General features: G+C 42.6%; 1 protein-coding gene and 1 non-coding gene across 2 annotated transcripts; both read left to right on the top strand.

The window, feature by feature from the left end:
* Positions 1–28986: 28986 nt before the first annotated feature.
* Positions 28987–42132, top strand: LOC119820553 (sodium-dependent glucose transporter 1A-like). The gene is made up of 4 exons (XM_038339010.1): positions 28987–29247; positions 36481–36649; positions 37705–37821; positions 40171–42132. The coding sequence occupies exons 2-4, from the start codon at positions 36484–36486 to the stop codon at positions 41163–41165; spliced, it is 1278 nt and encodes a 425-aa protein (XP_038194938.1). The 5' UTR covers positions 28987–29247; positions 36481–36483; the 3' UTR covers positions 41166–42132.
* A 9236-nt stretch (positions 42133–51368) lies between these two features.
* On the top strand, positions 51369–51495 carry LOC119822068. Its single transcript, XR_005286675.1, has one exon. It is a non-coding gene; the product is annotated as a small nucleolar RNA SNORA3/SNORA45 family (small nucleolar RNA).
* The last annotated feature ends 20594 nt before the right edge of the window (positions 51496–72089 follow it).

Raw genomic sequence — 72089 nt, forward strand, 5'->3', positions numbered from 1 at the left:
CTTTTATAGGAGAGATAAAATGTTCACAAGGGGCGAGGGGGCTGGTGTTTATCTGTTGTTAAAGGACACAAGGAAAGGGAAGGGACAAGGGCAAGTATACATACCAAAGGCAAGAGCACACACCACGTGAATGTGGGTTACAAGCAGTTTACATCAGACCAGGAATTTCTTGATTACACAGAGAAGCCTTCATTAGTAGGGACTTGACACAGGACACATCTCTTAGCTAGGAACAGACAGAAACTCTTTTGACTATAAACTGAACTCTTAACCTGTACCATATATTCTTAGTTTCAATTTCCCCTTAACCTGTGAGATGTATTCTGGTTTGGCATTAAAAAAACCAAATCTTAGGGTCAGCCAGGGGAGGGATTTCTCTTCATAGCCTTCTGGCAGCTTCCAGACCAGTTTGCAAGAGAGAAGGAGCTGAGACAAGGGTGATTCAAAGGAACCACCTTGACCATGACTGCCCAGTCATGCAATCTACCTGCCTTCCATTTAAGCTTAACATTACATCAGGACCACAAAGCTGGACTTGGGGGAAGACATTGAACCTCTTCATTTGTTCCTCTTCCTAACGTGGTCACCTGAGTAAATAAATCTTCCTTCTCTGCTTTTCATTGCTGCTCTTTTTAATTGAGTGTTGAAGACCGTGGCTGAGCCTACGGTGTGTTCAGAATAAGAACACAACAACAATTTTTGAGCCAAATTTGATGCAAGCATTAATTAAATACTAGCCAGAATGATGGTCCATTCCAGGGTTCCCAGAGAATGGCAATGAGTCACATTTTGCAGAGGCTTAGAAAGGCCAACCCATTAGGCTACTTAATTCCCGCAAGGTCCAATCAGGGGAAAACATATATCCTGATGTGCTTCCTTCATATATATTCCCCGCCTAATCCAATCATAGGGAAGCATACAACCAGACGTATTTCCTGTCTACAAACCTCCCGCCTCCACGTGATCAAGCACATCCAGTGCAGCTAAGAGCAAACACACTTGTTTAGGGGAGAGAAAGCATGTGGCTTGTTATCTTCCACAGTCTCCAGCATTTCGGGAAGTATCTGTCCTTGGGCAAGGGGCTTGCAGATGCATTTTGTTTCATGGTTCTCTTGGGCACAGTAATTAACACCTACAACACAGCTTTTGTTGTCACAGTTGTCAGGGTGCCAGGGCCCAGTCTCACCCCAGCAGTTCTGGTAAGGGCACTGCCAGACACTGAACAAGAGCTCAGGAGCTCCCAATGCTGGTGTTCCAGCAAGGACCACTATAGCAGGAAGTAACAGGACCCTTTGTTTCCAACACCAATAGATCTCGACCTTATTCTGTGAAGCCCTTTAAAACCTCTGGTTCTAAGAACATCACCATTTGGTTGGAACCTCCAGCTTACCCTACAATAATCCAGGAAGCCCCATTCCTCCCCACCACCTCTCTCCCTCCCCAAACCTCCCCAGACTCTCCAAACAAAGGGAAGGCTCCACAAAGCCCAGTTCCAAATTCTTGGTGGCTACTGTAGCTCCCTCCCCTGAAGTTGCCAGCTGCCCAAGTCCCAACCTAAAGCACTAAGCTTTTGACCATAATTAGAAGAAGCTGGAGACCCTGTTCACGTGGAATGATGACTCTAGGTCGTGGCCAGTGCACGTGACCACGAGACTGGAGAGGCACAGGGACAGATGGGGGCAGCACAGTCAGATATAAGGGATTTCACACAATTAAAGAGAACCTTTACCTTTCTGAGACAGGCATGTATGTGGCACACACACTCACATAAATAACAAATAATAATAATAATAATAATAATAATAATAATAATAATAATAATAATAATAATAATTTTAAGGAGTAGTCCTGTCTTCTTCTATTCCTTTCTCTCCTTCTACCATGCGGGCCTTGGAATCAAATTCAGGCCATCAAGCTTGGTGGCAAGGAGCTTTTCTCACGGAGCCGTCTGAGCCTTGAGAAGTATAAGAATATGCAGAATTTGTCAGTCAGACAATGCTGAATGCTGGGGAAACTGAGTGCAAAAAAGACGCCGTTCCTAGTCCCGTGGTTTTCATGGTAGCAGGGGAAACTGACATCAAACAGTTTAGAGAAAATCCGTCGGGGGCAAGTGAGCATCCTGGCGTATTTCCTGCCTGGGTCCCTCTTTCCCACATGTGATCAAGCACATCCAGTACAGATGGTTCACACTTGTTTAGGGCACTGAATACATGGCTTGTTATTTCCCAAGAACTACAATTCCCAGCATTCCAAAGTTACCTTGTCCTTGGGCAGTGGGCCTTAAAGGATTGACTCTATCCAGAGAGGAATGATTTTACCTTAGTATTTTTGGACTAGCCTTGTGATCAGCTAAGAGTTGCTCTGTATAGCTGAGAACTTGGATAGAAAGGATAAAAGTTTGGCTACATTGTGGGTTGCCAGTTTACTTTTCAGTTTTGAAGCCAGGAAGGAACTGTCTGTGTTACCCTTGGGTTAACCCGTTATTCTCGTTAGTTCTGGGCTCGGAAGGAATTGCTGACTCTTTTCTGTAATCGCTGGGTTGGGTCTGCGGCCACTGTGAAGCCTCTTTCTTTAGTTTATCTTTAACCCACAGCTTGTGCAATGGTCTCATTCACAGGCCAGCACCTGTTTATTTTTAGCCCACAATGGGAGGTCGGCCAGCAGCTTAGAGATTCTCCAGTGTAGTGCTTGAAATCTGTCTCCTGGGAGGGAGAGATGGCTCAGCAGCTCTTGCAGAGGTTCAGAGTTTGATTCCAGAACCTGCATTGGGTGACTTTCAATGGCCAGTGACTCCACCTTCAGGGGATCTGACACCTCTTGTCTCCATGGGCAACTGCACTCACATGCACAAACACACACATGCAAGGCAGGATTTCTTTAAAATAAGAAAAATAAATCTTTCTTTAAAAAAATAAAACCAGTCTTATTTGTTGATGTGGGAGGGTCTTCTGTTTGAGTTGACTTCATTGGTTAATAAAGAAACTGCCTGGCTCATTTGATAGGCCGGCCCTTAGGTGGGTGGAGTAGACAGAACAGAATGCTGGGAAGTTAGTCAGAGCAACATGCCTCTCCTCTCTGGACAGATGCCATGCCTCTCCTCAGTGAGACAGATGCGATGAAGCTCCGACCCAAGATGGATGTATGCTAGAATCTTCCTGGTAAGGCACCACTTCGTGGTGCTACACAGATTATTAGAAATGGGTTAACCAAGATGTGAGAATTAGACAATAAGATGCTGAAACTAATGGGCCAGGCAGTGTTTAAATGAATACAGTTTGTGTGTTGTTATTTCGGGGCATAAGCTAGCCAGGCGGCCGGGATCTGGGCCGGACGAAAAGCAGGCCTGCTCGCCTCCACACTACAATTTGTAATTTTCTAATTTCCTTTATGCCTCACCAGGCTCAACAATGAAGCTCTGTGGGCAACTATCTATGGCCTGACCCAAGGCTTTGGGGTAAATACTCATGAAGCCATCATTTCTTGACAAGTAAGAGTAGGTCACTGTAGTGGGGGATAAGCAGTGAGGACAGCTGGGTCCAAAGGTCTCAGCAGCTGATGCTGATGGGCTGATAGTAGCGGCTGGTATCTGTGCTGCATTGCAGAACACACACACACACACACACACACACACACACACAGTAAGACTGTGGTGACCAGAGGCAAAGAGGAGATAGGAACTAAGGAAGGAGGAAACTCTGTTCTTTTTCTTTCCTTTTCCTTCTCTGGAGCTGGTGATAAACTCAGGGCCTGGTATCACTGAGCCACATCAACCACTCCAAATATTTTCTTTTTGGTGGGGGAAGGGGACACATGTGCAAGTACATGTATATGAATGTGTATGAAGTCAGAACTCCCTTTGGTGTGGCTCCTCAGAAGCTGTCCATCTTTTTTGGTTTTTTTATTCTGTCTGTTTTTGAGAGTCACCAGGTCCAGTCAGGCTAGGCTAGCAGACTTGCATGCTCCAAGGCTCTTCCTGTCTCTACAGTCAGCATGGGGAGTCCATGGTTGTGCAATCACTCCCAACCTTTTACACGGCCTCTGGAGACCAGATTCAAGGCTCACATCTGCATAGCTAGCACTCTACTCATGGAGCTCTTTCCAGACTCCCAGTTTAAAACTCTCGATAGTAAACCAAATGGAATCGGAATCAGATCCCGGGCTAAAACCTTGGAACCATGTAGCCTGAGGACAAACTTCATGAGTATCAGTCTCTGTCCTTCCTGGGGTGTTGATGTAGCACTACCCCCAACTTTATATATTTTGAAAGTTCAAACTCTCTTAGCAAAACCAAATATTCCAAATGTTCCTAGCACTCTAAGTGAGCATGCCTCTTTCCTCTCTCCTCTCTCTTCTCTCTCTCCCCTCTGGCTCTTGCTCCTGTCCCTCCCCCTCTCTCCCTCTCTTTCCTGCCCTCTCCTACAGAGGGTGCCAGATTCCCCAAAGATGTATAAATATAGCTAGCTGTGTGGAAGTGTCATCTGGGATTGACCAGCATGGGTTTTTCCTAGTTCTGAGAAATTTTCTTTCTTTTAAAATATAATTGATTTTTTAAACAATATGATTTATATAATATATAAGTAACCAAAGCCTTTTTAATGAAGAGTGCTAAATGTGATACTCTCAGTAAATGCAATAAAAGTTCTAGTAAATTCCTGTAAGACCTTGTGATTGTATTTATGGAATTCCTGGGGCAGGAAAATTAACTGAGATGAACAGTCTGTGTTTTATGCTGTATGTTTTCCTAGTGTATTTGGATATCGCCATTTCCCAGGGAAGGGAAGAGAAGGCCTCGACATGGTCTAAAAGCTAAAAGTCCTAAGCGTAGAGGCTATGCTCAGGGTTTGCCCATGCTAAGCAATGTTCTGCCCCTGGCTGCACCGAGCCCCAGCACTTATTGCAGCGAATAGCATGTGGCTCTGTGGATCAATTCTTCACCTGTGAATCAGGCTTCCAGAACTCCAAACCTCCTTGGTTCTCCTGGCTCCAGGCCACTCCTTTCCTGTATCCTATCCATCTTCTGAGGATTGGGATTGTGCCAGGACCTAACTTTTGACACACAGATCCCTTGGAGGTTAGGTTGCTATTTTGATACAGGATCCACATGTGGATCATTTAGATCTGGAACTCAACTATATTTTGGTTATTTTACTTCTATACATTCTCCTACACGAATTCTTATGCAGAAAGATAATAATTAGAATGGATATTTTTACAACACAAATGGAGTAAAAAAAAATGAAAGACCGATGTAGAAAAAGCTTCTGAATTGATTCTGAAAGGAAAATTAAGACTTCATTACTTAGTAGGAATAGACCCCACAGAAATTGTGGTAACTTATATTAATGTTAAAGTTTCCTCGTTATGGGCAGAAAATGAATATTGGCAAAGAACTTGCAGTAATGTTTTTTTTTTTTTTTTAGTTTTTCGAGACAGGGTTTCTCTGCAGCTTTTTTAGAGCCTGGCCTGGAACTAGCTCTTGTAGACCAGGCTGGCCTCGAACTCACAGAGATCCGCCTGCCTCTGCCTCCCGAGTGCTGGGATTAAAGGCGTGCGCCACCACCGCCCGGCTCTGCAGTAATGTTTTGTAGAGATTAGGAACAAATATCCCCAAAACAAGAGACTTCAGTCTATAAAGAGAACTAATTGGATCCTTCTTCACATTGCCAGAGTAACACCAATTTATGGAGCCAGTACATTCTATACTAATGCAAATAAATCAGGAAAGGCAAGTTATAAGTCAGGAAATTTAAGAAAAGTAGCCGAAAGCCATTATGATTGTGTTCATAAGTCAGAATTATATGATATTCTCAGGGTATTATTAGATTTTCCACTACCTGTGGTAAGTTTTCCAAAGGGTATGCAAAGAAGTGAAATTAGGCAAATAAACATGTTTGATTTTGCAAAGTTTGGAAAATTAAAATATGTATACCATACCATAGATACATGTTAAGAATTTCAATGGGCAACTGCTTTAAGTTCTAAAAAGGCTGATTCTGTAATTACACATTTATTAGAAGTTATGGCCATCATGGGAATACTTGTACAAATTAAGACTGACAGTGCTCCAGCATATGTCTCTAATAAAATGAAATAGGTTTGTTTGCATATTACAGGTATGCCACACAATCCTATAGGACAAGCAGTTATAGAAAGGTCAAATCACACTTTAAAATAAATGCTTAATGAATAGAAAGTGGTAATAAAGACCCCCAGAGATAGATTGCATAATGCGTTATTAACATTAAGTTTTCTAAATACTAATGAGAAAGTTAATGAGAAAGAAACAGCTGTGGGGAGACACTGGATAATATAAAAAAAAACTGCTGAATTAAACCAGCCTGTATACTTTAAAAATGCATTAACTTCAGAATGGAAAGCAAGATATGTGTTACATTGAGGAATAGGTTTTGCTTTTGTTTCCAGAGGAGAAGAAAGCTATGGATACCATCAAAATTGATAAAGATTAGATTTGAACAAGAGGAACCTCTGTAACAGGAGAAGTGGGTTGCTTGTTCTTCCTGGCCACCTGGCTAGCTTAATCCTCGAAATAATCAGACAGAAATTGTATTAATTAAATTATTGCTTGGCCCATTAGCTCTAGTCTCTTATTGGCTAACTCTCACATCTTGATTTAACCCATTTCTATTAATCTGTGTTCACCAAGAGGTCGTGACTTACCGGGAAAGATTTAGCATGTCTGATTCTATGGCGGCTCTCTCACTCTGCTTTCTTCCTCCCAGAATTCAGTTCTGTCTTCTCTGCCTACGTAAGTTTTGCCCTATCAGGCCAAACAGTTTCTTTATTAATTAACCAATGAAAGCAACACACAAACAGAAAAACTTCCTACGCCAGACGTCTTGATTAAAAGAGGCAATAGTTCATTAAACAGCATGGCCATTCAATCTAAACTAACTTATAAGACTAACAAATGCTTTTAACTTGATCAGATATAACTTGCCAAAAGAGAACCTCCCCAAAATTAGGATTAGGGAAGGGTTTTGTTTTTGTCTTTTCAGAAGAATGAAGACATCCAATTAAGGAATCTGAAGACCACTGGACAAATGAGATTGTTGAAGGAGGCCGCTTGTTTGTTTCCCAGCCGACCAGCAGTTTAGACCAGAAATAATCACATAGAAACTATATTAATTAAACCACTGATTGACCCATTATCTCTAGCTTCTTATTGGCTAACTCTTACATATTAATTTAACCCATTTCTATTAATCTGTGTATCACCATGTAGCTATGGCTTAGCAGGTATGGCATCTGTCTCTGGCGGGGGCTACATGCCTTCTCCCTGAGTCCACCTACTTTCTCCCAGCATTCAATTTAGTTTTCCCCACCTAGCTCTGTTCCTCTATAGCTCTGCTATAGGTCCAAATCAGTTCCTTTATTAACCAATGATATTCACAGCATACAGAGGGGAATCCCACATCATGAGACCTCTGAAGAAAAAGGACAAATCTTTCAGAATAATGTTTCAAGAAAAAGAGTAAACTGACCTAATGGTATAGCACATTTCCAACAGGATAAAATTTTATAAATCTTCCCAAATATTTTCTTCTGCTGTTCTCTAGACATATAAGGCAAATTGTCTTTTTGAAGTCAGAGTTCAATTAAAAATTAAAGCTAGTTTTGGAGTTGGAGCATGACTCTCTCCTTCTCTAAATTCAAACATGGTTTTAAAGGAAAATCCAAAATATCTATCTCATGTCAGAAGAACCACCCAGTATGGAACAGAAGGAAAACCAAAATTAAGGGACTATTCTATTGCCTCTAATCTCATAATCATTTATGTTTATTTCAACTCTTTAAAACTTTTCTTAAGGCATAAATATATCTCAAAATTATATATATATAAACTTTTTCATGTTATTAATGATCATATTTGGTACTAATTCTAGGAAAATGCTTTAATCTACCTTCCTATACATGATTTCAGGCTTGAATCTCTGTCAGGTAGCTAGGAGTCAAGGTTGTGTATCCTAGATGTTCTTAACTAACTGGTCCTTTTACCTTTCTGAGATCTGCTGCATATGGCATTTAAAATGTTTAAGTTTTCTGCAGTAAACTGTGACTATTCCTAACAATAACCTCTGAAGTCTTCAAAAGGATGGTGGAGCCCCCACAATGAAGACTACATCACTAAACTGACAAATACCACACAAAGATCAAACTACAGTTTGGACTACAAATTGACCAGGACAATTTTAAGGCACTAACTGAGATGGTACAGCCTCATAGACTACTGCAGTCAGGATTTCAGATAATCCCTGGACTTTCTCATCCCACATAGACTGGACAACAGCTAGCTCTCCCAGGACTTGGCCATTATCTCAATTTTTTTCAGAGTCCCCGATAGATGCTGTCACCCCCAGATGATAGTAAGCAGTATAGAAAACATGACGTCCACATTCCCAAGAGGTAGGGTTATTGGTTTTTAGTTATCAGTGGATTATGGATGTTTTCATCATTTAGGGGGGTTGATTTCAAGTTGTTATTGGGAATAGTCTGGAAGAAAACTTAGCAAAGGAAATGAGATCCAGGAATTTTGTTCTGAAAAGAAAAAAAAAAAGGATTTAGGAATGGTAGGATAAAAGACTATTTTGTTGAATCTACTTTTAAACTAAAAGAGCAACTGCTAGTCTTAAATATTTCATATTGGTATGGATTTTTGTATATTGATACAAGTTTAAGATTATTTCACTATTCTGTCTCTACTCTTGTTTAAGGTATTGTACATATATAGCTCATTTAACAATGTAATGTAAATTTCTAGTCCTTGAAAGTTATGATTACAAACTATTTAGGATAATAAAGAAGTGTAGATTAGTAGTTAGTCACCTATAACAATCAAACTTGTACTCATTTAGGCATGTTTCCAAGGCCAGAGATATATTTTAGATAGACATGTGGTCTTCAAATACTTCAGGTATCCATAGAATATGGAACTTAAGGTGTTTTGATAACATAAGACTCTTCATGACAACGAAACACATCTACTCCCAGCAGTATCAATCAACTTCATAAAAGGATGCTGGGCATCAAAGAATCCCCATATGGAGTTTGCTTTCTTTGTGGGAAAAATTAGCCACCAGGCAAGAAACTGCCTCTACTGCTGACAGCATGCTGTCCAAATTGTAAAAGCAGGATACAAAAGAAAACAACTACAAAACTTTGCCAAGACAAGGTGGGAAAATCCTGCAAAATTCCTGCTTCACAGAAAAGTCTGTCAAATATTCTAGGCCAATAACCAAAGATGGATGCCCCAATGTTGCACAGAAACCTTGGGTGACTGTCCAGGCAGTCAGCTATTTCTATAATTTCTATAGTTTTGAAGGTGTTTGCTCTGCACTTCCTGTTTGCTAAGGTAACATTTTGTCCTTCTCAGGTCTCTGATTAAGTTGAAACCTAGATAGTTATAGTTACAATTTTCCTTGTTACCAAGTTCAGAAAAGAAACTCATAAAATATGTGTAAAGTGCATAAGATTGAGATACATAAAAGCTTAAATTGTTTATCTAAGAAAATATTTTGAGATTTAAAAAGAAAAACTAGTTTTGACTTGGCAACACAAGTTAGGGTAGAAAGTGAATTAAATATAAAACTTTGGGATCACAAAGCTAAGTTATATAATTGAGTATTCTCTGAATTTTCTCTGAATTTTCCAAATGCAAATGGACTTTACATTGTGAATATAATTCTTACCTGATAATTGTTCTTATTGTATACAGTTTTTCAGTTTTAGAGTTAAAATCTTCCATTTTATCTAGACAAAATGGGAGAAATGTTGTGGAATATACTGATCAAACTCTGACACTCCCAAGACTGTCAATAAAGTTTGCTTTGAATCAGAGGGCAGAGCTAACTATGAGTTGACCAAAATTAGTCACAGAGGTTTTGGAGGACCAAGGACAGGAAGTAGCAGAGCAAGGCTTAGAGAGAGTCTTGGCCATTTTTGATCAAGGAATGCAAGGTGGGGGAGAGAAGGTGGAAATCATTGGTTGCTTCTCCACTGCTACTCTGAGTATTCAGATTCTTACACTTACTCTGACTCCCGCATTTTTATTTATAAAGAATAATCAACTAGCCTCTTCAGTGTACTCCTTGCTTTCCTCATTTGGGCCATGGTGTCCCATTTTACAAAAAGAAATTGCCTTGCCATTGTTTAGCTTACTTTCTTTGCGTGATACTGACAATATTCTTTTTTATTGTTTTTATTGAGCTATATCTTTTTCTCCACTCCCCTCCTTTCCTCTCCCTTCCCCTCTATCCTCTCGAATGGTCCCCATGCTCCAAAATTACTCAGATCTTGTCTTTTTCTATGCCCCATGTAGTTTAAATCCATGTATGTCTCTCTTAGGGTCTTAACTGTTGTCTAGGCTTTCTGGGATTGTGAATTGTAGGCTGGTTTTTTTTTTTGCTTTATGTCTAAAAACCACTTATGAGTGATTACATAATTATGTTTGTTTTTCTGGGTCTGGGTTACCTCACTCAATGTGATATTTTTCAAGATGTCATTGTTCTTTTCTGCTGTGTAGTAATTCATTGTGTAAATGTACCACATCTTTCTCATCCATTCTTCTGTCGAGGAGCATCTAAGTTGTTTTCAGGATCTGGCTATGACAAATAATGCTGCTAGGAACGTAGTTGAACACATGTCCTTGTGGTATGATTGAGCCTTCTTTGGGTATATCCTCAAAAGTGGTATTGCTGGGTCTTGAGGTAGGTTGTTGACTATCTGAGAAATCACCATACTGATATCCAAAGGGGCTGTACCAGTTCGCACTCCCATCAGCAATGGAGGAGTGTTCCCTTTACCCCAAATCCTCTCCAGCATAAGTTGCCATCAGTGTTTTTGATCTTCGTCATCCTTACAGGTGTAAGATAGAATCTTAGAGTTGTTTTGATTTGCATTTCTCTAATAGCTAAGGATGTTGAGCATTTCCTTAAGTATCTTTCCACCATTTTAGATTCCTCTATTGAGAGTTGTTTGTTTAGGTCTGTACTCCATTTTTAAAATCAGATTATTTGTTCTTTTGATAACCAGTTTTGGAGATCAGCCCTCTGTCTAATGTAGGGTTGGTGAAGATCTTTTCCCATTCTATAGGCTGCCATTTTGTCTTGTAGACCATGTCCTTTGCTTTGCAGAAGGTCCTCAGTTTCAGGAGGTCCCATGTATTAATTGTTTCTCTCAGTGTCTGTGCTACTGGGATTATATTTAGGAAATGATCTCCTGTGCCAATGAGTTCAAGTGTACTTCCCACTTTCTCTTCTATGAGGTTCGGTGTGGTTGGCTTTATGTTGAGTTCTTTGATCCATTAGGACTTGAGTTTTGTGCATGGCAATAGATATGGATCTATTTTCATCCTTCAACATGTTGATAACTAGTGATGCCAGCACCAGTTGTTGAATATGTTATCTTTTGTCTATTTTATATTTTTTTTGCTTCTTTGTTAAAATTCAGGTATTTGTAGGTGTTTGGATTGATACCTATGTCTTTGTTTTGACTCCATTGGTCCTCCTGTCTGTTTTTAAGCAAATACCATGCTATTTTTAGTACTGTAGATCTATAGTAGAATTTGAAATAAGGGATTTAATGCTTCTGGAAGTTCCTTTATTATACATGATTGTTTTGGCTATCCTGTGTTTTTTCCTTTTCCATATGAAATGGAGTATTTCTCTTTCAACGTCTGTGAAGAATTTTGCTGGGATTTTAATGGTCATTACATTGAATCTGTGGCTTGCTTTTGGTATAATCTTTACTTTTACCATGTTAATTCTACCTACCCAAGAGCATGGGAGATATTTTCATTTTCTGGAGTGTTCTTCAATTTCTTTCTTCAAAGATTTAAAGTTCTTGTCATACAGGTCTTTCTCTTATTTGGTTAGAGTTACTAGAAGATATTTTATGTTATTTGTAGCTATTGTGAAGGGTGATATTTCTCTGATTTCTTTCTCAACCCATTTATCATCAATTATTATTTAATTGATCATTATCAATTAAATTAAAGGAGAACTATTTAATTTTTCAGTTAATCTTATACCCTGCTACATTACTGAAGGTGTTTATGAGTTGTAGAAGGTCCTTGGTAGAATTTTGGGGTCATTTACATAAACTATCATATCATCAGCAAATAGTGAGAGTTTGACTTCTTTTTTGATTTGTATCCCCTTGACCTCCTTTTGTTGTCTTATTGCTTTAGCTAGGACATCAAGAACTATATTGAATCGATATGGAGAGAGTGGACAGCCTTGTCTTGTTCCTGATTTCAGTGGGATAACTTTGAGTTTCCATTTAGTTTGATGTTGGCTGTTGGCTTGCTGTATATTGCCTTTATTATGTTTAGGTATGTTCCTTGTATCCCTGCTCTCTCCAAGACCTTTATCATGAAAGGATGTTGGATTTTGTCAAAAGCTTTTTCAGCATCTAATGAGATGATCATGTGGTTTTTATTTTTCAGTTTGTTTATATGGTAGATTACATTGACAGATTTTCATATGTTGCACCATCCCTGCATCTCTGGAATGAAGCCAACTTGCTCATGGTGGATGATTTTTCTGATGTATTCTTAGATCCAGGTTACCAGTATTTACAACTACCAGCACTGTGGGCCTGAAGGTTCCAAATGTAAGATTTTCCTTTAGCTCCTAAACTTCAACTTCCATTCCTAGTCCATATCTGTCCCAGCAGATTTCCACTTGACTGACAAATACCATCCAGGGACCAGATGCAGACTGCAAACTGCTCAGCCCTGGATTTGCTGAAAGCTGCTGTGAACCAGTCCAGCCAATGCAATTGCTCCCTGTCTCTTCCACTGGGCCAGCTAACTGATGCTTCTGATGAATGCCTCATTGCCTGATTCCTCTCCCAGTTTCAGACTAACATTTCTTCCTATGCACTGACAATGACATCCCAGTTTAAGGCATAAAGCAGTTACAGAAAAGATTACTTCACCACTTGTCCTAATAGGCTGAAGTACCAAGTCAAAACAAAACTCCCTGGAATAGGGGACAAAATGGGTACCTATATTACTTATTAGCACACCAGGAAGGTACCTGTTAGAACTAAATAGACTTAGATCTATAAACAGATAGATTCATTTGCTGAAGTAGTTCTACAATATGATAGGGCACTCAATCTGTCTTATGTAGAACAAGAAGGTATTACATGTATTTAAGAGAAAATTGTTTTTATTCAAACTGTTTGGGAATCATTAGAGATAATTTGACTATACTCAAAGAAAGCATTATAAAAAGAGGAGCTGAGATGAAATAAATGACTGCTACCCATTCTCATTCCCAGGCTTTTTCTATAGTAACTCTGATGTCAGCCATCACAGAGCCTTTCACCCTTCTTTTTCTTCTAATTACTGTTGGTTCTGTTAATACCAGGATGTATGCTTGCCCCTGATTGGATGTAGGTGGGAGGTACACAGTCAGGAAGCACATCAGGATGTATGATTTCCTCCAATTAGACCTGATAGGACTTAGAATGTTTGGCTTAATTAATGCCTTAACTAGATGATAATTCTTATCTGGGTACTGTTAAACTGATGGTTCTTAGATTCCAGTATAAACAGGTACCCATTACAGTGTTAGGATTTTACTCAGGAAACAATCAAGTGGGAAATGTGAAAGCCAAGGCTATGTTTTAAGTTTTAACTACTGTGCCTAAGAAATCCATAAAACAAAATGCCTCTAGCCAATAAGCTCCTTGCCCAAGGACAGATAACTTCCTGAAATACTGGAGGCTATAGTTTATGGAATATAAAAACTATAGAGGCCATTTCATACAGGCCCATATTTCTAATTGTATGGCAGCCAGAATTTCAGGGCACAGTTTGCACCTGCCACACAGAAGGTAGCCACTAGGCTTTTGAGACAAGCTGATGCCATCCTAAACAAAGGGTTAGGATAACTTTGCTCTGCTCCTTCTATTGTAATTGAGGAGTTGCCTGGGGAAGAGGTATTAATTCAGTCTACTTGACAAAGCAGCCAAGGTTGCAGATGTGACCTAACTCATTCTCCTCATTACTCAGGAAACAGAATGCTAATGAACCTGCCCCTCAGTTTACCTTTTGATATAAAAGCTGTTAGATAATAAACGTAGGTGATCTTCAGTATTTGAATGAACCCTGAGACTCCCTCCTGATATTACCCTGTGAATTGTGTCTCAATTATTCCCACACCTCCACTCTGGTTCTAGAAATAATTTATGTCGGGACTGGACCCCAACCAAAGAACACGTCTTTGATCCCCTAAACAAATCTGTTTGACTCAGTTATACATATGTAGGTAGGAGGCACACAGGCAGAAAATAGGTCAGGATGTATGCTTACCCTGGAGTGAGTTTAGGCAAGAGGTACACAGCTAGGAACATATATGCTTGTTTCTGATTAGACCAAAGGGACTTACAGTGTTTGGCTTTATAAGTAAATCTTTGCAAAATGTGACTCATTATCATTTTCTAGGAATTCCAAAATATATCTGGCTGAGCTCATAAACCTGGTCAGTATTTAATTAAAGCTTACTTTATATTTGCCTCAAAAGTTGTGATCATGGTCTTATTCTCAACTGGTAGAATTAACATTGATACTGGGATTTGGTGGCTGAGTTCCATGGTGGTATCTGATCCTTACTAGGTAGGAGAAGGTCTAGAAAATTAGAATGATTTATACTAGCATACAAATGATGTGGAATTCACCTCTGTATATTGTGAATATCATTGGTTAATAAAGAAACTGTCTTGGGCCTGTGTAGGTAATAACAGTAGGAGAAAAAAAATAAACTGAATGCTGGGAGAAAGAAGGTGGAGTTGGGAGATGCCATGTAACTGCCAGAGGGGAAAGACGCAAGCTGCCAGCTGGAACTTTGCCAGTAGGCCACAAACCTCATGGTAAAATATAAAATAAGAGAAATGGGTTAAATTAAGATGTAAGAGCTAGCTAGCGATACACTTAAGTGATTGGCCAAGCAGTGATTTAAATAATATAGTTTCTAAGTGATTATTTCTAGAGTGTGGGCAGTCAGGAAACCAACAAGCAGCCTCCAACTACATCCAGATTCTGGCTATTACAAATAATGCTGCTATGAACTTAGCTGAGCAAGTGACCCTGTGGTATGATTGAACATCCTTTGGGTGTATGTCCAAGAGTGGTATTGCTGGGTGCTGAGGTAGGTTGATTCTCAATTTTCTGAGAAAACATCATACTGATTTCCAAAGTGGCTGTATGTGGAGGCTCAAAGATGTGAGTCCATTTCCACCTTGTCTGACAGTCAGAGAGTTGGAGGTTGCTCAAATGGTTGACAAGCATAGTTGCATGTCCCAACTAAGGATGTGATTGCTTGATTCTTTTAACACTAATAGCTCATACAAGTAGGTCCATGCCGTCCTGATGGGTGGTCAGGTTATGTAAATGTACTTCTGCTCTGGGGAGTGGCTGCCTTCAGGATATGTGGTCTAGAGCAGCTACAATGCCTAAACAACAGAATGCTAATGAGTTGATGTCTCAGAGAAAGCAATTGACTGAGTTGTCCTTTGTATCATATTAATAAAGTCTTTTGTTACATTCTCCCCAATTTATATTGGGTATAAATGGAGAAATAAACACAGGCAGTTTCAGTATTCACTGGAATGCCCTCCTGGCATTTTCTATGATTTTTGTCTTATTTATTTTTCATGTGTCTTCATATTCTTTACTTATATTTCAAAAATCCCCACCCCTTCCCTGGCAAGAAGACATTTTTGTTGAGCCTGATCCATGGCATATGGCGACCAATGTGGGGCTGACTGGTGAACTTTACAGGTGGTTCTTCCAATGGAAGAGCTGCTTATGTTGTTAATGGTGAAAAGGAATTGTGGAGTGTGCCCATGGCTCCTTGAAAACAACTTAAAAGGATAAAAACAGAAGAATTAAAAATCGTCACATAATGTCTTAAGTCATGGACCATTCATGGATGCTCATGAGCAATCTGCCATGAACAGATTTTAGCATGATAGTGCCAAGGTGACCTTTGCTAAGACAAGGCAAAAAAAAAATGCTTGCACTGGATTATGGAAAAGATCCCACCCTGTATTAATTTGGGGTTGAGGATTGTTTGTACTTTTTTTCACAGGAAGAAAATAAAGCTGGATGGGATGACTGCATATGCAACAGAGGAGCACCAGCCCTGATAATATCACAGCCACTGATGACTCCATAGGAGAAAGAGGCTCCTGAACCTGTGATTCCAATTTCCTCATACTACCATGCTTCAGACTGAGGAAAGAGATACCTGAACCAATGTCCATGACCAACAAGTTGCTGTAATCTGACAAGGGAAAGATCATGGCAATGACTGATGATTTCCAGCCTCTTGATGGACTTGCTACACAGACCTCCAGACCTAGAAAGTCCTGTTTACCTTGGAGTCAGACCAGAAACACAGACTGAATATTTGACTATTTTATTCTTTGGGACACAGAACTCATTTTGCCAGGATGCTATTTGATCTGCTCTTGAAATATAGGACATGAGAACTGAGACCTCAATTTTCCCCTCTAGAGAAAAAGAAGTCATTACAAGGAATGACCAAAGCCCCTCTTAAAATATGAGGAGGGTGGTCTAAGTCTTTTGCTGCTGCTCAGAGACTGGGACAATTACTTAAAACCAGCAATGTGGTTGTAGGCTTACCCATCAGAGAAACCTATTCCTGTCTTTTGATTAGAATGGATTTAAAAGAATTCTGATGTGACAAATTGTGTGTTTATTGTTAATTTCCACTCCAGAATTACAGTATTGATCAGCTAATGTTTGTAACTGCTTTAGTTTACTGTAAGATGTAAGAAAAAGTTTGACATTTCCTATGAGTACTTGGATCTGACATATTTGATAAGAAATTTAGATTTTGATATTGTTAAGAAACACTTTAGATCCATCAAAAAGGACATTACCAACTAGTGACAGTGACCACTAGGAGCATGTTTATTCACAAAATATTATCTGATTGCAGATTAACTCTCTTGACAAAAAATTGGCTCAGAGACACAGAGTCCAGAGGTACTTTCTCCCTTAACCCTTTGTTTACAAAGGTCAGCAGTCATAGCCAGGCTTGATCCTTTCCCCCCAAGCACCTAAGACATGGATGTATATGGCTAGAATACATGTACCAAAGACAGTTAAGTCTAAGAGAAGGGAAAGTGTTCACCTAAGGTAAATGAGATAATCTGTCCTATTGCAGAAGCACAGTCTTTATTAAAATTAATAAAAAAGGGATGAATTGTGGAGGCCCAAAAATGTGGGCCCATTTCCTCCTTTTCTGCTGGTCAGAGAGTTGGAGGTTGCTCAAATGGTTGACAAGGGTAGTTTCATGTTGCAACTCAGGATGTAATTGCTTGATTCCTTTAACATTAAAATAGCTCATATAATTAGGTTCATGCCATCCTGACAAGTGTTCAGGACATGCAAATGTATTTCTGCTCCTTCTTTTGTAACTATGAGGTCACCTGGGGAGTGGCTGCTTTCAGGATAGTGGTCTAGAGCAGCTTCATGGCCTAAACAACAGAATGTTGATGAGTTGATGTCTCAGAGTGTTAAAGCAATTGACTGAGCTGTCCTTTGTATCATGTTAGTAAAATCTTTTGTTACATTCTCTCCCATTTACATTGGGTATAAAAGCTATGGAAAAATAAATGTAGGTGATCTCAGTATACACTGGAATGCCCTCCCGGTATTGTCTATGGTTTCTGTCTTATCATTTTTCATGTGTCTCCATATTCTTTACTTATATTTCAAAAACCACACACCCCTACCCTATCAAGAGGTATTTTTGTTGAGACTAGTCCATGACAACTGTACAAGTTTGTACTCCCACCATCAGTGGAGGAATGTTCCTCTTACTCTACATCCTCTTAAGCATAGGCTATCATTGGTGCTTTTGATATTAGCCATTTTGATAGGCATGGGATGGCATCTCAGAGTTGTTTGATTTCCATTGCCCTGATGACTAAGAATGTTGATCAAGTCTTTAAATGTCTTTTAGTCATTTGATATTCTTCTGATGAGAATCCTCTGTTTAGAATTGTACCCCATATTTAATTGGATTTGGTATTTTGATGTCTAGTTTATTGAGTACTTTATATATTGTGACAATCAGCCCTCTGTCAGATGTGGAATTGGTGAAGCTCCTTTCCCATTCTGTAGGCTGCTGTTCTGTCATATTTATCTTGTCCTTTGCCTTAAAGAAGCTTCTCAGTTTTAGGAGGTCCCATCTATTAATTGTTGTTCCCCTTTCTCAGTGTCTGGGCTACTGGTAGTATATTTAGGAAGTAGTCTTCTGTGACAATGTTTTCAAGGCTATTTCCTATTTTCTGTTCTATCAGACTCAGTATAGCTGGATTTATGTTGTGGTCTTTTGTGTGGAATAGTTTGAGGAGCATTGGTAATAGCTCTTCTTTGAAGTTCTGGTAGAATTTTGCACTGAAACCTTCTGGCCTTGGGCTTTTTTTGTTAGGAACCATTTAATGACTACTTCTATTTCTTTATGGATAGGTCTATTTAAATTGTTTATCTGATCTTGATATAATTTTGGTATGTGATACTTATCCAGAAAATTGTCCATTTCTTTTACATTTTCCAATTTTGTGGGGTACAGGGTTTTGAGGTATGACCCAATGATTTTTTGGATTTCCTCAGTGTCTGTTGTTATGTCCACCTTATCCTTTCTGATTTTGTTAATTTGGATGTTCTCTCTCTGCATTTTGATTAGTTTGGATAAAAGTTTGTCTATCTTATTGATTTCCTCAAAGAACCAACTCTTTGATTATTTTTTTGTATTGTTCTCTTTGTTTCTATTTTATTGATTTCAGCCCTCAATTTGCTTATCTCTTGTTGTCTAGACATCCTGGGTGAGTTTGTTTCACTTTGTTCTAGAGCTTTCAGGTGGGCTATTAACCTTGCTAATGTGAGATTTCTCCAAATTCTTTATGTAGGCACTTAGTGCTATGAATTTTCTCATAGTATTGCTTGTATTATGTCCCATAAATTTGGGTGTGTTGTGCCTTCATTATCATTGAATTCTAATAAGTCTTTAATTTCTTTCCTTTAATAAGTGGTGATTCAGTTTCTATGAGTTTATAGGCTTTCTGTAATTTGTGTTGTTGTTATATTCTAACTTTAAGCCATGGTGATCCAATAAGATATGGGGTGTTATTCTAATTTTTTGTATCTTTTGAGATCTGCTTTGTAGCAGAGTATATGGATAATTTTGGAGAAGGTTCTATGAGGTACTGAGAAGGTATATTCTTTTGTGTTTGGGTGGAATGTTCTATAGAAGTCTATTAAGCCCATTTGAGTCGTGACATCTGTTAGTTCCCTTATTGTTGGAGCCCACAAGACTATACAGTAAATATACAGCTGACAGATTCATAAAGGCAGACCCACAATTGTAAAACTTATAGGGCACCCCATTTTGCAGAGCTGCGGGAACACTTGTCTTTTGGAAAAGTCACTGTCATATCTGTAAAAACCTTGTGGAGCAATGATTCTTCCCTTCAAAATGGAATTCATTCCCCAAACACCTTAGCAGTGTAAATTCTCCTGCAGGGGCAACAGAATGACCTTGTTCCTTTCCCCCACACCATGAGACCTTAGAGCAATAACATTCATTCTTTGTTCTAGCAGTCAAATTTACAAAGTCTCAATTCCACAAAATTACCTTCTAACAGACCACATAGAAATTTCTATAGAAGACAGGCACTGGGCAGGAAGGCAATGTACTCCACCATCACTAACAAACAAATCTGGGCATCCCCAAAGCTGCTTAGATGAGATTACAAGAGATTAGATGAGGAGAATGGGAATCCAGGATTCAGAGGTGTTTAGTAACTTTATCTAATGATTTGGGATGTCAGGTATTTCCTCTTGAATGCTGGCTATTTCCTGGGTGGTGTCACTTGTTCTGGAGTACAGCTTTGTCAGGTCCTCCTGCCCTTTTTGTGATTTTGATATGTATATTATCATTGTCTTTGTCTATGGAATTTTCCAACTATTGCTGTAAATACTAGAAACATCATGGAGATCACCCCTTATTCTTATTCTCCTTGCTACATCTACTTCTCCCCCTTTTCCTCCCCTCCTCCTCCCTCCTCCCCCTTCTTCTTCCCCTCTCTTCCTCCTCCTCCTCCTCCTCTCTTTCTTCTTCTTCTTCTTCTTCTTCTTCTTCTTCTTCTTCTTCTTCTTCTTCTTCTTCTTCTTCTTCTTCTTCTTCTCTGTGCCCTTTTACTTACCATTTCCCTCAAATGAAAAATAAAGGAGAGGCAGAAGTAACATGCTTGAGATAATCTTTTTACCCTGAGATCTTTGCCTGCCATAGACATCCTATTCTGAGCCCTGGTGGGGTACTGAGGCTGGTATTCAAGGCCCCCAATACTGTACTTCTCTGTTAGGTTTTATTCTGGCAGACCTGTCCATTGGTAAGTGTGGTGTTTTGATGTGTGGTTTTGGCTTTTGTAATGTTTCTTTTACATATTATGCCCTTTTATTTGAGGCATAAATGTTCAGAATTGAGACTTTATCTTGATGGATTTTCCTTTGATAAATATGAAATGTCTTTCTCTGTTTTGATTAATTTTAATTTGAAATTTATTTTGTTCAATATTAGGATAGCTACATCAACTTGTTTCTTAGATTCATTTGATTGGAAAATCTTTTCCCAACCCTGTCTTCTGAGGTGATGTCTAACTTTGTAGTTGATATATTTCTCTTGTATGCAACAGAAGGATAGCTCCTGTTTTCATATCCATTATTTTAGCCTGTGTCTTTTTATCTACAAATCAAGTCCATTGATATTAAGAGATATTAATGACCAGTGATTGTTAATTCCTGCTATATTTGGTTTTGGTGGTGGTGGTGGTAGTGTATGTGTTTTTCCCTTCTTTGGTATTTGCTGGTGTGGGATTATCTGTTGACTGAGGTTTCTGTCCTGCCCGATCCCACAGCCATTCAGCTACAAAGAAACACATAGAGGTCTACATTAATCATAAACTGATTGGTATATCTCAGGCTTTTCTTATTAACTAATTCTTACATCTTAAATTAGCCCATAATTATTGTCTGTGTTAGCCATGTGTCTTGGTACCTTTATCAGTGAGGCATTCTTATCTTGCTTCCTTCATGTTTGGCTTCCTCTGTGATGATTGCAAACTGACTCTTTCCCCCTTCCAGAATTCTCCTGTTCTGGTCACCCTGCCTGAACTTCCTGCCTTTTATTAAACAAGTACAAGAGACAAACCTTTACAGGGTACAAGACCATTGTCCCACAACACTTCCCCTCCCCTTTTTTTAAAAACAAAAACTCTGAATCTAATTTCCTTTGTTTAACTTCCTTCCTGACCATTATCCATAACAACTTGTAACCAACACTCTAAACAAAGAAAAATATCCATAACACATTTTGGGGGGAATGTGGGCATTCTAGGCTACTTCCTGCTGATTGGGGGCACTGATAATCTTATGGGGACCTAAAGAAAATTTAGAATTATGGTAAAGTTCTGAATGGAATATTCTGTTAGGCTTGATTACCTCAGCCAGCTGTCTTGAAACTGTTATGGAGATAGAACTCAGAGGAAACTCCAACAGAAGTCCTCTGAAATGTTGGATCATCTAGGCCATCCGCTCCTATCAAAGATTCTTCAGGGCATCTTCCTTGATCAAACCTGATTTTTCTTAACCCAGAATGAATCCATAGCCTCTCATTTCCTGTGGAAACAAAAGCAATGCTCTTCTCCAAAGTAACATATCTTTTGACTTAAATTTTGAAGTCAAGGCATTTTCTTTTTTTTTTCTTTTTTTTTCTCATGGTTTATTTTTTATATTTAAAAATTTCCATCTCCTTCCCTCCTCCTCCCCCCTCCCTCCCCTCCTCCTCCCCCTTCCCTCCCCTCCTTCTCCCCCTTCCCTCCCCTCCCCTCCACCCATACTTCCCCTCCCTCCCTCTCAAGGCCAAGGAACCATCAGGGTTCCCTACTCTATGCTAAGACCAAGGTCCTCCCAACTCCCCCCAGGTCCAGGAAGGTGATCAACCAAGCTGAGAAGGCTCCCACAGAGCCCGTCCATGCAGAAGAATCAGAGCCCAGCAATTCCACTATTGGGAATCTACCCAAGAGATGCCCAATCATACTACAAAAGCATATGCTCATCTATGTTCATAGCAGCATTATTTGTAATAGCCAGATCCTGGAAACAACCTAGATGCCCTTCAGTGGAAGAATGGATGAAGAAACTGTGGAATATATACATGCTAGAATACTACTCAGCGGTAAAAAACAATGACATCTTGAATTTTGCAGGCAAATGGATGGAAATAGAAAACACTATTCTGAGTGAGGTAACCCAGACCCAAAAAGATGAACATGGGATGTACTCACTCATAATCGGTTTCTAGCCATAATTAAAGGACATCGAGCCTATAAATTTGGGATCCTTGAGAAGATAATAAGAAGGTGAACTCCCAAAAAAAGATATAGGAATCCTCCTGGATATTGAAAGTAGACATGATCGCCAGGCAAAATTGGGAACTTGAGGGTTGGGCGAGACTGGGCCAAGGGAAGATGGGGAGAGAAAAGTGTGAAGGCATTTTCAAAATATATATGTTGGATTAATCCAACAGCATTTATAATCAGATGTCTTTTAGTAGCTGTTGTTTCTTCCTCAGCCATCAAACAATTCAAAGACAACACAATAACATACAGTATCTAGATTCTCTGTGTTTTTTTCTATCTTTATGTGGCTCTATTTTAAACTATATTTCTTTTATTTATTTTTAATTTTTCGTTTTTCGAGACAAGGTTTCTCTGTGTATCTTTGACTATCCTGGAACTCACTCTGTAGACCAGGCTGTCCTTGAACTCACAGAGACCCACCTACCTCTGCCTCCCAAGTGCTGGGATTAAAAGTGTGCGTCACTACACCCAACTACTTTCTTCCCTTTTTTTAAAGGACTTTATCCTTTTTCTTTTTTCTCACAAGCCTACATATGTTTTTAAACACACTGTACATTTTTTAGAGGCTTTTTCATCTGAAACTATCTTTATTGCATCTCTCTTTTTCTGATCACATGAGTCTTTAATTTGCTAAGCGATATGGCTAGGATTAAAGCTGAGGCTTTGACAACTGGATCCAGCCCATTCCTTAGCTTTCTGAGAGTTTAGCCTCATGGTGGAGGTACTGGCTGGAGCCATGTTTATTGCCACAACTCTATGGTGTTTCAAGGTCCCTGCCATTAACCCTGTTCTTTTTGTGCCTAGAATTCCTTCCCGTATACTCTCAGGTTTTAAGTGGATTTAGTTGTCCACATTGGCGCCATTCTGTTGACAGAGGTTTTTGTCCCACCCAGTCCAGCAGCCTTTCAGTCCCAAGGAAACACACAGAGGTCTACATTAATTATAAACTGGTTGGCTTATTAGCTCAGGCTTCTTATTAACTAATTCTTACAGCATACATTAACCCATTATTTTTGTCTGTATTAGCCACATGGCTTGGTACCTTTTATCAGTGAGGCACTCACATCTTGCTTCCTCTGTGTCTGGATTCCTCTGTGTCTAGTTTCCTTTGTGACAACTGCAGACTGAAATTTTCATCTTCCCAGAATTCTCCTGTCCTTGTTGCACCTCCCCATACTTCCTGCCTGGCTACTGGCTAATCAGCATTTTATTAAACAAGTACAAGAGACAAATATTTACAGTTGTTGTCCCACAACAATTATCTGTTTCCTGTGTTTTCATGGGTGCAGTTAACTTCATTGGAGTGGAGTTTTCCTTTGAGTACTTTCTATAGAGCTGGATTTGTGCATGTCAATTTTGTAAATCTGGTTTTGTCATGGAATATCTTGTTTTCTCCATTTATAGTGGTTGAAAATTTTGCTGGATATAGTAGTCTGTGTTGGCATCCATGGTCTCTTAGTGTCTGCATAACATCTGTCCAGGACCTTCTGGCTTTCAGTCTCTATTGAAAAGTTGGGTATAATTCTGATGGGTCTGCTTTTATATTTTACTTGGCCCTTTTCCTTTGCAGCTCTTAATATTCTTTATTCTGCATGTTTAGTGTTTTGATTATTATGTGGCTAGGGGTATTTTTTAATTTGTTCGAGTCTATTTGGTATTATTTCAGCTTCTTATACTTTCAGAGACATGTCCTTCTTTAGATTGGGAAAGTTTTCTTCTATGATTTTGTTGAATTTTTTGTGCCTTTGAGCTGGTATTTATCTTCTTCTATCCCTATTATTCTTAGCTTTGATCTTTTCATGGTGTCCCAAATTTCCTAGACATTTTGTATTATGATTTTGTTGGCCTTAATGTTTTCTTTGACCTATGAATCTATTTCCTCTATCATACCTTCAACACTTGAGATTCTTTCTCCCATCTCTTGCACTCTGCTGGTTATGGTTACATCTATAGTTACTGTTCATTTAGCCCAATTTTCCATTTTCAGAATTCCCTTGGTTTTTGTTTTCTTTATTGCCTCTATATCAATTTTCAAATGTTGAGCTATTTCCTTCACCTGTTTATTTTTCTCAACTTTTTTCTTGATTTATTGATTTCTTCCCATTTTTTGTTTGTCTTTTCTTCAATTTTTAAGGGAATTTTTAATTTCCTCTTTAAGGGCCTCTGTCATCTTCATAAAGTTACTTTTAAGGTCATTTTCTTCTACTTCATCTGCACTGAAATGTTCAGGTCTTGCTGTTGTAGGATCACTGGGTTCTGGTGGTGTCATATTGCTCTTTATGTTGTTGTATATATTCTTACCCTTCTAGCTACCCATCTGGGTTTGGGGTAATTATAGCTAGAGGTATAGATTCTTCCTCCAACTTGTACAGGTGGTGCCTGTGCCTCTGGAGGCTGCTTGTGCTGCAGGGAGTGTTTGGCAGGGGGCAGATAATGATGGGTTCTGTGTGTTTGGGGTGCAGAGAGAATTACAAAGATCAATGAATGGTAGAGGTGGTGGAGTGGCTTGGAGTGAAAGTAGTACGTGTGCCCCCTGGAGATGCTGATGTCACAGGGATGGTTGAAGAGGAAGATGATGGGTTCTGTGGGTTTGTCAACCTCTTCTATAATTTGTATTATTACATCCCAACATTAATTCTTTGAGGAAACAATTGATATAAGCAATGGAATCTTATCATGCTTTATTGGACCTTGCTAACATTTTTCTTGATTAACTTCTTAGCTATTCTCTCCAACAGCAACTGGAATGGCAGTACTTTGACCTTGAAGAGTCATAGTGGAAAATGGTAAAAAAAAAAAAAATCTTTGTGGAATACAGTGATGTTTCCCATGATTTGTAGAATTGCTTTCTGAAGGTGAATTGTGACCTTTGAATGACTTTGGTCACAGAGGCCTTTGGCACACTTGAGGCTCTTAGATTATTATGTATTGCAAATGATACGCAATAAAGGACTGAAGTCATGAGGACATTATAGCAAGACATATAGATAAGTAGGACCTAAGTTTCAGGAACTACTTACCCAAAAGCCAGCGCTGTGAAACTATCAATAAATGCCTTTGTATGGCTGTTGGGGTTCAGTTCTCAGAGGCTGGACCTTCCTCTGTCACACAGACCTCAGAATTTCATTTTGAAATGACCTCCTTCTTCCACCAACCCACACAAGACAAACACTCCAACGGTCTGAATGTGGGTCAAGAGATCTGGGGGTAGGGTGACAAAGACAGGAGGAAGATAAGAGGGGGCTGGGGAAAGTAAACACAATGCGCTACACTGCACTATACATGTGTGGAAATGTCAGAGAACAAATTCAGTCACTTTTAAACAGCAGGTTAAGGAAGCTAGAGTTGTTTAACTTTGAGGTAAAACCACCACTGTGTCAAGTAGTAAGCTTACCACTAGGGCAGTTTGTGGAGTTGCCCTAGATCTGCATTAACTTCGGTGAGGGCGGGAACAGAGTGAGACAGAGAGAGAGCTGACAGTCTGGGAAAGGACATGGGGAGAAATGGGGTCACCAAAGGAGGACTCCAACATCAAAGGGCAGGTCCAGTGGAAATGACGGAGAGGGAAACAGGAGGATGGGAAACTGTGGCAGGAAAAGGGAAGGCTGGATTTTGAGATTTTTTTCTCATTTTTTTTATTAAAGATTTCCATCTCCTCCCCCATCCCTCCCCTCCCTTCCACCCATACCCCCACTCCCTCCCTCTCCAAGACAAAGAGCCATCAGGGTTCCCTTCACTATGTTAAGTCCAAGGTCCTCTCAGCTCCCACTAAGTCCAGGAAGGTGAGCAACCAAACTGACAAGGCTCACAGTGAGCCCGTCCATGCTGTAGAGTTCATGTTCATTGCAGTTGTCCTTGGTTTCTCAGTCCTCCTCCGCCGTCAGCCACATTCAGAGAGTCCAGTTTGGTCCCCTGTTCCATCAGTCCCATTCCAACTGGACTTGGTGGTCTCCCGTTAGATCTGTCCCACCGTCTCAATGGGTAAACGCACTCCTCATGGTCCTGACTTCCTTGCTCATGATCTCCCTCCTTTTTCTCCTCATCAGGACCTTGGGAGCTCAGTCTGGTGCTCCTATATGGGGCTCTGTCATTTTCTCCATCCAATGCCAGGTGAAGGTTCTATGGTGATATGCAAGATATTCATGAGTATGGCAATAGGATCTGGACATTTCTGGCACCCTCTCCTCAGCTGCCCAAGGACTAGCTGGGGGCATCTTCCTGGACACCTGGGAACCCCTCTAGAGTCAAGTCTCTGCCAACCCTAGAATGGCTCCCTTAACTAAGATATATAATACCTTGTTCCCATATCCACCCTTCCTATATCCCAACCATCCTATTCCCCCAAGCTCTTCCCATCCTCCACTTCACACTTTTCTCTCCCCATCTCCCCCACCCCCCTCCCACCCCACCCCCATGTTCCCATTTTTTGTCCGGCAATCTTGTCTACTTCCAGTATCCAGGAGGATAACTATATGTTTTTCTTTGGGTTCACCTTCTTATATAGCTTCTCTAGGATTTTTTACTAATTATAGGCTCGATGTCCTTTATTTATGGCTAGAAACCAATTATGAGTGAGTACATCCCATGTTCATCTTTTTGGGCCTGGGTTACCTCACTCAGGATGGTGTTTTCTATTTCCATCCATTTGCATGCAAAATTCAAGATGTCATTGTTTTTTACCGCCGAGTAGTACTCTAATATGTATATATTCCACACTTTCTTTATCCATTCAACCTGTTAGAGGAGAAAGTGGGAAGTACTCTACAACATTTGGGCACAGGAGACCGCTTCCTACGTATAGCCCCAGCAGCACAGACATTAAGGGCAACATTGAATAAATGGGACCTCCTGAAGCTGAGCAGCTTCTGTAAAGCAAAGGACACTGTCACTAAGACAAAAAGGCAGCCTACTGACTGGGAAAAGATCTTCACCAACCCCGCAACAGACAAAGGTCTGATCTCCAAAATATATAAGGAACTCAAGAGACTAGACTTTAAAATGCTAATGAACCCAATTAAAAAATGGGGCACGGAACTGAACAGAGAATTCTCAACAGAAGAAGTTCGAATGGCCAAAAGACACTTAAGGGCATGCTCAACCTCCTTAGCAATCAGGGAAATGCAAATCAAAACAACGTTGAGATACCATCTTACACCTGTCAGAATGGCTAAAATCAAAAACACCAATGATAGCCTTTGCTGGAGAGATTGTGGAGTAAGGGGTACACTCATCCATTGCTGGTGGGAATGCACACTTGTGCAACTGCTTTGGAAAGCAGTGTGGAGGTTTCTCAGGAAATTTGGGATCAACCTACCCCAGGACCCAGCAATCTCACTCTTGGGAATTTACCCAAGAGATGCCCAATCATACTACAAAAGCATTTGTTCATCTATGTTCATAGCAGCACTATTTGTAATAGCCAGATCCTGGAAACAACCTAGATGCCCTTCAGTGGATTTTGAGATTTTGAAATCAAGCCTTTGCCGGAGATGATGTTTCAAGCGTTGGTGTTGAGCTGTGGAAATGAAGTTGTGTGACAGTGGCATGGATACTGACTTAGACCAAAGCCACTGACTGGAGCAGGGGCTGGGTGTCCAGGAATGGTCTGGGAGGTCCACAGACAGCTGTGACATGCATAAACAAAAGGTGGTAGAGACTCCCAGCTCCTGAGAGAAAGGGGGTGAGGGAGACTTTGGAGTATGTGGGTGAGCTCCTATCTTTGGAAAAACTAAAGAAGACAGCTGATTCTGAAATAGAGTTTCTAGAAACCTGAATTTTAACTTTTATATTTCTCTATAAGACACTGAGAACTTTCAATACTAATCTGGCACTATGCGTTTTAATTCTCAATTTAGGTTTAATCAATGAGCTATAATTATTCTGATTTCCCCTAAAAAATTGTTTTATTTTGCTTGGAGCAAGCAACAAGTTGTAGTGATTTTTCTTTTCCTAATTTTCTCAACAGCCTGCGTGGTCATCATAATCTGGTATGTAAATATCTGCTGGATTAAGTGACATCACAGATTACAACATTTTATGCTTCTGTAGCATCATTAACCATAAATAATGACTGGGGCTGTAGTTAGAATTCAACTAATAACAAGCAACCATTGATAAGAGCCTATTGCAGAGCAAGTGATTGTAACCTGAGAGCTGAATAACAGACCAGGACGGCTCAAGAGTTGACAGAAGGCAGGGATGTGGTCATATAAGGACGACCTTCTCTCCTGCACATACCGGTTCCCTAAAGCTTAGCAGCACACGCTGTTTAGGGGTTGTTGCTAGGCTGCAGCTGCAGTTGAAACTCAAACTCAGGCGGAGTTCGGTTTCCTAGGCAACCACCATGACTTCCTGGCAGACTCTCCCCATTGGTTGGCCAGAGCCTGAATCTGTCACGGGAACCCAGGCTATTTTGCAAGATGGAGAGTGAAGGTTCTGGGCTGCCAGCTGGGGCCAGGGCCGAAGTCCAGCCTCCGCAGGAGGTCCTGAGTAGGGACGGTTCCTGGGGGAAGGTGGAGTGTGGAGGAGCCGAGCACAGAGCCCCGGAGGGTCCGCCCGCAGCAGGAGCTCTCCGCAGCCGCCAAGCTGGAACTGAATCTGAAGACCGGGAGCGCCGGGCCCGCGGCTGGTGCCCAGCGGCTCCATCAGGCGGAGACCCGGGCGGAGAGCAAGCCGGCCGCTGCGACCTCCCGGAGGAGTGGCCGGGCCACGAGCGTGCTGCGCTGGTTCTCCACTTCGGTCCTGTATGCCGCCTTCCTGGGGCTGGTGAGAGCTGGGGCTGCACCCCTCACAGAGTGATGTGCGAGCCTCGGGCAAGGGACCTGACCGTCCCAGCTGGACTCTCACCTTCTCTGCCTGCACGCTGTGTGACCTTGGGCATTTTAGTTAATCCGCTGGGGCTTTGGTTTCATCAACTAACACAATTTTAATCATGGTGGGTCACTGTCAAGAGCATGATTGATTTTGCCCAAGATGCCCCCACCCATACGGCCGTCTTTGTAGGCTCCTCTGAGTACTGGGGAGACAGAAAAGAGGTTGCCAGGGTCTGTAGCCACTGCCCTTAATTATTATATAGAAAAATCTACTTTGGGGGGAATCTTCTCTTTCTGGTGCCTTGACTAAATTATGCCAAACAGTTGATTATACAGATGGGGAAATAATAGCAAGAGAAAAAAAATCATTTTTCTCTACCATACCGGTAGCTGCTTAAGTGGCAGAGGCTGGTCCTCAAGTCATCCTGTAACTGATGATGGACCTTGAACTCCTGATCCTCCTGACCTCAGCTCAAGGTGCTGGGATAATGGGTGTGTGTCAGCATGTTCAGTTTGTGAAGAACAGTGGGTGAACCCAGGGCTTTACAAAACCTAGTCAAGTACTCTAGCCGTTAACTACATACCCATCCCCAAAGCTAAACACTCACAAACCAAGAAATCATACACTAACCAGAAGCTATTAACTTTGAAGTGTGCGTCTTCTGAACCTTCCATAAAGCATAATGAGTAAACTCTTCACCTGTGTTCTACTGCAGACATTGCTGAAGTCTGTGCAATGTTTTCTTTCCAACTGGTCCATATGACCATTTTAAGGTTGGCTGTGGACCATTTTAAGATTGGCTGTGGAGTTCTGACTTCCATTTGGACTCCACTTTCTTGGTTTTGGCTGCAGCATCTGCTTCTTCCCCTATTCTTGTCATTTGAAAACCCTAAGGGTTTCCAAAATCTCCAAATCTACCAGAAGTTCACTGAAGCTCTGCCTGACATACTGTTGCTGACCCACACTCAGTGTGGGACTCTAGGCAGCTGCGAAAGAACGCGGGTAGGCAAAGACCCACCCCAGAGCTCTGTTCACGCTCCTCCCTACCGAGCCCTGCACATGTTGGAGCGAAGGTCTTAGGATGCCACACGAACAAGCAACAACCCGGTGGTTCTGAGAGATAGGGTCTGATTCCCTGTATGACTCATCCTTCAAGGAAACCTTCGGGAAAGGCACCCAAAATGCTGGTTCTTAGAATAAGAGAGTTTTTCAGTTTCTTCCGTGTGTGCGTTTGCAGCATAGTGTGCATGTGGAAGTCAGAGGTCAACTTGAGGGAGCCCATTCTCTCCTTCCACTAAGTAGGTCCCAGGGGCAGAAATCACGTTGTCAGGTTTAGTTGCGGTTGCCTTTCCCTGCACAGTCATCTCTCAAATCCTGAAAAATCTGGACATAGCATCAAAAATCTCTCTTGTATGAGAAACTACTCCAAAGTCCTTTAATTTACACGGCAAAAACTCACACAAGAGCCATCAACACAGGACCTTGCTTTTTTGTATTCTGACACAGAGCAGACTGCCACAGCGGCTGTAATTTGTCTTAAGTGGAGACACTCCCTTAATGATTGAACAGCATTTGTGGGGGTGGGGATGGAACTTCTGATATCCTTCTTCACAAACGTGAAATTGTTTGGGCACCTCCAGCAGCTCCTATACCCCAAATCCATCTCAAGCAGTGGGAGATGTAGAAGGTTCTCGGCAAGGGAACACAACTCCCCAGAATGAAACAGCAGCACTATCAAGTGGGCCAAGATGGACCACAGGCTCAGCAGTCAGGGAATCCTTCTCAGGAAGCAGATTAGCTCCTCGCTGCTCTCCAATGGTGGTGACCCCGAGCTCCCCATTTTCTCTGTTGGTATGGTGACAGGAGTCATATGAGATTAAACAACTGATGTAAATGAAGGACTGAAAGCTTCCATTTAGCAGGCTTTGCATCCATCACATTGTGTGCTTACATACGAAGTGCTAGCTGCTCCCATGAATGCATCCTGTATCCCAGCCCTTCCCCTGGGAAGTTTCCTTAATGTGCTCAGGAGCATATTAAGAATGGTATCCTCATGAGGACAAGGATGGGGGCACCAGGTTAGAGGGAAAGGAAAAAGGATAATGCTTTTGCAATGACAGAGACGATCTCTCCATGATCTTAGCAAAGTTACCCATAATTATAATGGTATCTGCTTTTTGGGGAGAAATGTCCCTGGTCAGCCTTTCCTTAAGGTGTCCAGCACAGGCACAATTGGAGCAGACAGGATCAGTCCCTCTCAGCTAAGAGATACAGTTAGAAGACGGCCCAGAAGTTTGCTGCAGAAAAAGCCTGGGATAGCCCCTTCCAATAGTGGAGGGAAGTAAGTTAATGGTGGTGCTTCTAAAAGCCCCATTTCCCAGATTTTAGATCAAGGAAATTCTGGCTCACACCAGTTGGTGGGTGGAATGGGTTTTTTTCAACCTAGAGAAAATATACTTTGCTGGAATCCCTTAAAACCGACTCACAAGTAGTGTTATAGCTTATGGGAGGGCAAGATGTACAAGTTTCTATAAGTTAGGGTGCAGCTCTCTTAAAAAGGCATTGCTCATGTTGTATGGGTATGCCTCATGTATTCATGCATATCACAGAGTCCAGAAGAGGTGTCAGTTCTGCTGGAACTGGAGTTACAGGAGATAATGAACCATCCTGTGTGGGTGCTGGAACTGAACCTAGGTCCTCTGAGGGGCAGTAAGCACTTAACCACTAAACCTCTCTAGTCCCTAGGATACACCCTTGAAATGAGTATTCAGAAGGGCTTGTTTTTGCGCTCCAGTGGGCAGGATCCAGTGTCCATCAGTGCTAACACCCAGGACCGAGCCGTGCAGCTGTTTCAGGAGCGTGCACCAAAGCCGCTGTGCAGTGAGACAAGCATGTCTGTTGCTGAGAGTTCTCGTGGATGCTCCGTAAGGAGAGCATCTTTTCCTTCAGAGACAGGGCTTCACATAGCCCTGGCTGGCCTCACGGTCACTGTGTAGTCAACAATGACGTTCAATTTCTGATCCTCCTACCTCCACCTCCCAATGCTAAGATTCCAGGCCTAGATCATCACATCCAGTTTATGAAAATTAAATTTTCTAATTATCACAACCATATATAGCTCCAGCCTTTCTGTATGGGAAAAGCTTGTACCAGGAAGCAATCTCTGTGGGCGTCAAGTGAACGAATCCATCCACAAGGGTTTAAAGCATGAAGCTTCTGGGAACATATCACTTAAGGCTTTTATTGTCTCCACCAAAATTAAGGAATTGACAAAGCAAACATTGGGTAGGAGCCTCATTTCCTAGCCATCCCCTGATGCTCGGTTGCGTTCGGGGTCATTTCAGCTCTACACGCTGAGTCTGGAGGTGCAGAGCTTTGCTGGTGTTGGCTTTAAAGACTCAGCGGGCATCAGGCGGACATCCAAGCTGCCCCTGGGACCATGCTTGGCCATGGATTTCCATCACCTTAAATACCAGTTTTGCTTTTCCACTTTAGGTGCCTAAAATTGTTCATTAACTAGATTATGTAGGTAATTAGACTTGGATCACTCTTGTGGAGCTCGTTCAAACCGCATAGCTTAATAATTTCTCCACTGGCTACTTAGCATGAAAATCTGCCAAGTCATTTCCTTGGTGCTTATTTCTTCTTGTGCTTGCTGCTTGCTGGGTTAAACATCACCTTGATGTTTATGAGCCACTGGTTTCTTCATTAGAAGTCTGAGAATTCCTACCCAGCCCAGTGGAGCGATCTTAAAGCTACAGAATCCTGTACTTGACAGAGTCTCTGCCCTTGAATGTCAAACTGATGGTGGCTTGGTCAACACCCCCAAACAATTAACTGTAGGTGACAGGACATCAAGTGGCCAAAGACCTGGTGAGAGTTAAACTAGTGATGCACATGGCGAGAAAAGTCGTCTGTGTTCAGGACCTGCAGCTTTGATGAGGTGGGTCTGTGTTGCCCGTGTTGACCAAAACTCATGCTCTGTTTGATCCTCCTGCCGTCCTCCTGACAGCCAGGACTACAGGCAGGGTGCTCGGCCTGACTCTTGCATATCACACTTACAGATAATAATTAGGATTCTTATTGATGGTGTTCTACTAGGACTTGTATTTTTATGAATGTTATATGATTTCTGAGACACATGAACAATAACACACCCCTATAAAAGTAACTGAAAAGTATAGCATTATTTTCTAACAATGTTTTCCTTGTAATTTAATATAAAAATAAGCCCAATTATTTTAATGTCTCTACTTTTATAAGAGAATTATTTATTGAGATATTTCAAGGATTCATCAGAAAACCTGCAAATTAATTAATTCATGACCAAGAAAATATTTGGAGACTAAAGAGATTTATCCTCAGTTAAGAGCGCTGTCTGTTTTTTCATAAGACCTGGATTTGATTTTCAATATCCGCATGGCAGCTCATACGTGATACATATTACATGCCTGTAACTCCAGTTCTAGGGGATCAAACATTCTCTACTGACATCTCAGGACACTAGACATGTATTTTGTTCACAGAAAAGTAAGTAGGCAAAACACCCATACACTTAAAATTTAACAGAAAATAATATTTAATCTGACTTGACTTGGAAAACTTCAGCAAAATTCTGAAAGTTTAAAACACTCATTCAAGATCAGATCACAGGTGAAGGACGTCCCTCTTCAACCAAAGCTACGTTAGAGCCTCAAAGGCAAATGTGAAAACTCTCATTGTTGCCTTAACTTAGCTCCTTTGCAGAATACTCAGTTTCTAAAGGAACAAAAACTTAATAAATAACGTGTGGAGCACAGGAAACATGGGGATCCCTGCTTCCTAGTCCAACCACCCCCAGTTTAAAGTTCAGTCCTTCACAATCTCTCCCTGAGCCCCAGCCGTGCTGACGGGGGAAGGAGGCTGCAGTGCAGAGTTAATGTACTGCTATTTAAAAGACCAAAAGAACCAGCCATGTAAGAAAACCTTATTTATTGTTTTAACAGCAACATAAAGTTGTAGCTTTGCAGTGAACTTTAGATACTGATGCTCAATTTTTAGAAAAATTTCTAATCTCAGTAACTAGGGTCACATGTTCACAACCTTCTTATCTGTTCTTATCTGTTTAGTTCAGTTCAGTGTTCTTATCTGGTGAGTTCCCAGAAAGGCTCTGTGGGGCAGTGCAGGGCCCAAAAGGACCAGAATACATTTGCCTAAAAAAAATAAAAATAAAAAAGACAAGTTAGATAAAAGTGTTCAGACCAAGAAACTAAGGAAAACGTCATGGTGGAGCATGTCAGTGCTGCAAAGAAGTCCCTGAATACGTGTAAAGTACAGCGAATACAAGCCACTGTCACAGCCTAAGGAGGGGGTTACATGTTTACAACAGACAGTGAGGGACTCTTACGAATGTGTGGACCAGGTGCCTGTGAACTTGAAGCTTGTGCAAAATGTGGAAAGAAAGAAGCTGCTGTCATTCTGTTTAATAAAGAACCAGGAACTTCAGCAATGACTGAAAATCAGGGCTCTAACCATAGCAGATGCCGCAAGGGAAGGAAGACAGTGGGAGGATTTAGATGCTGACGCTGACTGAGCTGATGAAGATGGACTCGGTCAGGTGCCTGACAGCTCAGAGTCGGCTGCAGAGGGCTCGGTAAACACCGACGTCTGAACGAAGGAGTCAGAAAGGCCGTTAAAGTAGGCAGAACTGACTCATGAGCAGTAGAAACTATTTATAGCATTTGAATAACAAACAAGCTTGCATGTACAGAATATGTGTGCAAACACGGTGGCGTGCTGTGTAATCTACGTAAATTGTTTAGAGAAACCTATTACCTAATGTCAAGCCATCCAGATAGAACCGGTGATTGTGTCAGAACTGTTTCATGGGAAACTGAGATGATTAGCACACAGCAAGCACATGGCCATTGCCTGACCTCAGGTGTGTGACTCCCTTAACAAAAGATCCCTCACATCTTACTAAGAAAACCTTTTGTTTTTATATACACACGTTCACACACACACACACACACACACACACACGCACGCACGCACGTACGCACGCACGCAGGCACGCACGCACATAAAACATGTGTAGTGATTTTTCTTCAAAAATATTTTATTTTATTGGTATTTTTGAGACAAGGTTTTTCTGTAAAACCCTGGCTGTCCTGGAACTTGGACTGTAGACCAGACTGGCCTCAAATACAGAGATCTGCCTGCCTCTGCTCAAGAGCACTGGGATTAAAGGTGTATGATACCACCTCCTGGGAAAATATTTCTGTATACTTCATACCAATGTTTTTGCCTTTTCCTAGTTTGGAAATATATACTCAGAAAAAATGTGTGGACTATAAAATTGGTAACTAGGAAGAGAAACCCAGCATTCACATCAAGTGTATGTATGGCCTGTATCAAAAGCTCCAATGAGGTTCTGTCTCATGGGCTTATCCTCCCCGGAATTCAATGGTTCTGAATCCTTACTCTGTGGCCAGTGTTTCCACTTACAGACAGTGCAGGTTAGCTTTGTGTGATTATTGAAATCTGTGTCTTCGTGTTTAAAATCCCAAAGCTACAGAAAAGCAGCCAGATTGAACAATGAACTTTCTCACACTCTTTACATAGATTGCCAGTTTCAGTGTTCTATTACGTTTTCTTTGTGTTCTTATCTCCATGTATGTTTACACACGTACATATGTGTGTATGTATTTCCTGAACCATTAAAATGAATGTGAAACCCTGGTTTTGGGAAAAAGGAAAATATGCAAACCATGACAGAACTAAAGTCACACAGAATACAGCTTAAGGGAAAGAACTGAGAAAATGAAGAATTCTGAAATTTTTATATTAGGAATGGAGGTCCATATTTGTAAACTCAGTGCGTGGAGGGCAGGAGGACCAGGAGTTCGAGGCCATTCTAAGCTACACCCTGAGTTTGAGGCCAGCCTGAGCTATACAAAACACTATCTCAGATTACTATACAATGATTTAAAAATTGAAGGCTGTACATGGATAAAGCCCAGATGACAACATTGCTCTAGCAATAATTGTATTGCCATTATAGATTTTTCTGAACTGAAGGTCTTAAAAGTAACCCACTGTCTATCATCGCCCCACCCTTTTTATGGTAGAACAGTCTGTTACCCCTCTTTTTAGACATTATTTTAATTATTGTAAATGAAAACCTTCTGTCTTTTTAAATTTTAGGGAATGAGTGTTGCTATACTGGGACCCACATTTCAAGATCTGGCAGCAAACGTGAACAGAAATATCAGCGGCCTGTCTCTCATTTTTGTGGGCCGTGCCTCTGGGTTCTTGTGTGGCACCATGATTGGTGGGGTTCTCTTTGACCACATGAATCAGTTCTTCCTTTTGGGTGAGTAAATACCAACCTCCGCTGTTCTCTGCCTGTCCTGACTTCCTACCTTGGCTCTTCGTGGGGCAAGCACAGCCTGCAGAGCGCTTGACAACAGAAGCAGCCAGTGCCAGGGTGTCTTCACTGGCAGCTGGGCTTCTAGACTCCCTGCCCTTACCTTGGCAGCTGGAAGGAGTCTGGAAACCCGATTGTCCCTGGGGAGTGAGCGCTGGCCACCTGAACAGTGCTGACCTTTACTGTAATGTCGGCTCTGCTCCAGGTTCACACACTGGTTGACCATGAAGCTCTGCTTTTCTTTCTGGGGGTAGGGCAGGGCTCCTGGGGCCACAGGGGTCAGAATTCTGTGCATCAGGATTGAACATGAAGGGGCAGGAGGTTGTGGGTGAAATGACGTAGACTATGTTTTGTCCTTGTCGCCCAGTGTCCCTGAGGAACCTAGACTGTCCCTTCCGTGCCTGAAAAGATGGCAAAGATCTCAGCATAATGTTTTCAATAAATTGGCACAATTAAGGGGAATTTAGATGATGTTGTAAGACAGAGAGCAAGGGAACTAAGTTACTTCTGGTGAATAAATAAGGATTTCTTCTTCTACCTCCTCCCTATTCCCCCAGGTAATTTATTTAGGAGCATAAACAGAAACTTATACAGAAAAAAAATGCTAGCCACATCTAAAATTTCTCCAAGTTTTTTTAATGTGTGACAATAAGGAAATGATTTCTGGCCTGTATCCTTTGCCCACAAAACATGGCTTTGCTGTATAAATTATTATGAGTATTAATGGTACGATAAATCTGCTTAGGTCATAAGTTACAAAGGCCTTAGAGAATTTACATGATTTTACATAACCAGTTTAGAAACCACTACTCTCAGTGGAAACTGAATGTAATTTTTGTATTCTTATATGTTTGATTATCCTGAGGGATATAGCTCATGTTCATTTTTTAAATATTAAAGTTTTTTTTTTGCAAGGACTCATGCATGCTAGACAAGCAAGCACTCCACTCCTGACCTATGTTGCCAGCTCCTACAGCTGAATTTCTTGCCTTTCTTCCCAGGAGTGTCAATGGTGGCAACGACAGTGGGCCTTTATCTCATCCCTTTCTGCAAGACAGCAGTCTTACTGACGGTCACCATGTCTCTCTTTGGGGCTTCCGTTGGCGTTGTGGATACAGGTGTGTGAAGTGTCACCTCTGGGGTGGGAACTCCACTAGGAAAGTACAGCAGATGATATCAACTGTCCCTGGCATACCTTTGAAAAGACACAGTCCTGACTTGGTCATGGGCTCACTCAGAGGGAACACCCTTGTAGCAGCTGGGGCTGGTCTGGCATTGATTATGAACAGATATCTATACAACTGGACTAAATGTCTTCGTTCTCTGAGAGACTGATTTGCAGGAGCTACCCTGGGAACGGCCATCTGTGGTTGCAGTGTGGAAGTGGGCTTGAATCTGGGGGTTAAAATTTATCTGTGTAAATAAAGTAGGAGGAGCTGGTGGTTTAGATCCAGCCTGGGGCCATCACTTGGTTGAGAAAGCAGAGAGGCAGACTTACAGTTAAGCAGACCCAACTTAACTGAGCTAAGAGAAACTGTGCTGCTTGCTTTTTTCCCCCACACAATACACCCTGATTACATTTTCCTCTCTCTACTCCTCCCAGTTTCTCCCTGCCACCTCTCTCATCTAGACTTACTCCCTTTCTGTCATTAGAAAAAAACAAGTTTCTAAGGGATAATAAAATATTATATATAATAATATATGTTAAAAGAAAAATCTACACACCAAAACTTGACAAAACAACAAACATAGGGAATAGAGCCCAAGAGAAGGCACAAGTAGCAGAGACCTACTTGTTCACACACTCAAGGATCCCATAAAAACACTAAACTGGCAGTCATAATATATATGAAAAGGACCTGGTGTAATGATCTGTCCTGTCTCTTTAAGAGACAAGCCACACACACCCCCATCTGCTGAGGCAAGCTGATCTTCAACTTCCAGCCTGAGTTCTTCCCTTTTTCCGTCTCCCTCTCAAAGAGGCATCTTCTGTCTCTCTTCCATCTCCCTCCTTTTCTCCCTCTTTCTCCCTCCCTCCCTTCTTTCATCCTCCCTCTCTCTATCTCTCTCTCTCCCTCCCTCTCTTCCTCCCTCTCTGCTCTTCTCCCCTTCCCTGCCATAAGCCACTAAATAAATATGCAACCTAACTCTGCATGGCGTTCCTATCCATCTGTCTCTTGCCCGCCCAGGACCAGCTGCCTTTGGAGACCTGCGGCGTGGTCTCATGGTGTGCCCATATATCTGTCTTTCCTCATGGTCTCCTGCGCTGTCCCTGCCCACTGCCTGCCACTGCTCTGGGGACCTGCAGCGTTTCTGCCTGCTGCAGAAATGCCTAGGGAACCTGCAGCATTTTACATTCACGTTACACCTGGTGCAGATGTGTGCACGATGTCTGCATGCTGCCTCAATCTCTGAGTTCATATCAGCTTTGCTCAAGTTGATTTAGAGACCCTTGTTCTCTTGGTGTCCTCCATCCCCTATGGCTCTTATACTCTTTCTGCCTCCTCTTCAGCTGGGTTCCCTGACTTCTAAGAGGGGGGATTTGATGGAGACATTATCTAGGGCTGAATCTTCCAAAGTCGGTCAGTCAGTCTGCCTGTCTGCCTGCCTTCGTGCGTGCATGCATGCGTACGTGTGACGTGTGTGTGTGTGTGTGTGTGTGTGTGTGTGTGTGTGTGTGTGTGTGGTCACTGGCTGTGGGCCTGTGTTTGTACCCACCTGCTGCAGGAAGCTCCTCTGATGAAAGCCGAGCCAGGCACTAATCTGCTTCTCTAGCTCGAATGTTCCTTGATGTTCTAATGCTATCTGATACATCATGTACTATTTTATAACTCAGGTTTCATTTGGTCGTGAAGTTACAAAGTAGAAACATATGCTTATCTCAAAGTAACTGGTTAAAGTGAAAAACCAAAGGCTTGGTGCTTAGGGTTTGCCCCTTGTCAGGGTTCAGGCAGTGTTGTGTGGATTCTGAAAGACATGCCGCCGGTTTCCTGTAGCTGGAGCTGCAGAGCCTAGAGCACTCGAGTTCCTGACGGGGTGTTTACATTTCTTTTATCCACCATGTTCAAGTGGTTGCCAGACAGCTTTGTCATTTGGCCTCTATTGGATGATAAACATTTCCCTAGTCAGCACATACGTTTCAAACACTTGTAATGAATAGGTCTATAGTATTATTCCCCAGTGTGGTGTGGGCCTGTGTATAACAACCCTTTGCTTGTTTGTATACCTAGTTCCAGAGGGTAGTACTTTTCTAGCTTGAAGCTTTCCACGTATGAGTTGAGATATCACAACATACAGTTTTCTGGTGTTCATGGATGAGTTCCTTAATCAGAATCACTTGGGACTAATGTCACGCCATTCCTACCATGGACACAGGCTCAGCCGCTTTATCATAGTAATGACCTGTTGAGATTTCCCTGCACTGACTGACAATTTAACTTTAACCTTTCCCCATATTTCACTGGCAGGTGCAAATGTCCTCATCTTGGCTCTTTGGGGAGACAAAGGAGCCCCACACATGCAGGCCTTGCACTTCAGTTTCGCCTTGGGTGCTGTCCTGGCTCCCTTGCTGGCTAAATTGGCCTGGAGTGCCTCAGAATCTACTCAGAACCACACAGAGTCCGACTTTGACCCTCTAATGCTGAACCAATCGTCTGAAGCCACCTCAGACTCTCTGTTTGCGGTACCTGAGAACATGAATCTGCTGTGGGCGTACGCTTCCACCGGCACCTATATTTTAGTAGTTTCTGTCTTTCTGTTTGGTCTGTTTTGTATTAAACACTCAAGACAGAAAAAAAACATAGATTCTGCTCAGGGAGCTCGAAGAGCTAAATATCATAGGACCCTGCTCTGTCTTCTCTTTGTCTTCTTCTTCTTTTATGTTGGAGCTGAGATAACATTTGGCTCTTACCTATTTTCCTTCGCCACCACCCATGTTGGCATGAAAGAAAGTGAAGCAGCCGGCTTGAACTCCGTCTTCTGGGGGACCTTTGCAGCCTGCAGGGGCCTGGCCATCTTCTTTGCAACATTCTTACAGCCTGGAACCATGCTTGTGTTGAGCAACATTGGCAGCCTTGTCTCTTCTTTCTTTCTGGTGCTTTTTGACAAGAGCCCTCTCTGCCTCTGGATCGCGACTGCTGTGTATGGAGCCTCGATGGCAACCACCTTTCCCAGCGGCATTTCCTGGATCGAGCAGTACACCACCTTAACTGGGAAGTCTGCAGCATTCTTTGTCATTGGTGCCTCTCTAGGAGATATGGCGATTCCTGCAGTCATTGGAATTCTTCAAGGACTCTACCCAGACCTGCCCGTGGTTCTGTACGTCTGTTTTGCATCAGCCATATTCACTGGAGTTCTATTTCCCGTGATGTACAAATTAGCCACCTTACCTCTGGAACGCCAGCGCAAAGGAAAAAGAAAAGGCGAGGACCAGAAAGCGTTGTCCACTAGTTCCAGACTGTGAGCAAGAGACAGGAAGATGAAAAAAAAGCAATGAAACGGATTTTGAAGTGGTTGAAATGAGTGACCCAATGAGGCCATTTTTAATGGGGTCATTTAGAGATGTTCTCTTGAAGGGGCCCCTCTGCTCAGTCCTCTGCAGTTAATAAAGGCAACCCCCTGACACACTCCAGACAAAAAGGATGTATACTTAGAGAGGAAGAATTCCTTAAGGACTTCACTGAATAAAGCGTTCAATCATCCGCAGACTGAGGATATTTCAATACCTGCTGGCATTCATGCTTTCTGGGTCTACTTATAGAGAAAGCTAGAAAATTTAGAAACGTTCTGTGATTCTCAGTCATCCATAAGCTACCAAGTAGTCTCATATATTAAGATCTTGCTAGGAGACTCGTTCTGACAGACGAATGTTGATGGCCGCCACCTTTCAGAGCATGTAAAGAAGACGGTTGGGTTGGGAAGCTGCGGGGCATGCCAACAGCAGACGGGTGTCCTCAGCAGTGATCACCCACCCGCATTCTGCCAGGTGTTCTGGGAGTGTTCTTCTGAAAGCATCCTTGTAAGGGTCCGACATTTCCATAACTGCTGTAGGGCCAGGTCACAGAGTACCAGGAGCAATGGCTGGTTTCAGGTTTTTATTTCTACAAAGGAAACATAGAGCAAGGTTTAAGTTATGTGTGGCTTCTCAACAGGACTCTGCCTCTCAGGTCTGCCCTGAGGCACTCAGCACAGGCCTCTGTGTCCTCTCCAGACCCTGAATTTCTATAAAGGAATATGAGATGATTCCCAAATTGAAAATCTATGTATCATGAAGTTTTTGCGAGATGTCTCCTAAACAAGCTCTAGCTTGCTCGTCATTGCAAATTCTGAGTGAAACAAAGATGATCAAAAGCTTAATTAAGAATGTGATACTTATTACATGTGATGTTTAATGTACTCAAGACCAAATATAAATAGTCTTTTGAAAAATACAGTGTTGTAAGAGGCTGCTCCTTTGTCCTGGCTGCCCAGAACTGAAGTAACCACACAGAAACTGTATTAGTTAAATCACTACTTGGCCCATTAGCTCTAACTTCTTACAGCTAACTCTTACATCATAATTTAGCCCATTTCTAGTAATTCTGTGTATCGTCATGTGGCTGTGGCTTACCGGCAAATTCCAACTGGTGTCTATCTTTGACGGGGCTACATGGCTTCTCTCTGACTCCACCTCCTTTCTTCTAGCACTCAGCTCTACTCTGGCCTATCACAGTCCTAAGACAGTTTCTTTATTAACCAATGGTACTCACAGCATCCAGAGGGGAATCCCACATCAATACTGTTTTCAGTGCAGAGTTGAATACACCATAAGGGACACCCTCCATACTGTTAACAATTCTGAAATCAGGATATACTTTACAATAAATTATCATTTGACACTGGGACAAAGTTACTTGACAATGTTGTCTCATATACATATATAAAATAATGATCTGTCCTCTGTTGATTCTAGTGTAAAATGTTCTGTTATGTTATGTTACCATTGGTTATGTTAGTCTCAAACATCTGAAGTGTTTCCTGAAAGTTCATGTCTAGGCTCTGAGACTCAAGGCAAACAAGTAGCCATGAGCTTTCCTAAAGATTGAAAGAGATGGGCATGGTAGCTCATGATGCCACGAGCTTTGTGCCAGCCCGAAATACAGTGAGATCCTGTTTTTAAGAAAATGAAAAGAAAGCCACCTACTTCCAAACTACAATGCTGGGTCAGTCACATTCACATCTCTTCCAACAGGAGAATAAAAATAGTCAGACCACAAGACAGACCCACAAAGGAAGACACTAAATCATTATCACCATGCACAGCATATGAGGTATAATAGGGCAAGCTGAGGGCCCCGTATCCTGGATTTGCTGTTTGTAAGGCACGTGGTCACTCTGGCTGAATCTGTTCACTGCCTACTGCTTGGCATATGTCCTGGCCTTGACAGTCTACATTCCTGTGGAATCTTTGATGGCTTTGCCTTCTTCCTGCAGCTTCATGTCACTGTCCTGTAAGAGACTCCTTGCGAGTGTTCTGATCCTTCTGCCCATGCCCCGCCTCCTGGGACTCCCTTTGAAATGTTGGGGAGGCCCAGGAACCCCATATATCTTTCATTCCGTATTCTTGCACAATCAGCATCTCACGGCTTCTGCTGAGTCTGCTGTCTTTGTGAGCTATGCCTCAGTCCCATGGATCCAGGCTGCGGCAGCTTCTCTGTGTCTTGCTGACTGAATGGGATTTTTAGTTCCTTTTCTGTTGCTGTCATAAAATGTCTGACAAAAGCAATGTACAGAAGCGAGTATTTATTCCGGCTCACAGTTTGTGGGTTTGACCTGCCATGGCTGAAGAGTGGCGTCTGAGGCAGCTGATCCTCCTGCCTCTGTCTCTCCAGCGCTGTGATTACAGGTGTGCCCCCCAACATCTGGCCCTCAGATAATCTCTTCTTGATCAAAATGTGAGTGATTATGGCCTCAGAATACCAACGTCCATTGACCTAAATAACTTGTTTCAAAGCAAAGTGGTTTTATGAAGACTTTACTGAACAAAACAAGGTCATAAATCAAAGCCTCTTTTAAATACATTGCTTGGGAAACCAGGTAAGCAGGCTTGGCAGAGAGCAGAAATCTCTTCTGGAGGCTTGGTGATTGTGGAAACTGAAGACATTCCGGAAGTTCTCTCCTGGCAGTCTGAAGGGGCTTGGGCAGCCACGGGGGAGGGCGGTAAAAGGCGAGCAAGGGTCTGCGAGGTTGCAACAGTCCCACTCTCCACAATCTGCCCAACCCGTCAGCCTTGCGCCCGCACCTGGGTGAGGCTTTTACTGTTTTTCTGAGAACTTCAGATTACGTAGCCTGTTTTGGGAGGTGACGCCTTGGCTTACCAGACCACGGGGCCGTTCCAGTTCAAACCTCCATGGAATTTCGGTTTAGAACTTGGAGTACTAAACCCCAGACGTTTCAGGTAGCCCTCCAACCACTGAGATAAACTTAATCTCACGCTCTTTTCGAGGTAACGGAAAATTCCATTTTGTTTCGTATATGTGAGGTGTTAAAGAAACAAGGCAACCGTGGCAGCCTCCAGCTAGATCTCCTGTTATAAAGAAAATGGTCAGAGGCACCCTGCATGCAGACTCTAAGGCTCTAAGTCAGCAGTTCTCAATCTGTGGGTCATGACCCCTTTGGTGTCCCATGTCAGATACGTACATTACAATTCAGAACATAACAAAATTACAGCTATATAATAGTGACAAAATAATTTTATGGTTGGGGGTCACCACAGCAAGAGGAACTGTGTTAAAGGGTTGCCGTGTTAAGAAGGTTGAGAACCACTGCTCTAAGTGAAAAAGTACAAAAGACACAAGGAATGTCACTAGTCCCTGTCCTTGTAGCCTGAAAGAGCTTGTCAGCAGCACCCAGAAGCATCTTCCATCCGACTATGCTCACACGGGGATTTCAGATGCATCTTCTGATAGGCCAGAGCTGCTGCTGCTGTGAGCACAGAAGGGGCCCTCGAAACAAGTGAGCACATGGGAAAGAACCAGCAGGGCCCCCTCTCCAGATGCTTAAAATTCAGCTTTCTGGGTTGTTTTCATTATTCAGATTTTTTTTTTAAAAAAAAAAAAAAAGAAAGCAGAAGGAACTATCAAGTAGAGAAAACGCTTTTGGTTTAAAAAATTAATAAAGAAAAAGTAAAATGCTTTTATACCATCAAATAAGATTTTCTTCCAAAGTAAAGGGTTTCTACAAAATGAAACAGAGAGAAGCAAATCGCAAAAACCAGAAGGAACATAAAGGTTGTTGATGACAGAGTAATTTAAGAAAGGTGGTATTGTTATGATTAAGTTTGCTATAATATTATTAATTTTTTACATAAGGTGAAAACATACTGTTTTAATGTAATTCTGAAATCTAATTCTGTTTAAAAGAATTTAAGCTGGGAAGTGGTGGTGCATGTCTTTGGTCCCAGCACTCAGGAGGCAGAGGCAGGCGATCCCCAGAAGTTAGAGGCCAGCCTGGTCTACAGAGCAGGTTCCAGGACAGCCAGGAATACACAGAGAAACCCTGTCTCAAAAGCCCCCAAAAGAATTTAAAAGATTTATTATATGTTAATCTGCACTGAATAGAATCTGCTTATTTATAAATTATTTTATTATTTATTTATTAGCTTGTTTATTGAGGCTGGTTCTTACTATGTAGCCATGACTAGCCTGGAACTCCCTTGTGTAGATCAGGATAGCCTCAAAGTCACAGAAATCTGCCTTGCCTCCCAAGTGCTAGGATCAAAGGCATGTGCTACCACACCTGGCCAAACTTTTGTTATTTTTCAAAGATTTCCTTTTATTTTTAAGTATGTGCATGCCCATGTGTCTGCCTGGGGGTATGTGCACCTGAATGACTGTAGACACCAGAAAAGGACGTTGATCCCCTGGAGTTTAAGGTACTCACAGTTGTGAGCTGCCTTGTGGGTACTGGAAACTGAACTCAGGCCTTCTGCAAGAGTAGACCAGTGCTCTTAACTGCTGAGCCATCTCCCCGGCCCACAAAGTCTTATAAAGGATCACTTCAAAACTCTAGCTAGAGAAATGACTTACTTTAGGTGATCACAGCATATTAGTGCCATATATGTTCCCAAAACTGTGTGTACATGTATGATGTGGGAGAGTCTTCTGTTTGTGTTGATTTCATTGGTTAATAAAGAAACTGCCTTGGCCCATTTGATAGGCCAGCCCTTAGGTGGGTAGAGTAGACAGAACAGAATGCTGGGAGTGAGGCAGATGCCTCGGGCAGTCGCCATGCCTCTCCTCTCTGAGACAGTCGCCATGAAGCCAGCCACCAGGTCAGATATGCTGAATCTTTCCTGGTAAGACACCACTTCGTGGTGCTACACAGATTATTAGAAATGGGTTAATCAAGGTGTGAGAATTAGACAATAAGAGGCTGGAACTAATGAGCCAGGCAGTGTTTAAATGAATACAGTTTGTGTGTTGTTATTTCGGGTGTAAAGCTAGCCGTGGGGAAGTCAGGCCGGACAAAAAACAGGCCTGCTCACAGCTCTCACTACACGTGTAAAAGCTAAAGATGCCACATGTCCAAGCTTCACTAGATGTTATAGAAAAGTAAAAATCAAAAGCACTAGTTCCTCTTCAGGACAGCTGATGCTAACCTAGGCATTCAACAAACTCGGGGCAGAGACAAAGGATCAGGCTCTAAGAAAGAAGTCAATATTGTCCTCTCCCCCACCCAGGCAAGACCATCCCCAAGGGGAAATGGCATGCCCCTAAAAGGCCCCCAAAACTTCATAAAGTCACCCATCCTCTTGATCAGGGAGGCTGTGGAGACCTCAGAGAACAGTCTGAAGAGGAGCTGGTTTCGGTGCTTCCAAGGGGTGTGAGACTCTGACCCACCTGTCCCTGAAGGTGGTACAAATGGTAAAAGACTAAGAAAGGGACTCTCGTAGGTCCCTAAGAGTCATCCCAAGGACCCTCAACCGATATGAGCGGTAAGGGGAAAGCAATTGGTTTGGGGCCACCTACATGACCTGAAACACTCCGCAGGAAAGTGACTGGGGTAGAGCAATTAGCAACCATGGCAGCGAGCTAGAATAGGTTTCTAAAGCTCCTCTGAGCACCATTTCAGCTCTTACACATTCTACCTAAGATGCCAGTGGACACAGTGTTAGGAAGAAGGCTCTAGATCATACAAGGCCCAAGAGGACTCTTTAGTTACTTTTTGCAAAGATTAAATAAAGCTGTACAAATAGGGGTAACCGATCCAGAAGCTAGATGAGTACTTATTGAATCTCTGACTTCTGAATATGCCAGCTTAGAATGCAGAAAGATACTTGGGCCTTTAAACGTCAGATCAGCACCAATGGATGAATGGATCCTACAGTCAATGGTGAGTCATTTGAGTATAATACTGAGGCCTGGGTAGGAGAAAGCAATTTCCAAAGGTATGAAGAGGCATCAAAATACCAAATGTTTTAATGATGGTAGAATAAGATATCTGAGAAGGGATTGTAAACAAGGCATTCCTAGAAATAATGTTTCCTATAGGAATGATCTCAGTCTTCTGGAATATGTAGAAGATGCGACAAAAGCTGGCATTGGACCAATGAATGTAGATCAACGAGAGATAAATAAGGCAAACCATTACCACTGGGAAACTACTTGGGGACCTCTCGCAGGACCCCAGGTCAAACATGGTTCAGTCATTCCCAGTCACTGTGGAGGACATGACTCCCTAGGAAAATTCAAAAATCCATGACCTATTGTAATAAATCATACTGCTCTGGATAATAGAATAATCATAAAGGATAAATCAAAAATTCCAATAGAAAACAGGAAAAGTAAATTTTGGCAGACTTCCATAGTGTGTATTTGTCATATTGAATATGCTCCTATTTCTGTTTACAATATTTGTGCACCTATACAAAGTTATCTTTTTGTATTGTATGCATGCATGCTTCTACCTCTGCTTAAGATATTTTGTATATTGATGCAGTTTTAGGATATATTTATCATATTGCACTATACATTTCTACCTTTGATCAAAATACTTATACATTGCTTTCATTTGGGGTTCATTATCCTCATTTGCTGCACAGTTGTTTAAAGATTTTTAATATTTTAATGTGAAGCCTTATTCTTTAAGCTATATAGGTATTAAGAATTATAGGTTAATAGTCATCCATGTTTGTCATACTTATAGTTAGACTAATCAGCTTCTTTAGACACACAGATTATATTCTGCAAAGATAAGTAATCTTCAACCACTTCAAAGAACTTTAAAACGATGGTATTTAAATAACTTAGGATTCTGTGGATATGAGACACGATTGCTCCTGGCAGTACTGATCTATTCTTGAGAGAATGTAGGGCAATGAAGACTCTCTATTTGGAGCTTGTTTTCTTCTTGTCAAAACTGGCCTTTGGTCAAAAAACTGCCCCTGCCTTGACCACTGACAAAATGCAAGGTGTCCAGACTGGACAAGCAGGATACAAGCAAAAAGACTGCCAAACCTTGCCAAAACAGGGTAAGATGGTTCTAAAAATTTTCATGCCTCTGGAAATAGTGTGTCAATTACTCTAGACCTTAGCCAAAGTTGGTTGCACCAACATTGCAAATGAGACTTTGGGTGATTGCTCAAGTAACTGGTTGTCTTTGTCATTTCTTGCACCTTTTGGAAGTTGCTTTATTGCACTTCCTGTTTACTCAAGTAGTATTATTTCCCTTCTCGGGTCTTTGATGGGGTTGAAGACTAGATAGTCATAGTTACTTTCCTCTCATAACTTAGCTAAGCCATTTTTAATATAAGACTTAGACTCCTTAAGATAAGATGACTATTGAAACATTAGCATATGTGTCTTGTTTGATGTTGTTCATGTTGGTTGTAATTCTAATTTTTATATATGTTTTGCCTCTTCTTTTCCCTGGATAATATTTGATATATGTTCTTATTATATATAGTTTTGTATTAGGCTTATAACTCTCTTATTTAGACAAAAGGGGGAAATGCTGTGGGAACTCCTTCAGCCAATAGCCTTTAATGTACCAGCCCACTTTCTAGGTGTGATCTCATGTACTATAAATGCAGATGAAAATCATGTGCAGGCCTCTTGGCTGCTGGATTCAGTTCCAGTTCCCAGTGCATGCAGAGGACTGCAGATTGCTACTCTTTCTATGAATTTATCCCTAGATAAATATACTTTTGTTAAACTCCATTTCAGGCTATTGTGGAACTCTTTTGTATACCAACAAGCCAGCCTGGCTACAGAATGAGATACTTTTTCAATTTTTCTTTTTAAAGATCTTTCCCCCCCTCAGGTAACATAACTCAGCAAAAACTAACATCTATGTCCCTTTCCAGTTCCTCACAACATTGGAATTATCTGCAGGACTTGGGGTAGTGAAGCATGATCCTAATTAGTCTTAACAACAAAAACTTAGAGTCAGATATCGAGGGTGAAAACTGAAAGAATCACAGAAGAAGAGCTAGTCACCAAAGACTTCTTAACTCTACGAATCCTCAGACTGAACTGGGGAGATCCTGTCTCCACCTCTTTATATTTCTGCCTCGACCTCCCTAGTGCTGAGATTAAAGGTGTGTACCACTCAAGTGATGGGATCAAGGCATGAGATTCCAAGTGCTGAGATCAAAGATGTGAGCCACCACTCTCTGGCCTCTATGGTTAACTAGTGGCTAGCTCCATCCTTTGATCTCTAGACAAGCTTTATTTATCATACAACAGGTTAGTGTGTGTAGCTGAGACCTGAGCTATTGAGTTAGATACTGTTTCAGTCCAAGGTACAGAAACTAGACTTTGATTATTCTGGACAAACATTCAAGCACTACATTCCAGCCCCAGTCCAGATTTGGTACATGAGCTATTGTTTCACTATCCTGTTACAGCCAGGGATTCACTGACCACTCTTGAGCGAGTTGTTATGTCCTCTGTCAGCTGTAGTCCTTCTGGATGTAGACAGGACTAAAGTAGGGTCTGTGTTAGGAGGGTTGTCAGTAGATGTGAAAGCTGACCTGTTGCAGAATATTCCTTTACACTATGTGAAGGTATGTCATTGGGATTGGGTTAATAAAAAGCTAAACAGTCAATAGCTAGGCAGGATTTGGGGGCAGAGAGAATGCAGGGAAGAAGAAAGCCTAGACACCATGAGATACAGAAGAAGCAGGTTGTACAAGGGACTAGGTAACAAGCCATGAGCCACATAGCAGGATATAAATTAATAGAATTTAAGTTATAAGAACTAGTTAGAATCAACCCTAAGTTATAAGCCAAGCTTTCATAATTAATAAGAAGTCTCCCTGTCATGATTTGGGAGCTGACTGGTAGAACAGAAAAAGACTTGCATTACATGGAGCTCAACATCTGGCCAAAATTTTCACATAAACCCTAAGAATGCTTTTTTTTTAAAAAAAAAAAAAAAAAAGTTCAGAACATAGAGTCAAAAATGTGGCTTCCTGGTGATCACTGTCTCTCAGGTAGGCTCCGTGACATACAGAGTGCAGTCTAGCCACCAGTGTCATGCACTAAGATGAGCTGTGCAGTGTCTTACAGATGCTCAGGACAGACAGATCCAGATGGAAAAACTCTGAACAGGTTACAGTGTGTTTAACAATTTGCAAAGGCTAAAAACAAAAGGATATAGACAGTCATCAAAAAATAGTTTAAAGGCCGGGCGGTGGTGGTGCACGCCTTTAATCCCAGCACTCGGGAGGCAGAGGCAGGCCGATCTCTGAGTTCAAGGCCAGCCTGGTCTACAAGAGCTAGTTCCAGGACAGGCTCTAGAAACTACAGGGAAACCCTGTCTCGAAAAACCAAAAAAAAGTAGTTTAAAAATAATAAAGTCTTTAAGAAAAAGTAAAGTAAAAAAAAAATAAGTCATGTAGAGATGGTAAATACACAGGGAATCTGGATCCTGCATATTATTGTGTTGTATTTTGGTGTAGGACAATTCTGTATTCTGTCAATTATGTTTTAAATAAATGCTGATTGTCCAGTAGCCAGGAAGGAAGTATAGGCAGGACAACCAGACAGGAAGTAGAGGTGGGTCAAGAAGAACAGGAGAATTGTGGGAAGGAAAAAGCCCATTCCTCTGCAGTCCTGCCCAGACACCGAAGAAGCAGGCTATGATCTGCCCCGCTGAAAAAGGTACTGAGCCATGTTGCTAACATAGATAAGAATAATGGGTTAGTATAAGTTATAAGAGTTAACAAGAAGCCTGAGCTTCAGTTCATATCTAATGTAGACTCTGTGTGATTTTCTTTGGGACCTAAAGACTGTGGGAACTAGGCAGGACAGAAACCCCCAACAAGCAGGCCCTCATGTTACAGTACTTAAATTTTTTGATTGCTGATGAGCAAACAATATCTGCTGAGAGACACTGAATTTTAAAAATTACTGAATTACCTGGGCAGTGGTGACACACACCTTTAATCCCCGTACGCAGGAGGCAGAGGCAGGTGGATCTCTGTGAGTTTGAGGCCAGCCTGGTCTACAAGAGCTAGTTCCAGGACAGGCTCCAAAGCAACACAAAGAAGCCCTGACTTGAAAAACAAAAAACAAAAAAATTACTAACCTGTATATTTTTAAATTTTCTTAACTTCAAAATGGAAATCAAAAATATGTTGCATTAGAGAAAAGGTTATATTTTTATTTCTATAAAAAAATAAAGGGTTATAGATTTATTCAATGATTGATTGTTGGCTTAGTGTGCTAGAGTCCTCAAAAAATAACTGCTGACCTTATTCACTGGTTGTGGACTTTCTGGCACGGTCAGTCACCAGGTTAGTGACATGCAAAAAAAAAGATTTATTCAATGTTATAGATAATCAGGTTTGATTGGGGGAGACCTCCGGAAAATCCTGGCTACAGACTTAAAGAAATAAACCTAAAAAAATAGAAGACAAGTGATACATGTTTTACCTGCTCAAACATAAAACAAAAAAATAATCTTTTTAGAATATATATATATATATATATATATATATATATATATATATATATTCTAAAAAGTTTCTGTGTTTTCAGAGGGACCACACACCAAGAAAAACAGAGGTGGCCCAACTTATCAAGCTTCTCAGAATGTCTCTGTTGTAGTTTTCTCAGAGTTCGGCGTCTAGAATAGCTTCAAGGCTGCTGGCTGAAATTCTCTAGTTTCACAGACTACTCCAGACAGGACTTCACTATTATCCTTGTTGTTCAGGGTCCTCCAAAGATGCCAGCACCCTGATACAATAGGAAACAGTCTAAAGAATATGATGCTCACATTCCCAAGAGATGGGATTAGTGATTTTGATTATTGGATGTACTATGGATGTTTGTCATTGTTTAGGGGTGGGTTGCTTACTAATTGTTGTTGGTCATGGTCAGGAAAAAAGCTGAACAAAGGAGATTAGATTAAGGGATCTTGTTCTGAAAAGAAAAAGGGGATATAGAAATTATAGAATAAAATGGTAGATTATTGAATCTACTTTAAACTAAAAAGGCAACTACTAGTCTTAAATATTTTATATGGCATGAATTTTTGTATATTGATACAAATTTGAGGTTATTTTGGTTTTACTGCATATATATATATATATATATATTCTTGTTTAAGATATTTTGTATGTTGATACAAATTGGAAGTTATTCTTGTTAAAATATCCTATACATACATTACTACTCTTGTTCAAGTTATTATACCTATACATTTCATTTAGCAATGAAATACAAATTTCTAGTCCTTGAAAGTTATTTTTAAAAAGTATTTAGGATAATAAAGAAATGCAGTTTAGTGGTTAGTCACCTATAATAATCAAACTTGTAGTCATGTTAGGTATGTTTTCAAGGTCAAACAGATATATTTTAGATAGACAGGTGGTCTTCAAACACTTCAGAGAGCTACAGAATATGGCATTTAAGATGTTTCAATAACATGAAGACTTTTCATGACAATGAGACACAGTCTGCTTCTGGCAGCACCAATTTATTTCCATAAAGGATGATGGGCATCAAAGAACCTCTATATGGAGTTTTCTTTCTTTGTGGCAAAGTTAGCCACTGGGCCAAGAAACTTCCCTTGCCTCAAAGGCTGACAGTCAGTATGCTGTCCAAATTGCAAAAATAGGATACAAAGGAAAGCATCTGCTGAACGTTGCCAAGACAAGGCAGGACAGTCTTCAAAAATCCTGCTTCACAGAAAAGTCTTCAGATATTCTAGGCCTGTAGACCAAAGATGGATGCCACAATGTTACAGAGAAACCTTGGATGACTCTCCAGGAAGCCAGCTGTTTCTGTCATTTCTATAGGTCTGAAAGTTGTTTTCTCTATATAATCGGGTAATATACCTTTCTTGGGTCTCTAATTGAAGACTAGAGAGTTATAGTTACAGTTTTCCTTGTTACTAAATTCAGAAAAAACTCACAAAAAAGATGTAAAATTTGTAAGGTTGAGAGACATAAAAGCTTGAGTTGCTTATCTAACAAAATGTTTGTGGTCTAAAAAAATCATTTTGGGTTGGTAATACAAGTTAGGATAGAAAGTCAATTAGATACAAAACTTTTGACTCACCAAGATAGGATAGATAATGGAGTATTTTCTCTGCATATGCCAAATGCAAATGAACTAGACATTGTAAGTGTAATTCTTACATGATAATTGCACTTACTGTATGTAGTTTACTATGTTAGAGTTGTTTAGACAAAAAAGGAAAATGTTGTGGAATGTTCCTTTATACTGTCTGAATACATGTCACTGGAGTTGGTTTAATAAAAAGCTAAATACCCAATGACTAGGTATTTGGGGGGCAGAGAGAATGCTGGGAAAAAGAAGGCAGAATCACCAGTGAGATGCAGAAGCATGCAGGATGTGTAGGAGATGAGGTAACAAGCCATGAGCCATGTGGAAGCATGTAGATTAAAAGAAATGGCTTAATTTAAGTTATAAAAACTAGTTGTAAACAAGCCTAGAGTATAGCCCAACCTTTCAAAATTTAATAGCAAGTCTCTGTTGTAATTTGGGAGCTGACTAGTGGGAAAAAACTCATTATACTGGCCCATGAGGTTCAGCCGGCATTGGTAGCGCGTGCGCAGCATAGCAGGCCTGGCACTGGTAGCTTGAATAGAAGTTAGTAGGCCTGGAAACCGAGATGCTGAACAGACAGGACAGGGAGTTGAGATGTCTTCTAAAGGGGACCTTCTGGTTTCTCTGCTCCCAGGTGACCTGAAGGGGACACACCAAGTTCTCCCTTGCAGTTCCCAACCCACATTTCTTGCCAACAGGTTTCTGGCATCTTACCTCTATTTTAAAGACATCACAAATCCTTCATAATTCCAGTGACTGAGACATTGTTTTTGAGAGTTGAGGTTAAATCTTGTGGCTAAACCGAGCCCAGTAAGCATGACTGACACCAAGTGTGATGAACGCTTTTCTCCTTTACCGCACCCTCTGCTCTCCTCTGCGTCTGCGTTTCTCTAAGTGTGCTTGCCCACTGACGTAGTGAAGCCATGTTTACAACAGCACAGTGGATGTGCTTTTGCTTTCACTCTGTTAGGACTGCCACCAGCAAGGATTACTTCATCTCCAGGGCTTTCTAAATCTGCAAAGCCAGGTAGTCTTTCATTTGGCCCAAGTACACGGAGGTGATGTTCTTAGAACCAGAGGTTTTAAAGGGCTTCACAGAATAAGGTCCAGATCTATTGGTGTTGGAAACAAAGGGTCCTGTTACTTCCTGCTGTAGTGGTCCTTGCTGGGACACCAGCATCGGGAGCTCCTGAGCTCTTGTTCAGTGTCTGGCAGTGCCCTTACCAGAACTGCTGGGGTGAGACTGGGCCCTGGCACCCTGACAACTGTGACAACCAAAGCTGTGTTGTATCTGTTAATTACTGTGCCCAAGAGAACCATGAAACAAAATGCATCTGCCAGCCCCTTGCCCAAGGACAGATACTTCCCGAAATGCTGAAGACTGTTTGTGGAAGATAACAAGCCACGTGCTTTCTCTCCCCTAAACAAGTGTGTTTGCTCTTAGCTGCACTGGATGTGCTTGATCACATGAAGGCGGGAGGTTTGTAGACAGTAAATACATCAGGTTGTATGCTTGCCTATGATAGGATTAGGCGGGGAATATATATGAAGGAAGCACATCAGTATATATGTTTTCCCCTTATTGGACCTCGTGGGAATTAAGTAGCCTAATGGGTTTGTCTTTATAAGTCTGTGCAAAATTGCCATTTTCTGGGAACCCTGGAATTGACTAGAGCCCATTGTCCTGCCCACTATTTAATTAAAGTATGACTCAAATTTAGCTCAAAAATTGTGGTAGTGGTCTTATTCTCAAAACAACCTAGGCTCTCAACATCCAGTTAGAAAGAATAATATTGAAAGCAGAGGAAGGAGATTTATTTACTCAGGGTGGTCACATTAGGAAGAGGAACAAATGAAGAGGTTCAGAGTCTTGCCCCAAGTCCATCTTTGGGGTCCTGATGTAAGACTGGGCTTAAAAGGCTGGCAAGTGGAACGTATAACTAACTAGGCAGTCCTGGACAAGGAGGTTCCTCTTCTTGGTCTGAAAGCTGCCAGAAGGCTGTGAAGAGAAATCCTCCCCTGGCTGGCCCTGAGCTTCGGTTTTTTTAATGCCAAACCAAAATACATCTCACAGGTTAAGGGGAAATTGAAACTAAGAATATATGGTACAGGTTAAGAGTTCAGTTTATAGTCAAAACAGTTTCTGTCTGTTCCTAGCTAAGAGATGTGTCCTGTGTCAAGTCCCTACTAATGAAGGCTTCTCTGTGTAACCAAGAAATTCCTGGTCTGATGTAAACTGCTTGTAACCCGCATTCACGTGCTGTGTGCTCTTGCCTTTGGTATGTATACTTGCCCTTGTCCCTTCCCTTCCCTTCCCTTGTGTCCTTTAACAACAGATAAACACCAGCCCCCTCATCCCTTGGGAACATTTTATCTCTCCTATCAAAGGGATCTGGAGAGGCCAGTAGGGGCTGCTCTCAAAAACCGCAAGCTAGGGAAAGTCACTGGCTGGCCATCCTCAGGTACCCCTAAATACAATGTGCTTTAATTCGGACAATCTTATTCTTGGTCATTCCTTTCTCGAGAATTTTGGGATTTGCTCCTTCCTTTCTTGAGAATTTTGGGATTAACACTTCTCCCAGCATACGGGGAAATTCCAGTTCCTTAGAGACCATTGTTTAATAATCTGGTAGCCAAAGGGAGGGATTCTGTGGGTGTCTCTTCACTCCTGGGCCTAGGTAGAGCATTTGCCTAGCATATGCTTGGCCCTCAGTTCAGTCTCCAGTACCACGGGGATCTAGAACATCATCCCTGACATGGTGGTCACAATGCCACAGAGATCTAAAGCATCATCCCTGACATGGTGGTCACAATGACATGGGGATCTAGAGCATCATCCTGGACACAGTGGTCACAATGCTGCTTGAAATTTCTTTGGTACTTCTTTCAATAATGCATTGGTGCATCCCATTTCATAACGAATTCTTCCATCTTAGCAGAGGGAAATGGTGTCTTATTAAGTGTAATGGCTACTTGGGCTTCACAAATGGCTCAGTGAGTAAGTAAAGGTATTTGCTCCTCGCTCAGATAAATATCATGCCCTGATCGTGGAGCCCCCAAAACCAACAAGGAAACCAAATCCTGGATGTAAAAGCAAAGAGCCTTTATTTTTATTTGTTTGAACTCGGACTCTCCTTATGGTCAACACATTGGCACAATAAAAGAGCCCCAGTGGGGTTTTTACAATAGCGGAGTTTGGGGTGACTGGCCAACATATGTCTGGGGGTACCCTGGTGAAAAGGGGGTGGGTGTGTGCCGAGCTAAGCAACATCAGGTGATCCTATCTACAATGGTTGGAATGTTGGGTATTTTCTTTGGATGCTGATTGGTTCATTTCTGCCTGGGTGGTCCAAGGTTGTGGTCTGTTTTTGGAGTCAGGTGTTGCCTTAGGGTAAACTGAGGCTCAGGCCTACTTTCTGGTTGGTTTCTGTAAAGCCTGACTTGGAAGGTCTGTATCAAATAACCCTACGCCCTACATTTCCCCCTTCACAAGTACCAATGACAGGACTCAGTCATCAGGAAAATAGGTACAGTTATAATCAAATGTGAAACTGATTGTGAAATTACCTGGCACGAGTGAGAAGGAAAGACAACATGCAACAAAGCCACTTAGGAGTTTATTAAAGGGGGTGTGCACAGGCCTGGGAAGTCAGTGTGCAGAGAGAGGAGGGAGAGAGAGAGAGAGAGAGAGAGAGAGAGAGAGAGAGGAGGGAGAGAGAGAGAGAGAGAGAGAGAGAGAGCAAGATGGTGTATCCAGCTTTTAAAAGCTGCCTAAGGCATGGGCACAGGGATTGATGTGGCTACTCATATGCAGGTGACAGGGCTCAAGGACGTAGCTGAATCATACATGGATAATGTAATCCATGCCACACGTGGGTCACGTGGGGCCTTTTAACATCCCCAGGGGCCATTAGGCATTTCTGCCTGAGGGCTTGTGTGCACATGCATGGCCCCTAGAATCCGGAATTATCAGCCTTATTGTGGCGGAAATCATGACAGATTGTCCTAGGGTTTTCCTACTGCAGCAAATCTTACTTGGTTTCTGTACAAGGTGTGTGTGTTGGGGGGGTTCTGCTGGTGTGGGGGGGGTTCTGCTGGTGTGTGGGGGAGTTCTGCTGGTGTGTGTTTGGGGGGTTTTCGTGGGGGGGGTTCTGCTGGTGTGGGGGGTTTCTGCTGGTGTGGGGGGTTCTGCTGGTGTGGGGGAGTTCTGCTGGTGTGGGGGGTTCTGCTGGTGTGGGGGGGGGTTCTGCTGGTGTGGGGGGGGTTCTGCTAGTGTGTGCCAATGGCCCTCCACCCCAGATCATTACATAGCAAGGAGCCTTCCTTCCTGAGAGTTCTTCCCTGGGCCCTGACCACATCCAGCCAACAATTTAATTTCGCAGCTGAAAACGAGGCCCCACAGGGGAAGAGTCTTTAGTCAGGTCGCAGAGTTAGGTAGGTGCTGAAGCCAGAAGCTGCCTCACTCTCTACCATAATCCTATGTAAATTGAGCCTTCAGATCCTTGAGTTTTTCTCAGAGCAAAGTGCACAGGGAGAAGCGCCTTCTCCACTGATGACCTCTCTTTGTCCCGGTAATTGTGGCCTCAGAGTTGAGAGTCTTCCGCAGAGTAATGTCTGCTAACTGCGCACCTCAGAGATGGAATCAGAATTGGGTTTTGATGGCGGGGGTGGAAGACTCGAGAAGTAATCACTGTGGATGCAAGGGCATCCCCTCGGTGGGCCAGGTCTTCTGTAAGTCCTGGAAAGAGAGTGCCCTGGTGAGAGCCACTGCTCTGACCCTTGAACTCACTGCTTGCTGAGCACTTGTGCTCCCCTGGCCCTGTGTCTTGGACGGTTTCTGCCTGTGGAAGGGACATGCCTTGCCTTGGAGCAGACTGGTACAAAGAGAATCAGTGATCCTCCAAATGTAGGTGAAATAGAAACATTTTCTTAAAGGGCCAAGGATTCCCTCTGACAGCCAGCTGCTAACCTTTCCGTTACTGCGCCTATTGAAAAGCAAAGGTCACCCCTGTTGATTTTAAGTTTCTTTGCACAAAGAAATGATTCAGGAACTGGCCAGGGCCAGTGAAGGCCGAGAAACTCCACTCTGGAATATGGGCAGGCAGTGTCTATAGACCCAGAAAGTGTATGGAAATAACAGGATTGTGGACAACTCACCCGACTTCTTTGGACATTTTGGGCAGTGTGCAGCTGTAATGGACTCAGCACTTGGCTAATCACCTGCTTGTCTAAGAATATTCTTTCTGTTAGGCTTCAGTTGTTGGAGTACTAAGGTTATAGAGTCCTACACACAAAGACAACTGTAGGTTGATTTAGCATTCCCACTTTCCTTGTGGGTCAGCAGCTTGGTTTGAAATGGAATGAGATCTTGGGTACCAGCAGCACTTTCTGTGACTATAGTCATGGTCAGTTTGGTCCAGTTTCCTAATTCATAATGGACAATAACAGATTAATCAGGTAACTCTCTATGCCTTCTTCATGCTTTTAACTGTAGTTCGAAGGCTGAGCACATAGAAACATCTATGACTCGCAGGACCCCAACAGGTAAGGGAGGATGTTAGGATAGTTAACAGGTGGACAGGTATAGCTACAAATATTATTTTCTATTCCACTGGTCCCCCTAGACTGATTTTTCTCTAGCCACCTGGTCCTGCTTACTAGCTCCTGCAGCTGCTTACGAAATAACCACTCTGAGGCTTAATATTAATCACATACTCTTTGGTCTATTAGCTCGGGCTTCTTATTAACTAACTTATACATCTTAAATTAACTAAGAAACTAGGGCACACTCCTTAACAGGTTTCCACTGGGAACAACCAGATCGAAATCAAACAATCCAAACTCACATAAGGACAAAGGTGTTAGAGGGAATCTCTCCATAGCCTTTGTCTAGACTCCATGGCACGACGGCAGTTAAAACTCTAAGTTGATGGACAACTGTCTGATTTAAAGAGTTAGCTACTTTTGTGGTTAGCCTGGCAGCATAAGCCAAAGGAACCTGGAGAGCCACTAATGACAGTATTTGAAAGCTTTGTGGTAGCCAGGCTTGTCCTCCACCATCCCTGATGCTTGCAGACTAACCGCTTGCTGTTCCCATGAACACACAGTGTGTTCCTCTCCCCTAAGAAGTTTCTGAAGTCAGATAGTTACAGGCAGTTGAGAGATCCCAACCTGGGTTCTGGGAATAGAACTGGGGTACTGGAGAAGAGAAGTGCATGGTCTAAATCATGGGGCAGTCTCTAGCCCCCGAAGAGGAACTCTAACGTGACTCTCGTCCAGTAAGTATTTGCGGATGTAACTGCTCTCACCTTCCAGGGAGTGGCTCCACATTTCAGTGGCTCCACCCATGGGAGATCTGACCAGTTACTAGATCCAAATTTTCCCCAAGTTACAGATAGCTTTACATTCTATTCCACTAGCAACTCACCGCCACAAATAATTCCCAAAAATACTATTAGAAGCTCTCTTCAATGAGACTAACATTTTACGTGCCTCAAAGGTGAACACTCCTTTTGAGTATTGACTGCTTTGATTACGGAAGGTATAGATGTAATGGTCTAAATCAAATGCTGCAATTCCCCCAAGGGGCACAGAGGCAGAAATGCTGCAGGTCCCTGAGTGGCAGCAATGGGCAGCAGGCCACAAGACCATGGCAGGCCATGCTGCAGGTGGCTGAGTGGTGGCAGTGGGCAGTGTGCAGTGGGCCATGAGACCACACCGCATGTCCCCAAGCAGCAGCAGGCAACAGGCAGCAAGTCCTGAGACTATGGCAGGCCACAAAGACACCCAGGTCCCAGGCAGGAAGCCGCATGGCATGCAAGAGACTGAGACAGATAGGACCGCCATGCAGAGTGAAGTTGGATATTTATTTAGTTGGCTATGGAGGGGAAGGGGAGAAGGGGAAGAGCAGAGAGAAAGAGAGACAGAGACAGAGAGACAGAGAGGGGTGAAGGGGAGAAGTGGAGAGAAGGGAGAACCAGAAGCTGCCTTTTCGAGAGAGAGACTTAAAAGGGAGGGACTCAGGCTGGAAGCTGAAAATCAGTTTTCCTCGGTTGACTGGGGAGGGAGTGGGCATGGTTTGTTTCTTAAAAGGACAGAGCAGTTTGGATGACCTAGGGTCAGTCCTCCCACTATTTTAGCTAAGGAAAACAATCTAGAGATGAATATCAGCGAAGGGTTCAACTGTAGCTGTTAAGGCCATGGTTGGGGGGGGGTGTCCCCACATTTATAGGAACACCAAAAGATTGCTGCGAGCTCAACAGTCAATTCCTGGGGTTTGGAAAAACAGTTAAGATGACCAGAATGGGAAAACTCACTAACTGAAGCCAGTGGTGTGCATAGAAGTCACACTCAGGTGGAATGGTTGTGAAGAAACCTGGTTCTTGAGCCCAGGGCTCCACGCATTCTCAGCAGGCCTGCCTGCAGGCTAGAGGGAATGCAGAGAGCCTGGCTGAGTCATGGCACCATTGTTATGGTAAAAGTAAAATGCTGCAGGTCCCCAAGTGGCTTCAGTGGGCCACGAGTCCTAGGCAGGGAGCCACATGGTAGATGAGAGACCTCCATGGGGCAGCCAGTCCCACGAGGAAAGACAGACAGATGGCATGCCATGAGACCACGCTGCAGGTCTCCGAAGGTGGCTAGTCCCAGACAGGGAGCCACATGGCAGGCAAGAGACGGAGACATGGATATACACACCACGCCATGCAGAGTGAAGTTGGATATTTATTTAGTGGGTTATGGAAAGGAAGGGGAGAAGGGGGAGAGCTGAGAGAAAGGCAGAGAGGGGAAAGGGGAGAAGGAAGAGACAGAAGCTGCCTCTTTGAGAAAGGGAGATGGAAAAGGAAGGGATTCAAGCTGGAAGCTGAAGATCAGCTTGCCTCAGCAGATGGGGGAGGGAATGGGCGTGGCTTGTCTCTTAAAGGGACAGAGCAAACCATTACAATAGAAACTTCCAGAAAAGCAGTTCTGAAAGCAGAAGTGTGCCGTGTGTAACAGTAAGATCTACACCACCAAGGAGACTCTGCAGTCTACAATTTCAATAGGGCTCTTGAGGTGGAAACAATTGCCCCCTAGTGGACACTGAGCAGATATCAACTAAGTTCAGTCACCTCTAAAGTCTTGTGTGTCCTATGTAGCTTGCTGCATCCATACAGCACCTCACTTAATGGCATTAATTTTGACATAACGTGACACCACGCAACTGTTTGTCTTTACCCACAGCAGTCCCTAGGACTTGTGCATACAATGCCTGGACACACAATACACTTTTACTGGCATGTATTTGGCCATATTAGTTAATAACCAGCCAGGTCATTTCCAGTGAGTGTTTCTCAAGCAGCAGTGAGGTCCAGAATACCAAGGAGTGCTTTCCACTCTGCGGTTCTACTCAACTCACCAACAACCTGGAAGGGCATTGGTGAGAGCTCTAGTTAGAGCTTATCCAAAGATGACAGCATTTCCCAGTGCTTTCCTGCAAGGAGCTGGAAGGGAGAGCCACGTCAGCAGTAGGTGCAGGTCCAGAAATACAGGAATATAAATGTATCAGCCTAAAGAAATGGAACTGACAGTCATCAACTCCGTCAGCAACTAGGGAATAGGTTTTAACGATGGTTTTCTTTGGCTACTATTGGCAGTTCTGGCTACAACCAAAGGCTAGCTTTCTTATAACGGCTCTCTGTAGCTAGGAGTTAGGTTTTTTTTTTACAATAATCCCTCTGCCACTTTCTACTGAGAATTGAATAAACCAAAGTTAACTTTTAATGGTTTGTGTGAGACTGCTAGCATACATCCCATCCCATAAACTTTAACGAAATGTTCATATGACAAAATTTTAACTTCACATTGTTGCATATCCTTTTCTGCTATGGGAAATCAGTTGTGCCAGAAAAGCCATGAAGTTATTTGCAAACACTATCAGCAGCGAAGGAAATCTGCATGCTTATATAAGCAAAATTTAGCTAAAACTTTGATATCAAAAATTATAAATCTTAAAGTGCAATATGTCTCTAAGCTTAGCCTCAAAATTGTAAAACTTCCTTTGTTCATGCCTAATGCTTGCTTCTTACCAATGGGGCCCAAACCCACCCCCATTGCCACAGTTTTAAAGGCCCAAACTTAGGCTGTGGTCTAGCTGGTAAGCTTTTATGTGACCTGTGGTAATATTTGGATAAAGTTTGCTTCTGGTTCCATAGACTTTGGTGGTCTGTTTCCCATTCTTTATGCACCCTTAGACCCAACAAGTTGTGTGTGTGTGTGTGTGTGCGTGTGCGTGTGCGTGTGCGTGTATGTGTGTGTGTGTGTGTGTGTGTGTGTAGAAAGCTAAGGCCTTGGTCTGCTTGAAGATGGTCTTAGTGAAGATACACTGTGGATTGATGCATGGAAGCTTTGCCTTCTGGATCATGTCACATTTTATGTGCATAGGTGACACCCGGCTCTTCATTGGGGAGGAGGCGTTGCAGTGACTATCCACAAGGGCTCCATCTATGCTCTCCAGTGGGAGTGGATCCAGTTGCCATCACTTGGAAGAGCTTGGGACTGAGGCCATCCAGGGGATCCAGGAATCGGGCTGGCTCACCGCCTTTGTGTCTGTGGTTCCTTACTTAGCTCTGACACAGCTTGTGTGGTGAAACAAATGCCACTGTGGCCGGGGTTTCTCCAGGACCCCGCTAGGAAAGCACAGCTTCTGATTTAACTGTAGCTGCCTTTCTGTACGGGACAGCCTCTGGACATCAGACAATGAGCGCTTCTGGTGGCTGAGTGTCGGGCTCATCCCGCTGATGACAGTGCAGGACTTGGGGCTTTATCGGGTTAACTAAAGGTGGGATGCAAAGGCAAACGCTGGATAGAAGCCCCGTCCAGGGAAAATGCTCATCCACCAATGTTTTGTTATAGTATGGATCCTTTTTTTCCTACTATGGCATATGATAGAGTACAGAGCTTTAAATACTAGAAGCTTTGTGGACTCAACAAGCACCAGGCAGCCATCCAAGCTCTCCCTGGGTCCATGCTTAGCAATGAATTTGCATCATCTCAAGCACAGGGGCTTAGTACTATATGCTAAATAGATTCTGATAGGTAATTGGACATGAGCCAATCCACAACTTTCTTTCAAATTGCATAGTTTATAATTTCCCCACAGACTAACTTAGCATGAAAATATGCCAAGTCATTTCCTGAGTACTTGACTAATTCTTCTTGTGCTTGGCCCTGGGTTAAACATCAGCTTGATGTTTATGAGCCACTGGTTTCTTCATTAGAAGTCGAGAATTCCCACCCAGGCCAACAGCACTTGTTCTTTCTGCTACTGTCCCTCTATACTAAACAATAACTACAAATGACAAGACTCAAGATGGCCATGGCTGAAGACCATTTGAGAGTTCCGTACAATAGTAATGCATTTGGCAAGAAAAGTTGGTTGTTGTGGAGGTCTACAGAAGTGGCCCCACTCTGCCTTGACGTAAGGTCAGAGTGCCTATTATTGCTCCTGTGAGATATTTTGAATAATCACTCTTGTTTGGTCCTTGATTTAAAAAAAAAATGTCCTTTTGCCCTCCCCGCTGACTTGGGGTATACAAGGGCTCTGAAAAATGAGTGAGGAAGACTCAGTGTTCACTGGAATGCCCTCCTGGCTCCCTCATTGTTTTCCCTAATCCCCATTTCCCTTCTCAAGAGTGTACAGGCACACCAGCTGAGCCGAGACAAACGGTGCTGGATGTTGGGGCTTCAGAACAGGGATGAGGGGATGGGCACCACAAGTGAAAAAGTGGAAAGTGGGTGCAGGTACGGTGAGGGACTCGGGAGTAAAACTGTAAATATGGAACAGAGGTTTTCGTATTGTTGATCTTTTTATGTGTGGGTTGTATGTTCGTTTTGTCTTTATAATCGGATGTCGTTGTAAATATAATGCGCATTTACAAATAATCTTTCTACTCATTTGCCTTGTTGTTGGCTACAGTGTAAATATTTTTTATATGCCCAAATTATAGATAATGTCTATCTAGTTATTGTATGGGCAGCAACTTCTCATGTTGCCAGCCCAAAACTTTGTGTGTTTTATTTGGTTTTGTTCTGACATATTTTAATGTTATTTATGTGTGTGTAAGTGTGTGTCCATGTGTATGCCACGTGTGTGCAGGTGCCAGGAGAGCAACATCAGATCCTCTGGAGCTGTAGTTACAGGTGGTTGCAAGCACCATATGAGGATGCTGGCAACAGAAGCCTTGCCCTGTTGAAGAGCAATAAGCACTCTTGCACATTGAGCTGTCTCCCCAGACCCTGGTTTTTGTTCATTGTACATTTTATTTTTTAACAGTTTTACATTGTATGTTAGGTTGTAATGCTCATTTTAAAGAAAAACTTGTGAATAATTTCCTTTTCCTTTCAGTAAGCATGCTCACACATAAAGCTTATTTCACAAAGTTCATCTCGGATAAGACTTCTCGCCTCCTGCAATGTTTTAGGTTTGTGGTGTGGTCTTTGTTGGGGTTGTCTTTAGATAGGGTCTCTCAAACCCCAGGCTTGTTTTGAATTCAATACCTTCGCAAGGATGGCCTTGAACTTCTGATACTCCTGCCTCTATCTCTCTAGGGTTGAAATTACAGGTTTGTACCACCACATTCAACTTCTGCTGGGCATCAAACCCAGGGCTCCCTGTACCCTGGAAGGTACTGTACCAATGGAATTGCACCCCAACACTCTCTGTAATGTTCCCATCTATTCAGTTTTCTCCTGGACTTTTCCTCTTCTCTTTTACAACTGACCTCATCTTCCTTACTAAAATGAAAAATCTTATCATATATGCAGTCTATGCCAAAAGTGCACTCATCACTTATGGATAGCTACATACTGGAATTCTTTTTTATAAATCTTATTTCTGGCAGTTTTAACTTCCTTCATTTCTTATAATTCAGCATTCATTTACCTTAGTCTCTAGTGGACAGAAGGAAGGAAGTTACTAGGAATGCCAGGGGAACAAAATGCAGACTGGGAAATCTGTGAACCATCACCTCTAGATGCCCAAGTCTTTTCAAATTAAACCAGCAGCAGCCTATGAACCAAACACTGACCAAGACAAGTAAGTCTAAAAAGAACATGGATTGCTGCTTATTCTTCTCTTCCTCCTCCTCCTCCTCCTCCTCCTCCTCCTCCTCCTCCTCCTCCTCCTCCTCCTCCTCTTCCTTCTCCTCCTCCTCCTCTTCTTCTTCTTCTTCTTCTTCTTCTTCTTCTTCTTCTTCTTCTTCTTCTTCTTCTTCTTCTTCTTCTTCTTCTTCTTCTTCTTCTCCTTCTTCTTCTTTTCTAAGAATACTCTATTCACATAAGCCCCCTCTCTGCCCACCACAGTCTCAGGAATGTAGGACCATAGTCACCACACCTGCCTCTGCTTTTAGAAACAGGAAAAGTCTCTTTCAAGTGAGCAAGATCAAAAGCAAAGAGAAAAATAGATATATAAGAAGACTTTTTTTTCTTTTTCAAGAGAGCTCATGAGAGGGATTTGTGGTAGTTTCAATGTAATTGGCCCACATAAGCTTACCGGGAGTGGCACTATTAGGCGGTGTGGCCTTGTTGGAAAGAGTGTGCCACTGTGGAGGCAGGCTTTGATGTCTCCTCTGCTCAGTCTATGCTCTGTGTGACCCTCAGACCATTTCCTGATGTCTATAAGATGTAGAACTCCCAGCTACTTCTCCAGCACCATTTCTGCCTACATGCTACCATGTCCCACCGTGATAGTAATGGGCTGAACCTCTGAAGCATAAGCAAGCCCTCCCAATTAAATTTTTACTTTATAAGAGTTGCCATCATCATGGTGTCTCTTCACACACTAGAAACTAAGACAGAATCATTTACTCATTTAAATTTTATTTTACCACTATTTGTTTAAGCCTCACTACTATACTTAGAAAGAAGGGAAGCCATGACTCTAAGAGTCTCAAAAGTTTGGAGGATCCTTCAGTTCTGACCCAGGAGGAGGATGCCCTGTCTTGATCCCACCATTCTCCTCCCTGTGACCTGGACAGCCCATGTGTGTGTGGGTTCCCAGGCTTGAGGTACTGAGCCTCCAATCTCATCTGGCTTTGCTCTTCTGGCTATCGAGCCTATCCGACAGAATCAGGTCAGACAGAGGTGATACACCCTGTGCCATCCATGTTGTCTCCAGGATGCCACTCCTCCCATGCCACACCTTTTGAGGGAGCAGCAAACACTGGTGATCACTCAACGGGTTGCCACCCCTCCTATGCACCTCAGTGTTAAAGAATGCACTGCACTGATTTTAAGGCATTGGGCTCTTTTCCAATGACCCTCTCAAGTGAGCAATTTTGTCTAAGTGAAGACATCTCCATTCTAGCCAGTCTAGCTCAAGGTTTCTATTAAAGTTAACTTATTCCCGCCCAGCCCCAAATGTACACAGGGTCGGTGCCCTTAACTTTGTGACAATAATAAGCAAGAAATGAGGCTCCCCGACATCTTAGCCCGGAGGAACCCCTTCCAGAAAGTGCTCTCCTGTCAGTGATACCATGCAACACAGAGGACTGTGCCCAAATTCGTAGAACTCAGATCAAGAAGACCACCCGGGGTGACCTCGGCTGCAGTGCTGAGATCGTTGGGCACAAGAGACTCTGGCTGATACATCGGTATGATCATTTGATGCTTTGATGCTGACACCATCACTGGAGTTCTCTTTCCCACGGCACAACAGATACCAAACTCTAATCTGGGAGAGATGGCTCAGCAATGATGAGCTTGTTGCTCCTCCAGAGGACCTGAGTACCATTCTGAGTACTGATTGTCTATAGCTCTGATACCCAGTGATCTAACCTGTGAGGGTACTGCTTGATAGTGGCTCACAGACATGCATGCAGAAAAACATTTCTTTAAAGTTTTAAAAGCTGGTGGTGGGGGTCCACCTGTATTTGCTGCACTTCAGAGGTGGAGACAGGGATTCTGTGGTACAAGCTGCCATCCAGACTAGCTGTGGCAATGTGCCCGGGGTCAGATGAGAGAGCCCTTGCCTCAGTGAATAAAATAGAATTCTATAGAGGAAGGTCTCTGGCCTCCTCACACACAAATGCACCCACACGTAGGAAAACACATGCTGAACATCACACACAGATGCATGATACAGAATTTATGTAAGCGTATAGTGTCTGCAATACTACAAAGCTGCATTTCCCTCCATGCATTGGTACCAAAAACAAGGGTAAAGGTTAAGGGAATAAATGTGCTGTTTTAAAATTCAAATTCAAGATGAACGAATGAAACAGCTTTCTGAGGATCTATCACTGAACAAGTGAAAGTCCAAAAATACCTTAAAGATTTAAAGTCATTTGAGCACATAAGACAAAAGCTCTGAATTAAAAAATAGCTAGAGGTGCCAGCGAGACCTCTCAGCAGGTGAAGATCCTTGACAACCTGAGTTCGAACTGAGGAACCTAAGGTGGAAGAAAGGACTCCCAAAAATTGTTCTGACCTCAGCATGCATCATCCATGAACATTCAATAATAATACAATAAAGAATTGAAATAATATTAATGCTAGCTATAAACAGGACAAACTATGACAGGCTAAGAAAAATATCCAGTAAATTTGATCACTCCTCTTTGAATTCAAATCCTAAAAGGACCAGAGTCAGCACAGGACTCACCAAGACCAAGTTCTGAGGACAAAGAGGGGCAAAAATCTGAATAAAAAATAGTGAGGAAGGACTTCTGGGCAGTGAGAATAAGTAGCAGGAGAAATTCAGGCTCAGAAAAGAAAGAAAAAGACAACAGGGAGATGACAGGAGCCATAAAGACAGACACAAAAGAAACAGTAAAGTAGGGCATAGAGTAAGAAAGTTAAAAAGTCCAGAGGAAAAACATAAATGAATAGAAACAGGCTAAATTGAGTTAATAGAAACAGGCTAAATCAAGTTAAAAGAGCTAGTGTGGTAAGCCTAAGCTAATGGCTAGCATTCATAATTAATAATAAGTCTCCATGTCTTTATTTGGGAGGTGGTTGGTGGCCCAAAGAAAAATCCAGCTACAGTTCTGTTTCTTGAGACAGAGTTTCTCTGTGTAGCCCTGGCTGTCCTGGGACTCTCTTTTTTAGAACAGGCTGAGCTCAGACTTACAGAGATCCACCTGTCCTTGCCTCCTGGGTGCTGAGATTAAAGGCATGCACCACCATTCCTGCAGAGTTATCCTATTTTTAACTTCTTTTAAAAAGATGTGTTTTTATGTGTATTGGTGTTTGTCCTGCATGCATGTATTGTACCACATGCTTGCCAGGTGCCTGCAGAGGGCAGAAGAGGGCATTGCATCTCTTAGATCCATTATAGATGACGGTGAGCCACTATGTGGGAGGGACCCAAACGTGGGTCCTCTGCAAGAACAGCAAGTTCTCCTCAACAATAAGCTGTCTCTCCAGCTCCTGCTTCTGGTTCCTTGAGAACCTGCCATACTGGTTTCCACAGCAGCCGCAGCAGTCTACCCCCCAACAACAGTGAACAGCATCTTCATGCCGACTCTAGCTTTTAAGTGCCTGTTATTTGTCATCATCGTGACCTATCAGAGGCCTGGTAGAAAACTCCAGGGCACATGCTTTAAAATACACCAAAAACATTTGTTACAGTATGGGCAAGAAATGAGGACAATGGCTAAGGTAGAGGACACAGAAACTTGGAAGCCAATTTAAGAGACACTAGAAGCAGAGTGTGGCTTTAACCCCAGCACTCAAGAGGCAGAAGCAGGTTCAAGACCAGCCTGGTCTACATATGAGTTCCAGGACAGCCACGACTATGTAGGGAGACCCAGTCTCAAAAAACCAAGAGAGCCAATAGAGAGATAGTGATTGAGTGGAAGACAGGAGAGAGAGAGAGAGAGAGAGAGAGAGAGAGAGAGAGAGAGAGAGAGAGAGAGAGAGAGAGAGAGGAACTCAGGCTGGAAGAGGAGGAAGATCCACAGATCCACTAGCCTGGGCAGACAGGGAGGGAGTGGGCAGGGCCTGTCTCTTAAAGGGACAAGACCAATTCAGGCATTTGTGGGGACATTTTCTTGATAATGATTGAGGTGGGAGGGCCCAACCAACTGTGGGCTGTGCTATCCCTATCAGGTGGTTATGGGTGTATAAGAAAGCAAGCAATAGAGATCAAGACAAGCAGCATTCCATGGTGTCTCCTTCAGTTTCTGCTCTAGGTTTCTGTCTTGGCTTCCCTCAGTGATGAACTATAAAGTGTAGAAATAAATCCCCCCCCGATCCAAGTCGCTGTTGGTCATGGTTTTTACCACTGTAATGATTTGAGCAGGAATACAGCATGAATGACACTTCCAGGTTCTAGGGCTTTGCACCACCTGCAGACAAGCCCTCAGCCAGAACGGGGATCTTAAAGGGCCCTGCGTGACCCACGTGGAGCATGGTTGCATAACCTATGTCTGACGCAACTGCGTGAGCCCTTGTGTGCATGTGTGAGCTCTGTCATCTGCATATGATGTAACCATAGTGGAACTGGAGCTTTTAAGAGGAGGTGGCGGAGTTAGGACTTGGTGCTCTGAAATGTCCTGGACTGGGGAGCTTGGTGATGGAGCAGCTCACGTTTCTATAGGGCCCAGCCATGACAAGCTCAGTAGAGGCCTGGGTTTCAGATGACCCTAGGTAAATTACCTAGTTCCAGGAAAGACCACGAATTGAAACCACTCAGGAACGGACCATGAAAGCAGAAAGTACCAAACACTCCAAAGGAAATTCCTAAGGTTCCAATCATTGCAGATAGGATCCCCTGATGTCCCTTAGCCCAGCACACACCCCTCCCCTTTTCACAAAGACACCCCTAAACAAATGTCAGCCAATCTGGGGTCCTGAACCTGAACACTCCCTCACCCCAACCTCTGCTATGATAAAACCCCACCCCAAACTGAGCTTGAGATCCTCTGATATGCCAATGCGTTGGACACTCAGAGAGTCGGAGTTCAAACTTGAATAAAGGCTCTTTGATTTTATATACAGGACTCAGTCTCCTTGTTGGTTTTTGGGGGACTCGTCAATCTTGACCTAACATTTTCACTGTTTCTGGCTATACAGTCCTCTCGGATCTGGCACTGTCACTAGTATTTGGGATGCTGGAGTCTTTGTTCCCGAGCAGAATTTGCTGGTGGTACTCTTATTTTTTTCTGGGGCCCTCAATTGTCGCTATATCAGGTGCATTCCAGTTCATACTGGACTGTATTGGCCTCTGCTCCCTTAGCCGCAGTGAGAGAAGGAAGCGCACCTTGCTCTCCTGTAATGACTGCTGGTTACTATCTGCACTAACCATGAACTTGGTTCACTGTGCATATGCTGGGCTTTGAGTCATTTTTCTTCCCCTGGACCTGCTGGGGAGTTCTAGGGCAGGGTGTTGGGGGTGCTCTATGACTCCAGTCCCTCAGCAGAACGCGCCATTGGGTTTGGAGAGTCACAGACACATCCAATATTCGCAGCTTTCTTCTTGAGTTTTGAGACAAGACCTTGCTATGTAATTCATGTTGCCTTCCAACTAGTCGACCTCTTGCCTTAGAGTCCCAGTTGGTGGAATGAAAGTCCTGTTGGCCTCATTTTACCCCTCTTCCGTTCCGAAGCTGCACTTCCAAATTTCACCGCCTTGCGGCACCCGCCAATCAGCTAATGTCTGAGGTTCTGACAGGTGAGACGCCCCTGGGAGAGCGACCCTCGGTCTCCAGGGTGACCACGTTCGCTTCCTACTGGAAACTCCGCCCTCGCTGCCTGGAGGCTCCTTTTCATCACGTGATCGCACAGGCTTGCGCAAGATGAGTTTTGACAGTCTTCCTCTTGCAACACAGTATTGTACGAAGTCCAGCTTTCCTTAGCCTGATTCTGAAAGATCTCCAGAGGAAGGTGACACTGGGCGGAATCTCCGGGTCCCGAAGGACTGGAGCTCAGAGTTCCTTAGGGATCTGCCGAAAAGCTTGGCGGCAGAGGCAAGACCGGTAGCCTGGAGTGGCCAAGCTGGAGTTGGAAGCGGAATTCCGTGGGTTCGGGACCGCGGCTGCCGCTCAGAGGCTCCTCCAGGCCGAGGCCCCTGCGCAGAATGGACAGAAGGCGCCGACCTCCCGGAGGAGTGGCCGGACCAGGAACGTGCTGCGCTGGTTCTCCACCGGGGTCCTGTACGCCGCCTTCCTGGGACTGGTGAGAGCTGACGCTGCACCCCTCCCAGGCTGGGGCACGAACCTCCTGCAGGCGACCTGCCCTTCCCAGCTGGACTCTCACCTTCGCTCCCTGCGCGTTCTGTGACTTTGGGCACTTCCGGCCCATCAGCTATCTCGTGGGCGCTAATTTAATCACTGAGGGTTTCTGTCCAGTTCGAAACTGATTGTGCTGTTTTCTAACTGCAGCGAACTTTCCTGGCGTTGCGTGGGTCTGCAGCCACTGCGCTCTGAACTGTAACTTACTACACAATAAACTGACGTTTCTAGCGCTTCCATTCTGGGTGGCCATCCACTTGGTTTTGCAAATAGGAAACAGGTCCAAGAGGAAAGCGTCTTTTCTTGGCCACACAGATGTTTTAGTAGTGAAACCGGAACGAGTCTCACTCTGCCCATGATTCTTTTGAAATCAGCTCTGCAGTACTTAAAATATTTTCTTAGAACAACTCCACATTGGAAGTGGTTTAGCCAGTCCCTGGGTGAACTGTGGGAAATTCCCTGTTACTTGGTAATTGTGATCTGGGGGCGCTGTGTGTTTGGGTCCCCCAAAAGAGAGCTATTTTTTCCCTCTTTGACAGTCTCTCAGAACTAACTGAAACCTTAAACACTGAAAAGCTTTTCTGTGTCCACCATAATTGATTGATCTAAACCGAATCT

The sequence above is a fragment of the Arvicola amphibius genome, chromosome 8, assembly GCF_903992535.2.
Source record: "Arvicola amphibius chromosome 8, mArvAmp1.2, whole genome shotgun sequence".
Lineage (NCBI taxonomy): Eukaryota > Metazoa > Chordata > Mammalia > Rodentia > Cricetidae > Arvicola > Arvicola amphibius.

Coding starts and splice junctions, on each gene's coding strand:
- LOC119820553 (XM_038339010.1), top strand. CDS start 36,484: ATGAGTGTTGCTATACTGGGACCCACATTTCAAGATCTGGCAGCAAAC. Junction 36,650..37,704: donor GAATCAGTTCTTCCTTTTGG/GTGAGTAAATAC, acceptor CTTTCTTCCCAG/GAGTGTCAATGGTGGCAACG. Junction 37,822..40,170: donor CGTTGGCGTTGTGGATACAG/GTGTGTGAAGTG, acceptor TTTCACTGGCAG/GTGCAAATGTCCTCATCTTG.